General features: G+C 36.6%; 6 protein-coding genes across 10 annotated transcripts; 4 read left to right on the plus strand and 2 right to left on the minus strand.

Moving 5' to 3' along the window:
* Positions 1–6,481: 6,481 nt before the first annotated feature.
* Positions 6,482–10,468, plus strand: LOC140991895 (uncharacterized). Its single transcript, XM_073462060.1, has 3 exons — positions 6,482–6,703; positions 9,286–9,476; positions 9,952–10,468. The coding sequence occupies exons 1-3, from the start codon at positions 6,482–6,484 to the stop codon at positions 10,466–10,468; spliced, it is 930 nt and encodes a 309-aa protein (XP_073318161.1).
* Positions 10,469–33,776: 23,308 nt separating this feature from the next.
* On the minus strand, positions 33,777–48,277 carry LOC140991328 (uncharacterized). Its single transcript, XM_073461244.1, has 5 exons — positions 48,209–48,277; positions 36,988–37,094; positions 35,143–36,869; positions 34,688–34,760; positions 33,777–34,207 (listed from the first exon to the last, which is right to left on the minus strand). The coding sequence occupies exons 2-5, from the start codon at positions 37,048–37,050 to the stop codon at positions 34,025–34,027; spliced, it is 2,046 nt and encodes a 681-aa protein (XP_073317345.1). The 5' UTR covers positions 37,051–37,094; positions 48,209–48,277; the 3' UTR covers positions 33,777–34,024.
* On the plus strand, positions 42,080–46,240 carry LOC140991329 (uncharacterized). Its single transcript, XM_073461245.1, has 2 exons — positions 42,080–45,666; positions 45,743–46,240. The coding sequence occupies exons 1-2, from the start codon at positions 44,922–44,924 to the stop codon at positions 46,063–46,065; spliced, it is 1,068 nt and encodes a 355-aa protein (XP_073317346.1). The 5' UTR covers positions 42,080–44,921; the 3' UTR covers positions 46,066–46,240.
* On the plus strand, positions 46,308–47,638 carry LOC140956304 (uncharacterized). 2 transcript variants are annotated; one of them, XM_073413018.1, is made up of 3 exons: positions 46,308–46,552; positions 46,670–46,788; positions 46,871–47,638. In XM_073413018.1, the coding sequence occupies exons 2-3, from the start codon at positions 46,723–46,725 to the stop codon at positions 47,351–47,353; spliced, it is 549 nt and encodes a 182-aa protein (XP_073269119.1). In that variant the 5' UTR covers positions 46,308–46,552; positions 46,670–46,722; the 3' UTR covers positions 47,354–47,638. The 2 variants fall into 2 exon arrangements, with proteins under 2 accessions (XP_073269119.1, XP_073269118.1); XM_073413017.1 differs by having other exon boundaries at positions 46,308–46,788.
* A 1,834-nt stretch (positions 48,278–50,111) lies between the features above and the next one.
* On the plus strand, positions 50,112–53,179 carry LOC140991008 (biotin carboxyl carrier protein of acetyl-CoA carboxylase 1, chloroplastic-like). Its single transcript, XM_073460910.1, has 7 exons — positions 50,112–50,446; positions 51,032–51,085; positions 51,176–51,306; positions 51,393–51,717; positions 52,125–52,196; positions 52,629–52,694; positions 52,903–53,179. The coding sequence occupies exons 1-7, from the start codon at positions 50,309–50,311 to the stop codon at positions 52,924–52,926; spliced, it is 810 nt and encodes a 269-aa protein (XP_073317011.1). The 5' UTR covers positions 50,112–50,308; the 3' UTR covers positions 52,927–53,179.
* Positions 53,180–66,834: 13,655 nt separating this feature from the next.
* On the minus strand, positions 66,835–69,959 carry LOC140991668 (APO protein 1, chloroplastic). 4 transcript variants are annotated; one of them, XM_073461760.1, is made up of 5 exons: positions 69,815–69,959; positions 69,532–69,642; positions 69,325–69,398; positions 67,952–68,319; positions 66,835–67,841 (listed from the first exon to the last, which is right to left on the minus strand). In XM_073461760.1, exons 2-5 carry the CDS (start codon positions 69,584–69,586, stop codon positions 67,004–67,006), a joined length of 1,335 nt encoding a protein of 444 aa, XP_073317861.1. In that variant the 5' UTR covers positions 69,587–69,642; positions 69,815–69,959; the 3' UTR covers positions 66,835–67,003. The 4 variants fall into 4 exon arrangements, with proteins under 4 accessions (XP_073317861.1, XP_073317858.1, XP_073317859.1 ...); XM_073461757.1 differs by having other exon boundaries at positions 67,952–68,325; XM_073461758.1 differs by having other exon boundaries at positions 67,952–68,325; positions 69,532–69,615; positions 69,815–69,949.
* Positions 69,960–71,683: the final 1,724 nt, after the last annotated feature.

The raw sequence follows: 71,683 nt of genomic DNA on the forward strand, positions 1-71,683 counted from the left end.
CGCAAAGTCTAGGGCGTAGGGTGCTTGGTATGTGTAACATCCGAAAAACCAACCTACATAAACCACATGCATGCAAAATTATTTTAATTGATGTATTTTTTTTATTTAATTGATTTTAAATGCTTGTATGATATTTATTATATGATTAAAGGTATGATTGCATGATTAAATGATTATATGACATGATTTCATGAAATTATAGGATTTTAGCCGAATATTCGATAATAGGTAGGAGAAAGAAGACTGGGGACGACCAAGACAAAAATATTTATTTTTCGTTAAATAATTACAAGGCTTCCTAATATTATTAAAAATGATTTAATTTTCGAAAAAATGTTAGAGTTCAAATTATTTTACGAGTCGAGCTCGATTTTTTCCCTGAAGCCGGTTTTGGGCAAACAATGAGTTTTTAAAAGATCAAAAATATTATTTTTGAGAAATTAATTTTATAAACTTTTTTGTTTTAATTAAATAAGTGTTATTGGGCCCAATTTAATTATTCAAAGTAGGCCTAATTACCCTCAAGCTTGCAAGTTCAAAACTCAAGCCCATTAACATGTTGATTAAATCTATAAATATGTTACCTAGGCTTTCAAAACCCCATAATTTACCATCAATCAATCGAAACACACTCACACACACAATAATTTTTGAAAGTTTGGGAAGAATAAAAGCTTGTGTTCTTCGTCGTCCGGTCGTCCAATGTCGTACCCTCGCCAACAATCGATTATTCGAGCGTTTTAAATGCAAAGACACGTTCTCTAAACTTTTTAAAACATCGTACAAATCATAATATGCATGATTTAATTGTTTACGCATGAAAAATATGATCGTTGGATTATATTTATGGTAGATCGTATATTATCAAAAACACGACGATTTTACGTTGATATGAAAAACGTTTTGAATCCAACGAGTATGCTGCCAACTTAGGATGTTATATGAATGAATTGTGATTTAAACATGATAAAACTCAATAGAAAAACAAGCTGGAACCGTAGGTATTGCCAAGGGGAAGAACCGAATGTTTGCTTGGGGTTGCACTTGAGTCATGGAGTTGGCTAGGGTGCATGGTCACTTGGGGCTTGGCTAGGGCTACTTGAGGCTTGGCTAGGGACGTGTTTCAGGGCTGGGAGGAGTCCTAGCATGGCTAGGACTCGAGTTTAGCAGCCAAGGAAGAGTCCTCTTGAACAAGGACTCTTCCCCACGCACGCTCAAGGGTAATCACAAGCTAGGGGCTTGCGGCTGGCCTGGGTGCGATCCAGGCTGGTCCATCAGGGCCCAAGGGTGATGGGCAGGGGTCGGGCCATGGGTTGGTGTGGCTGGGTTTGCTGCTGGTTTGACTGGAAGTGGAAAAACGTGAGGGAAGCCCCATGGTGCGTACAGGCTGTTGTTCTGGCTTCAATGGGTTCGCTGCTCGGGTTCAAGGGTCTGGGCTGGGCTTGGTTGGGTCTGGGCATGGTCCAAGATTGGTTAGGGTCAGGTGGGCTAGGTGGTGGCTCGACTGGAAGTGTCTTAGGTTGGCTAGGAGTCCATTAGCAAAGGTTAGCAGCTTGTGCAGATCTGGTGCTTGGTTGCTGGACTTGTGCGTGGATTGAGGGGTTGGTCCGAGGGCAGGGGCTGGTCTGGGACGAGGCTGGGCATGTTCTAGGGTCAGTGAGGGTCGTGAGTGGTCAGTGGTTAAGGGCTGGAAGAGTCCTAGGCTAACTATGAGTCCTAGTGCAACTAGGATACACTCATACACACATTCATGCAAACGGGTTGAGGGGCAGGAGTGTTTAAGCGAGCTAGTGTCTGGTTCTATGGGTGGAGCTTAGTCAGTAGGGTTCCTAGATGGGTTGGCTTGGGTTTGGCTTGAGGTGGCTCGACCATGGCTCGAGTAAATTGAAAGATGGCTCGGGGTGTTCATATATGGGTCAATTTCGAGATTTATGAGAATAAAATTGGAATCATGGGTCACGGGTGTGGTTCATGGCTCACAAGGGTAGATTAGGTAATAAAAAGGTTATGTTTAAAAATTAGGATCAAAATAATGAGTTTTGAATTTATCCAAGATTAATCGCCTCTCGAATAATTAATTAAAGAATTAATCGAAAAGCCTTGATTTAAGCCGAATAAAATTATGAAAAATTATATTTAAGCATAATTAATTATTTTAAAATAACCTATCTCATTAAAAGTTTGAAAAAGATAAAATCGAGAATTTTTACGTCTAGGGGCAAAACGATAATTTTACACTGTGAAATACGTAAAAGCTTGGTAGCGTCCTGAAGGATCATAACACATGTGAAATGATATTTTATGATTTAAAATGATGATTTTGATGTAAATATGATATTCTATGATTTATGGATATTTTATGATTTATGGTACAACCTGTGCAATTTTCACTGTCTAAAATGCTATTTTTGAAAACTTATGATGATTTATGATTTTAAAAAAAAGGAAAAATATTTTGAGGGATGTGAATTGAATGTGACAAATGATATATGATTTTGTGGAGATAACGTGAGGGCCAAGGCCCTAGAGGGAGCCCATATTCGGACCAAAGCCCCAGAGAGACCCTGTTTACGGGCCAAGGCTCCAAAGGGACCCCGTCTATGGGAAAGGCTCCAAAGGGATCCCGAAGATTGTATTTCCATGGTGGAGCCTAGTGCCCACCTTCATGGATCATGTAGAGCTGAAGACTGATCAGTCGACCGAAAGATAAAAGCTAGTTACTTTCAAGGATCAAACTTTACCCAAATGATAAAGGATTGAAAGCTTTACGATTAAAATAATTTATGATATATGAGTTATGCTTAAAAGCTTTTTAAATAATTTAATTATGCTTAAATGATTTTAAATGGTTTATTTATTTTCAAAAGCTATTTTAAATAAAAATATGATTTTTAAATGCTTGCGATTGTACAGGTATTATTTGCTACTAATGTTTAGAACGTGCTGAGTCATTTGATTCACTAAGCTTGTATGATGCATGATTTGATGATATATGGGAGGCGCTGACGATTGAGTGGATCGAGTGCAGGAGTATACTCCCGAGGAACCTTTATATTTCCGCACTAGCTTGTTAGATAAAAGATTTATGTTAATGATTTTATTAAGAGATATTTTTATTCTTTAATTGTTTATTGATCTTTTAGAGGTCGACGTATGATCTTTGGTTAGTTGACGATTTAGGATTTATCTTACGCACTTGAGATTTCAAAGGTTGATTAATTATGATTTATGAAAATATTAAGTTATTTTATTTAGTGTTTTCGAGTTTATGATTTATGGAAAAAGAAAAAAGTAGAGGTCATTTCAGTATGTGTCTGAAATGACATGATCGTGGTCTTATTTAGGGTCTAAGGAAGAGTTCTAGGGCCTGGTTTGGGGTTGTTTCAAGCCGTTGTCCGTTTGGAGTCGTAAATTGTCCAAACGTGTCAAAACAGAGACGAAGTGGGCCTAGGTTAAATCTTTTCTCCAAGTTTCGGTTTTGGCTTGGGTTTGGGAGGTTGCAACAGCTTAAATTGGGTCTTAGGATGTTAATAAAGGTCTGGGCTCGGGTTAGTTTGAGTCGGAAGAGTAGTTTCATCATTTGGTTGCCTGAAACGCGAAAACAGGAGTAAACGAGCCATTCGGTGAGCGAATCGAGTACTTTTTGAAACGTAGGTCCTAAGATGAAATTTCCGACAAGTTTCTGGACATTTTTGGTATTGTTAAAATTATTGAATCGAGTCGTTATCATTAAGTCAAAGTCTGAAGTCGCCTAGGCAAGTATAGAGTTGAATTGTGCGTGGTCGGTCCGAGGAAAGTCGAGGGTGGTTTTCAACTTCTTAAAACAATTCCAAATCATGTTAAATGTTATTTTTAGAAGTTTTAAAAGATATGATTGATGTATGCTATTTTCAGAAGTTTTAAAGGATATGCATGATTTATGCTATTTTCAGAAGTTTTAATGTATCCGCACGTTTATGCTACCTTTATCAGTCTCGACGTATACGAATGATATAAGCCATTTTGGAAGTTTTAAAGAATATGAAAAGTTATGCATGTTGTTATGAAATGATAACATAAAAGAAAATATTTTTGAGGAATGTGAATTGATCGTGGCGTAAAAGTAGTAAGAGATCCATTGAAAACGGAAACGGTGACCTTGCAATGAAAAGGGATTGAACCGTCAAAAACGAGGGCGGGGATTTCAATAATAATGGATCCATTGAAGAATTGAACGGTGAAGTTATTTTATGATAGTTGGAGGGATTGTCGAAGAAGTGGACGTTGAACCCGGTGGCCTAGTACTATGGTTTATAGATTGATCAATCGACTGAATGTTGTCACTAGAGAGGATCGGACTTCACTTAAAAATGTTATTTTAAATGGAAAATTTCATATTTATGCATATTTCGAAAGTCGTATATTTTTGAAGGTTTCGTGTTTGCATAACAAATCTATTTTTAGTAAACGTAATTTTTTATGCATGTGATTGTATAAATATGTACTTGCTATATCAGGGTTGAGCATGCTGAGTCGTTAGACTCACTAGGTTTGAATAGTTGCAGGTGATGATGATGTTGAGTCGTGAGGTGCGGACTATCGAGTCATCCGGGAGGCCAGTGCATACCCGATGACCTAGAAATTCTGCATATGTTGAAGATTTTGATGATTTTATGGATTATTGATTTTATTTACAGACTATTAGGATTCTAGAATTTCTTAAGTTAAATTTTAGACTTTTATTACTTATTTTACTTATTCAACATGAATGATTATGGATATTATATAATTCATTTATTTGACTATTTATGCTAGTTTATTTATGATTAATTAATTATGCATGTTGTAGGAATTAAGAATATTGTTTGAAAAAAAACTAGTGTAAATTAAATGAATTAGAAGTTAGGGTAGTTTTAGTTTGTATCAGATATGTGGTACTTGGAAAGGATTATGCCTGCTGCCGTTTCCGAGAAGCTCGAGAAGTAACGCCTCAAGTCTGTGAGTTTTATTGCTTTAAATTTATCTGTCTAGATTTACTTGCTTATATGACTGTAAAGATAAATGTTAGACGCCTTTCATTTTAAAATTTCATGTTGGTTACGTGTTGGGTTGGACGACTTGTACAGATAAGCCTCCTAAACAACTTCTTCGTAGAGATAGTGAGGATAGTTTGGGAGGAGAAGACATGCAGGAGGAGGTGATTCCACCGCCTCCTCCTAATCAAGATGCTAGTGCTCGTGTGCTAGCTGGTATGGTTCGACTACTGGAGCAGCATGTTGGGAATGACGCGAGGGTCCGACCGGAGGTAGTTTATGAGCGGTTCAGGAGGATGGACTTCGGGGACTTTTCTGGCACCATTGATCCATTCGTGGTTGATGGTTGGATCAGGTCTTTGGAGGTGATCTTTAGATATATTGATATGGCAGACCCTGACCGGGCTCGTTGCATCGTTTATCTACTGAAAGGTGATGCTTCCATATGGTGGGAGGGAGCGGAGCGAGGAGTGAATCCGGCGACGTTGACTTGAGGGGACTTTAAAAGGCTATTCTTCGAGAAGTACTTTACTATCGATGTCCGTTCGAGGTTGAAGAAAGAGTTCATGAGTCTCAGTCAGGGGGATTTGTCTATTGTTGATTTCGTCTAGAAGTTTGACCGGGTCTGTCACTTTGTGCTCCTGATTGCAAATGATGCTGGAGAGAAGTTACAACATTTCTTGGATGGTTCGTGGCCGACGATATGTCGGGATGTGTTGCTGGCGAACCCGATCGGCTATAATGGTGCTGTTGCTAAAGCTTTTTGAGATGAGCAGTCACTGAAGGACATCGAGTGGGAGATCCAGTGCAAGAGAAATCGTTCTCACCAACCAAGTCAGCAGAATAAGAGGCCCTTCAAGAGGCCTAACAGGGGTCAAGGTGGTCAGGGTCAGCAGAAGTCTCAGGGGACGCCGAAACAGTCACAGAAACCAGGTGCGCGGAAGAATGATGTGAAGCCATTGTGCAAGGATTGCAACCGCCACCATTATGGCAAGTGTCTGTGGTTCTCTGGAAAGTGTTTCAACGTGGAGAGCAAGGGCATATCACCCTCAATTGCCCTAAGCTTCAGGCGCCTGCATCTGGCAGGGCATATGTTATGCATGTAGATGAGGCTGAGCCAGACAATACTCTCATCACAGGTATTTCAATCAGCATTAACTTTGCCGATTTATTTTGGATATTTAGGTGGCATGTTATAACTACTAGTGGTTTAAGATCGATTGATGATTTATTTAGCAACTGTTAGAAAACCCTAGATTGTTAACCCTAGGAATTCAAAATTTTGGGCATTTAATAGTTAAGAAGTTTGTGTCGGGTGTGCTGTTATTGTTAATTCAGGAAGGATCTGTCTCGAAGGTGTAGCCACGAAAGCGCTGTTAGATTCTGGAGCTACACATTACTTTATTTTCTAATCTTTTGCGAGATGTCTGAAGGTCACACTCGAGCAGTTGTGTTTGGGATTTAGAGTTATGGTGCCATCGGGAGAGAAGATGCTTTCGTCTAGTGTGGTTCGTGATGTAGAGCTCGAGATGCAAGGACATCTCGTTCGAGCTGATCTTATTGTACTTCTTATGCTCGAGTTCGAAATTATTTTTGGTATGGATTGGTTGGCAGGAAATGGAGCTTCGATCGACTTCTGTCGGAAGACCGTATCTACTAATCCAGTCGGCGGGGAGTCATTCATATTTGAGGTAGGTCGAAGCAGTCTTGTGCCGCGCATCATCTCTTGATTGCGCGCCAGGAAGTTGATGATTAAGGGATGTCAAGCTTTCCTGGCTAGTGTTATCTCGATTCCTGACACAGCTAATCGGTCTATGGAGGAGGTGGAGATAGTTAGGAATTCTCCGATGTTTTTCTTGAAGACATGACCGGCGTTCCACCAACGAGAGAGGTGGAGTTTTCTATCGAGCTAATGCCGGGTACCGGGCCAATTTCTAAGGTACCTTATTGTCTTGCACCTACAGGATAAAGAGCTAAAAGATTAGATTAAGGAGTTCTTAGACAAGGGTTTTATTCGTCTGAGTTCATCTCCATGGGGCGCGCCAGTTCTCTTTATGTAGAAAAAAGATGGTAGTCTGAAACTCTGTATCAATTACCGAGAGTTGAACAGAGTGACCATGAAGAACAAGTATCTGTTGCCGAGGATCGAAGACCTATTTAATCAGTTGCAAGGAGCTTCGGTGTTCTCGAAGATAGATCTTCGTTCCGGCAATAATCAGTTGAAAATCAAAGAAGCGGACATTCATAAGACGGCCTTCAGAACTCGTTATGGACACTACGATTTTCTTGTGATGCCATTTGGGTTGACAAATGCCCCAACAATCTTCATGGATCTCAAGAATTGCGTATTTCAACCATATTTGGTTCAGTTTATTATCGTGTTCATTGACGACATTCTGATCTATTAGAGAAATCATGAGTAGCAAAGTCAACATTTGACACTACAAGAAAAAACAGTTTCAACAACACATCAAATACAACGGTTTTTATTAAAACTGTTGTCTTTTTACTTTTAACAACGGTTTTAACAAAAACCGTTGTCGTAGCCTAAAAAAATCCGCTCAAAAACAATAGTTTCTTTAAAACCGTTGTCTTTGATATATCTACGACAACGGTTTTTAAAAACCGCTGTTTATGAGAGTTTTTTTGCTACGACAACGGTTTTTAAAAACCGTTGCCTATGAGCTTTTTTTTTGGGCTACGACAACGGTTTTTAAACAGTTGTCTATTAGCGTTTTTCTTAAAGCTAACCATTGTCTTACAACTGGTTTTTTTATAAATTTGTTGTCAATATTACATTTTGCAACAGTTGAAGCAAAATCTTTCGCTAAAATTAGCGAAGGTTGTACTATTCCGTCGCTAATTTAAAACTTGCGACGGTTAAAGTATAACCGTCGCTAATTTTAGCGACGGTTTTACGCAAAACCGTCGCCGATTTAAATTTTGCGACGGTTTTGTAAAAAGTGTCGCTAACATTAGCGACGGTTTTTGTATAACCGTCGCAAATTTTAGCGACGGTTTTAATAAAACCGTCACCAAAAGTATCGACGGTTTAGCCTTAACCGTTGCTATATTTAGCGACGGTTCTTAATAACCGTTGCTACATATAGCGACGGTTCTTGTAAAAGCGTCGCTACTTTTAAATCGACGACAGTTAGAAAATTAACCGTCACTATTAGCGACGGTAAGTCAAAATCGTCGCAAACTGTCTATAAATATCCCCATCCTCGGTCCATTTTCTACCACACCACTTCACAACACTTAAAATTTTTCTCCCTTACACAATTTTAGTTTCGAATTAAGAAAAAAAATTTCTCTTTAAATTTTAATAAATTTTTAAAATCAAGAATATAGTTAGCATAGTAAGATTGTGAGTTTTTTTTTATATTTATTAAAATATTAAAAGTGAATTTTTATTATTTTACTGAAAAAATTAGCGACGAAAAGCATAACAAACCGTCGTTAAAATTAGCGACGATGTTTATAAAACACCGTCGCTACTTTTAGTGACGGTTCATTAAACCGTTGCTATGTAGCGACGGTTTAACATTAAGCCCGTCGCTACTTTTAGCGACATTTTAGGATGATGTCCATCGTTAATAAATTTGCGACAGTTTTTTAAAAACCGTCGCAAATTTTAGCTACCACATCACTCCAAAATCGTTGTCTTTTAGCGAATGCTTTAACCACAGGACCTTTAACAACGGTTTTACATACCTACGACAACGGTTTTTCACCGTCGTCTTTAGACGTCTACGACAACAGTTTTTCACCGTTGTCTTTGTGCACACCCTTTAACCACAGGGCTTTTAACAACGGTTTTATTTGACCTACGACAATGGTTTTTAATCGTCTTTTGCCTTTTTTTGTAGTGTGAGGACAACAATGTAGGTGCTTCGAGATCGAAATTTGTTTGCCAAGTTCAGCAAGTGTGAGTTCTGGATGGAGAAAGTGGCGTTCTTAGGCCACATTATTTCGAGGGATGGAGTAAAGGTCGACCCGTCTAAGTTCGAAGCTGTGAAGGAGTGGTATGTGCCTAGGAATGTATCCGAGATTCGCAGTTTTCTAGGCCTGACTGGTTATTATCAGAAGTTTATCAAGGGATTTTCGTCTATTGTAGTGCCCTTGGCAACTCTGACGAAGAAAAATGTATAGTTTTTGTGGAGTGCCGAGTGTCAGAGCAGTTTTGAGAAGTTGAAGCAAGCACTTACTGTAGCACCAGTTCTAGTCTACCTGGAAAGGGAATTATGTGCTATATACTGATGCTCCGAAGCTCGGTTTAGGTGCCGTGCTGATGCAAAATGAAAGGGTGATCGCCTATGTGTCAAGACAGCTGAAGATTCATGAGAAGAACTATCCGACGCACGACCTTAAATTAGCTGCAGTTGTTTTTGCATTGAAGATCTGGAGACATTACTTGTACGGTGATAAATGTAAGATTTTCACTATTCACAAGAGCCTCAAGTACTGATTTTCACTATTCACAAGAGCCTCAAGTATTTTTTTACTCAGAAGGAGCTGAACATGAGGCAGAGGTGATGTTTCGAGTTAGTTAAGGACTATGATTATGACTTTAGCTACCATCCGAGTAAAACTAATGTGGTGGCCGATGTATTGAGCAGAAAGACAGCAGTAGTAGGCCATCTAGCAGTACAGAAACCTCAGAGGTTCAGCCTGGAGATTTATGCTATTGACCACACACTGAGATTATATACTTTGACGGTGCAGTCCACTCTGAGTGACCGCATTCGTACTGGACAGTCTACTGATGAGCAGCTACTGAAGTGAAAGAGAAGGGACGAATCGAAGGGCAGTACATTATATTCGGTGTGGGATGGCATGGTCAGATATAAGGGCCGTTTATGGGTGCCTAGTGGTTATTCTTTGAGAGTCGAGATTATGATAGAGGCACATGCTTCGTCGTACTCTATCAACCCAGGGAGTACGAAGATGTACAAAGACCTACATTTACTCTATTGGTGGCCGGCTATGAAGAGGAACATTCGGAAGTTTGTGTCCAAATGCCTCACTTGTCAGCAGATGAAGGCAGAGCATCAGAGACCTGTGGGGTTGATGAGGCTGCTCCCTACTCTCGAGTGGAAGTGGGAGAATATTACTATGGACTTTGTAGTTGGTTTGCAATAACAGTGAAGGACTGCAATGCTATATGCATGATCGTGGATCGTCTGAATAAATCAGAGCATTTCCTGTCAGTGAAGATGACATACTCTTTGTCGCAATATGCCGAACTGTATATTCGAGAGATATTCAGACTTGATGGGATTCCATTGTCTATTATATCTGACAGAGATCCGCATTTTACTTCATCATTCTGGAAGAGTCTTTATTCCGCCATGGGGACCAAGCTGTTGTTTAGTACGGCCTTTAATCCGCAGACTGACGGTCAATCGGATAGGGTGATCCAGATTTTGAGGACTTGTTACAGGCTGGTGTGATCGACTTCCAGGGTAGTTGGGAGCCGAAGCTGCCGCTAGTGGAGTTTACCTATAACAATAGCTATCAGTCGTCTATAGGTATGACTCTCTACGAGGGTCTTTACAGAAAAAAGTGTAGGTCACCGATCCAATGGGATGAGGTCGGAGAGAGAGCCGAGATTGGGCTGGATTTTGTTCAACAGACTGTGGCTTTGGTAGTCAAGATCCGAGATAGGATGAAGATGGCGCATAGTAGACAGAAGAGCTATGCAGACAAGAGGAAGAAAGACCTCGAGTTTTTCATTGGAGATCACGTCTTTGTCAAGATAGCACCCATGAATGGAGTTATGCGGTTCGGGAAAAAGGGTAAGCTCAGTCTGAGGTTTATTGGACAGTTTGAGATCTGGGAAAGGGTGGGAGCATTGGCATACAAGGTGGCCTTACCACCTAATCTAGCTGGAGTTCAAAATGTCTTCCACATTTCGATGCTCCGCAAATACATGTCGAACCCATCACATGTAATGAACTATGAGCCACTGCAGCTTACTCCAAACTTGACCTACGAGGAGAAACCAACACGGATATTAGGCTGGTAGGAGAGGAGACTGCGTAATAAGGTGATCAAGATGGTCAAGTTCAAGTGACTGAATCATTCAGAGGAGGAAGCTATTTGAGAGACTGAGACCGACATGAGGAGCCGCTACCCTGATCTTTTCGGTGAGTACTGATTTCGAGGGCGAAATTCTTTTAAGAGGGGGAGGAATTGTAACGCTCGAAAACCCAAACACACTAACCACATGCATACATGAAAATTAATTAGAAATCTATTTAAATAAGTGGTCTAAATGTATGTCAAGTATTGGTATGATTTAATGAATATTTAACCAAATGTTATGAATGTGAACTTTCTGCAGTCGAATACGCGATGTACGGCCGAGGAGATATAATCAGGGACAATTTTGATGAGATGTCTATTTTTAGAAGTTTAAGAATTTGAAACTCGAGATTTAGTGATCCAAAATAGGAAATTGGCAAATTTATAATTAGTAAGTACAAACTTAATCGGTAACAAACTTTTGCTAGAAAATGAGAAGTTTCGGACTTACGATACAATAAACGAGTGGCACCATATATTTTTAAATATTTTTTGGACTTCTAGTGGATTATTTATGGATTTAATTAACTCTTTAATAGGCCTAGATTAGTGGTGATTAATTAAATAATTATAGGGCCTTTTATGTAACCTAGAAGCCCACCTAGCAACTAAATAAAAATCCTGGCCTACCACACACAAATCACATGCGTCTTACACTTTCAGCACATAATCACACACACACACACACACACACACTAAAATCCTAGGGTGGCCGAAAGTTTTGTGTCCCGTTCGTCTCTAGTCACGCCGTCGCTCGTATTTCGTAAGCACAAACGATCAAGGTATGTTTTCAAACCTTTATTTATGCACCATTCAATCCATATTATTGCATGTATCTGATTATGTGTGAAAATTCATAGGGATGATGGTTTTAAGTTTCATACATGTGTATCTCATGTTTTCATAAAGGATTCTTTACATTTTGTGAGTTGTTGAAGGAGGAATGCAAACCAAGAGATTTAAGAGTTGATATAAATGTCTAAGAGTAAGTTTTTAAGGGACTATATTCCCCAAGGCTAGCACCACCTGCACGCAAATAACGTGCAGGATGAAAGGAGAAAAGGGGTCGGGTTGGGGCTCCTTGGCCAATGGGGATGCATGGGGTCCTAAAAAAGGTATGGAGGGAAGGTTCAGAGTCTTAGGAAGGTCTAGGAATCGGTCGGGGCTTGGGCAGGCTGGTATAGCGCTGGAACCGAAACTCCAAAATCTGCACTTGTTGGGCTATTTTGGTGTGTCAACATGCTATGGGCTAGGGGATGATGTAAAGGGCTCGAAAAGGGACTTGGGACATGCCTTAGGGTCCTGGTGAGTGGCTAGGATGAGCCAAGAGTAGAGCCAAATTATGCGACAGCCTCTGGAGTACGAGGGGGCTGCTGTTGCGCAAGGGGCGCGCGCGGTGCCTTGTTGTTGCGCAAAGTCTAGGGCATAGGCTGCTTGGTCTGTGTCCAAAAGAGACTGATCATGGTCTTATTTAGGGTCTAAGGAAGAGGTCTAGGGCCTGGTTTGAGGTCGTTTCGAGCCGTGGTCCATCTGGAGTCGTAAATTGTCCAAACGTGTCAAAATAGAGACAAAATTGGCTTAGGTTAAATCTTTTCTTCAAGTTTTTTTTTTGACTTTGGTTTGGGAGGTTCCATCTACTTAAATTGGGTCTTAGGATATTAATAAAAGTCTGGTCTTGGGTTGGTTCGAGTCAGAAGAGTAGTTTGGTCTTTTGGTTGCCCGAAAACGTGAAAATGGGGGTAAACGAGTCACTCGGTGAGCGAATCGAGTCGTTTTTTAAACGTAGGTCCTAAGATTAAATTTACAGCACGCTTCTGGTCAATTTCTGTAATTTTAAAATTATGGAATCGAGTTGTTACCATTAAGTCAAATTCCGAGTTCGTCATGGCAAGTATAGAGTTGAATTGTGTGCGGTCGGTTCGAGGAAAGTCGAAGGCGGTTTGCAACTTCCTAAAGCATTTCCAAATCGTGTTAAATGTTATTTTTAGAAGTTTTAAATGATATGCATGATGTATGCTATTTGCAGAAGTTTTAACGTATCTGCACGTTTATGCTACTTTTAGCAGTCTCGACGTATACAAATGATATAAGTCATTTCGGACGTTTTAAAGAATATAGAAAGTTATGTATGTTGTTATGAAATGATAAAGTAAAGAAAAATATTTTTGAGGAATGTGAAAAAACGAAAACAGTGACCTTACAATGAAAAGGGAGTGAACCGTAAAAAACGAGGGCGGGGATCTCAATAATAATGGATCCGTTGAAGAAGTGAACGGTGAAGTTATTTTATGATAGTCGGAGGGATCGTCGAAGAAGTGGACGTTGAACCCTGTGGCCTATTACTATAGTTTATAGATTGATCAATCGAGTAAATGTTGTCACTATAGAGGATCGGACTTCACTTAAAAATGTTATTTTAAATGGAAAATTTCATATTTATGCATGATTTCAAAAGTCCCATATTTTTTAAGGTTTCGTGTTTGCATGACAAATCTATTTTTAGTAAACGTAATTTTTTATGCATGTGATTGTATAAATATGTACTTGTTATATCGGGTTGAGCATGCTGAGTCATTAGACTTACTAGGTTTGAATGACTGTAGGTGATGATGGTGTTGACTCGTGAGGTGCGAACTATCGAGTCATCCGGGAGGTGCAGTGCATACCCGAGGACCTAGAAATTCCGCATACGTTAAAGATTTTGATGATTTTATGGATTATTGCTTTTATTTAAAGACTATTAGGATGCTAGAATTTCTTGAGTTAAATTATAGACTTTTATTGCTTATTTTACTTATTCCGCATGAATGATTATGGATATTATGGAATTCATTTATTTGACTACTTATACTAGTTTATTTATGATGAATTAATTATGCATGTTGTAGGAATTAAGAATATTGTTTGAAAAAAAAACTAGTGTAACTTAAATGAATTTAGAAGTTAGGGTCGTTTCAAATTATCAAAGCAACTTTGAAACGTCTACCTTTCTTTTTCTTAAAATATGCTAGAATTTTTTTTTAAACCTTACATAGCATCGGCCGAATCATACACATTTGCATAACAATATTTTAGAACCATTTTAAAATTTAAAACAACCAACTATATATTTGAGAAATACAGCCCATACTATAATCTCTCAAAAATCACTCAAAAGCATAAATAAAAAGTCGTAAAAATCTTTAACATAAATCATAATCATAAATGCGGAAAGCTAGAAGCGCTGGTTCTCGGCTCGTGTGCACCTTCAGTCCAGTCAGATCAACCATCAAGACCTCCCATAACATTAATATCGCATCAATCACACCTAGTGAGTCTAAAGACTCAACACGTCATATTCTTGATAACAAGTAATACGTATAAAACCACAAGCAACAATGAAAAATACATGTACTTAAAATATCGTTTTCATGAAGATGCATAAACTTCAAACATGAAAATTTTCGTAAACCTTTTTATGAGGCATGAACTTTAAATAAAATATTTTCATAATGATGCATCAACTTTAAACATAAACATTTTCATGACATGCAAACATAAACCTTAACTATTCCCTTTTTCCTCAACATGACATAACATAAAACCTTTAAACATGATTATAAACATTTTTCCTTTTCTTTTTTCTTTTCCTTTGTTGAATTCAGATCGTTAATTGTGACTTTCCTCAAACCTCAAAAGTCGATGGATCCATCTACATGTAACCACAGTACTAGGCGGCGGGGACCCCAGCGACACTCTCACCGGTAAACTGGGCCTTGGCCTATCCTCATCGAATAGAAATACGATCGTCGGGGCTCGCTCTGGGGCCTTCTCCCATAAATGGGCTCCCTCTGGGGCCTTCTCCCCTCACGATATTCTCATTTTTACCTCAAACCTCATATCCTCATATCTTCAATGGTGTCACGGGAAATACGATCGTCGGGCTCCCACTGGGACCATAACCCTCACGATATCTCCACATAACATCATTATAGTCACAATTACTTCACTTCCTTCAACATTTTACATTTCCATCACTTTATAAAAATCATGCATAACGTATAATTTTGTTTTTGAAACCAAGCATGCAACATGTCTTTTAAATGTCTTCCTTAAATCACGAAAATCCCATAGACATTTAAAAATCATAATTTAATCATGAACATTTCATAAACATTTAAAAATAATCATTTTAACCTCAAAACATTTAAAATAACATTTTGACATATTAAATCATAAACATATAAAATTCCCTAAACATTTAAAATATCTTTTTAACATATAAAATCACATAAACATCCATAACTATAGAAAATAATCATATTAGCACATAAAACAGCATTCAGGGCACTGCCATGACATTTACTAATTTTTAAGTGTAAAAAGACCGTTATACATCTGGACGTAAAATTTCCCGTTTTTGACATTTTCTTAATTTCATTGACTCTAACATGCCCCAAATAATTATTTAAGCTTACATGAATTTTCTCGTATTTTTATTTAGCTTAAATCGAGGACTTTTAAATTAATCTTTAAATGTGACGTATTAATGCGATTTAATCCCGAATTAAACCAAACCTTAATATAAAATTCCCAAATTAAAAACTTAGACTTTTAATAATTATTTAAGCTTAAATATAATTTTTCATGATTTTATAAAGCTTAAACTAGGCGTTTCAATTAATTCGTTAATTAGCGTTTCGTGCGACGATTAAATCCCGAATAAATCTAAAACTCGTTATTTTGGTCCCAAACTTTAAACATAGCATTTTTATTATTTATTATACCCTTACAAGTCATGAGCCACACCCGTGGACTCGTGGATTCAATTTTAGTTCTTAAAATCTCGAAATTGACACCTTAACGAACACACCGAGCCATCTCTCAATTTACCCGAGCCACTGTTTGAGTAGGTGCACGTCGGGCCAAGTATTGGCCGAGTGTTAACAATGAAACTCTATGTATAAACAGTCTTTATTTTAATAATATTTGAAATTATTGTTTTGGCACTTCTTTATCTGTATACCCATGCTAGTTGCATAGATAAAGTCCTTGAATATACAAATAGTAGAAAGAATATGAGATGCTCATATGATGAGTATCATGAAACTCATATTTGCAATACTGTATATTCTAAACAGTTCCTAGTCGATTCAGCCGCCGCTAAGAAGGATATAGGCCGCTCGAGTTCGAGACTAGTATCTGCGATGTGAGTACCATGTTTCATTGGTAGGGGACATTGTGATGTCCGAGCATGCAAATAGGTGCTCCTTGTAGCGTGCACTGAACAACCCTTCATCAAGGACTTTCCAAGTGGTTCTCACTTATCGAGTATAAACGTTCTAGTTTATGGTTGTACACCATTAGTCCTTACGACCCGGGACAACATTGAGACTCTATGTGCTAGCATTGCACTTTGACTTGTTTACCGACTCTCAAGGGGTCATCAGGTGGCAAGGTTGGGTGTTATGGCAAAACATATAGGAGTCGATGCATTGTAGTCGGGGATTCACCGCTTACATTCGGGTATGGATATCCTATGTGATCTCATGTGTATGCAGTTTGAAATCTCTGATCAGAGTATGGTGGTAATTATGAAAGGGGTTTCATAGATTACACCATCGATGCAACTACGACATGACACATAGTATCGATTCATTGACAACTCTCGATATACCAATGGTTGTCGAATCGGTCGGGATTATGAGATGAAGGGACCGTACTGTACGCTAACCATAATAGAATGGTTCTTGCAGGCACTATCATTTGATACCTAGGGAATCATGTAGGCGATGCTGCTAGGCGTTTAACATGATTGGTTGGGTACTATCAGACTTGAGTTGACGTTCTTGTTATCAAGGAGTTGATAATTAAGAATGGAGCAATTGAGGTATGCTCGTATAAGGACATGTTTAGTCCAAATCACATGGAGATGTGAACCCACGGTTAGTTGTATCAATGAACCATTGAGGGCCACACAAGTGCTAGCTTTCTAGATCCCGTTGAGAAGTAAAATAGTTCAATGTGTTGAATGGCTTATAAAGGAGTTTATAGGCGTAAGGAAAAATAGAAGTATGACTTCTATGAGAGAATGTAATTTTTAATTTGAGGAAGTGTTCCTAAATTAAAAGTTGGCCAAACAAGTTATGTATATGAAAATTGTGATTTTCATAAACATTATTATGGACTAAATTAAATTAATTCAAAGTGTTGAATTAATTAAACACTAGTGGACCTAGTAGAGTCCAAATAATTAAATTAATTCAAGTGTTGGATTAATTAAATTACATTGGGCCTTGTAGAGCCCAATTAGAAATAATTATTAAACTAGTGAGCTTGAGTAAAATCAAGTAAATGTTAAATGGTCTCAAATGTGTTTGAGACAATTTAAATAAAAGTCCATGGGCTTTATAATTGTTATAAGCCCAAATAAAATTGCATGCATGGGAGGTGAATGGTTGGAGATTACTTTTTCAATCTCCAAGGCTTAGCATGCTAAAAGTGGTTTTAGCTTTTCCCACAACCTAGACAACTCATCCTTCTCCCATTACATCATGATGGCCGAAATTTTGACATGAGATTCTCCTTCATTTTTGGTTCTTCAATTGTTGAAGAAACACTCACTTCTCCTTGAAAAATCCTCATATTTTTCTAGTGCAAAATATGAGGGGATCTTTCTAGTTGGTGGTGGGCCTAATTTGAAGCAAGGAAGCTTGTAGATTGGGTCATCCTTTGAAGAGCTAAGGCGTTTACACTTTAGTTGGAGCCAAACATCAATCTTTGAGATTGATATGTACTTTTCTTTAAACACCCTATGAATGTCATATTGTGGTTTTTTGTATTTGCTACACATCTTAGTATAGGGTATTCGAATTTCTTGTTCAAAACAAATTTTAAAACTTTCGTTGTGCATTTGAACACCCGTAACCGATCCCCTTTCAAGTGGTATCATGAGCTAAGGATACTATTTTGTGTAGCATTTACATAATATTATATTGAGGTCAATTTCTAACCGCATGAGATGATTTGTTGCAACGAATTCAAGGCCGATTTGGAGCGGGTTTTGGGCAGCAAGTTGCTGCCCATTTCGGGCGGCCCCCCTTTGAAAATTAAAAAAAAAATTTGTAAGTTGGCCGGAATCCGGCGACGGAGCTCCGGCGACGGCGATGACGACTAGGGTTTCCAAAAGTGTTTTGGATTATCAAAGTGTCATGGGCCTTGAAGCTGTTGGGCCATTAGATGGCTAACATAATTTGTGAAATTTAAATGGGCCAAAATGTTTTTGGTGAAAAAAGATTTTTTGGGCCCTTAAGTTTAAATTTACAAAAATTGCAAATATTTTCTAATGAAATAAATAATTGAAGTTGGACTTTAATTATTTATAGTAAATTGTGATTTACAAGGAATTCGTTTGTAAATAAATTAATTTGAAAGTAGACAAAGGAGTTTGTATACTGTGTTAATTTAGTTTGTAATCGTGGCGGTTAGTGATTGGATCAAGATATATAATATTGGATTAATTGATTATTGTGATAATTAATTGATGGTGTATGATATGTGATATTATGCATGAAGGATGATCAAAAGCCCAAGCCCAAGCCCAATTTTCTAGGTGTATGCTAGGATATTTTGTGTTGAATGATTGTAATAATTATCAATTTAAAGTGGGCTTGGTTTATGGCCCGTTCCCATCCCATGAGATGTATCCCTGTTTGTCATGGATATTTATTTGTAAATATTAGTATAGTGGAAGATCAAGATTGGAAGATGGTGGCCTTGATGATTATGAAGATCGAAAACATGTAAATATTGGAAGCTAATGTAATAGTTGCATTTGCATCCCATGCATTTCTCTAGGATTGGACCTAGGCTCGTGTTTAGCTCACACGGGCCATTAGTATTGGGGCGATTAATCATCCTTGTTTGTTTACTGTTTATAATATATGCATGATATGTTATAAATAATGAGTATTTGCGTTATTATTATGATAATAACAAAGTTGCATGAATCCGGCAAACATACGATCAAACATGGCGAGCTTTTAAAATAAAATTAATGTTGAGACCTTTCAAAATTAAAAACCCTCATTTTGAATAAGATTCAAAATTAATATCAAGTCCGAAAAGAAGAATTATAAAGTTGTTTATAATTTCCATGTCTTCCATCGACAATGGGTGCATGATGAACGCTACCCGTGTTCGGGGCTCGGCTCATATTATTGGGGGGACCCTGGGTGCCGGAAAGCTGTGACATCCATTGACATGGTGATGTGAACTACGTGGAACTCCCATGATTTCGGCTCATATTATTGAGGGAAGTCATGGGATCGTCCATTAAGGTTCAACATCGATGGGTAAGGCTTGACACGTAAAGATGAATGACGTCATATTATTGGGTCCTAATCAAACGTGAGACAAAAGTTTACGTAGAGGGTTGCATGGTATTATTCGGGATCATAATTCGCTAATTGGACCTTATAATTGGACCTTACGTACCTACTGAGGAAAGGAGTTTCCCGTTTTCACTAGAGGGTAGTGAAAGATGTCAAAACAATGGGAGCGAAAATTTATGAAGTAAAAGTCCATACTTCATATCTTACTAAATATTTTAAAATAGCCAATACCATTTATCTGTTTTACTCTTCAGTACAAATTGTGACAATGTCTTCGATTCGCAATCTGCTATCTGCAATACTCGAAAAACACATATTAACTGGACCTAATTACCTCACTTGGCTAAGAAACCTGAAAATCGTCTTGAATTCGGAAAGGATAGCGTATACACTTACTGAGTCGTCCCCTGTTGAGGCTCTGACTGACTGCACTCCTGAGGAATTGCAGACTTACAAGGAATGGTGTGACCATGACTTGAAAGCCAAAGTGTTATATACAGGCTTCTATGAATGATGAGAAGTCGGTTCTTTATGTGGGTTCTTCATCTGGTACGGAGATTGGTCCACATGGGAAGGGAAAAAAGCATTCTTTCCAACATCCCAAGAAGAACGTGCCCTTGAAGAGGCAAGCTCCGAATCCCGTTGGGGCAGCTACACCAGTTAAAGCTGACAAGACTGTTGACATCTATCAGCACTGCAAGAAGCCTGGACATTGGAGGCATAACTGCAAGGAATATCTTGCCCAGAAAGGTTCTGGAAATGGTATGTTCTATATCAAAGTAAACATTTCAATTAACTCTACTTATTAGGTATTAGATACCGGCTGTGGCTCACATCTCTGTAATGAGTTGCAGGTGATGAGAAGAAGTAGGAGACTAAGGGAAGGTGAGACCTTATTGAGGATGGGCAATGGAGCAAGAGTTGCTGCCAAGGCCGTAGTAGATGTTTGTTTACTTTTGAACAATGACTTTAAGTTAATTTTAAGAGATGTTTTGTTTGTACCAGATTTTGGTGAAAAAAATATTGTTTCCATTTTTATGCTTGATAAAGATGGATTTTCTTGTTTATTTAGCAAAAGTGTTTGCAACATTTACAAGAATGAATGTTTAATTGGTACTGGAGAACTTGAAAACGGTCTCTACAGCTTAAAATTGAAAGATATTCCACTAAACAATGTCCAAGCTATAACAACAACAAACAAGCGAAAACAAGATACTCTAAATTTGGCACAATTGTGGCATGCTCGATTAGGAAATATTTCCCTAAGAAGGATGAACAAGCTAGTGGGAGTGAGCATGTTTGATATGTCTGATATTAATGCTCTCACGACTTGTGAATCCTGTCTGAAAGGAAAGATGACCAAAATTCCCTTTAAGGGCCATGTGGAGCGAGCCAAAGGGTTATTGGATTTGATCCATACCGATGTGTGCGGTCCGCTTAGCATCACCACTAAGCGTGGACATGCCTACTTCATCACCTTTACCGATGACTTTTCGAGGTAATGGGTATGTGTATTTGATGAAATACAAGTCTGAAGCCTTTGAAAGGTTCAAAGAATTCAGAAGTGAAGTAGAGAAACAATTAGGATGAAGCATCAAGACACTTCGATCGGATCGAGGTGGTGAGTACTTGAGTGCCGAGTTCCAAGAGTATCTTAGGGAGAATGGGATTCTCTCGCAGTGGACTCCGCCCGCTACACCACAGTTGAATGGTGTTTTGGAGCGTCGTAACCGAACTTTGATGGAAATGGTTCGGTCTATGATGGGGTTCACGGAGTTGCCGCCATCGTTTTGGGGATATGCGCTTGAGACAGCGGCACTGTTGTTGAACAATGTCCATTCAAAGGCAGTTGATAAGACACCATATGAGATATGGATGGGTAGGCCTCCCAAATATTCTTATCTTAGAATATGGGGGTGCCCTGCTTATGTGAAGCATGTAGTGGGAGATAAATTGGATAGTCGATCCATTTTATGCTACTTTGTAGGATATCCAAGGAATTCACTTGGATACTATTTCTATCATCCCCAAGAAACAAAGGTGTTTGTTTCTAAGAATGCAACCTTTTTGGAAAAGGAATTTCTATTGGATAGAAAAGGGAAGATGATAGAACTCGAAGAGGTTCGAGAGACATCCACAATTGAAGAACCCATACCCGAAGAGCCAAGACAGGAGATACAAGCTCTTAGAAGATCCGAGAGAGTCTCGAGACCACCTATGAGGTATGATCTGCTTCTTGAAGAGGGCCATGATGAGCCTATCCATGGATGTGATCCAAGGACCTTCAAGGAAGCGTTATCTGATGCCGATTCATCCAAGTGGCTTGAAGCAATGGAATCTGAGATGAATTCCATGCATTCGAACCAAGTGTGGAATCTCGTGGATCCACCTGAGAGAACTATTCCCATAGGGTGTAAATGGATTTACAAGAGGAAACTTGGGGCGGATGGGAAGGTATTGACCTTCGAAGCGCGATTGGTGGCAAAAGGATATACTCAAAGACAAGGAGTTGACTTTGAGGAAACCTTTTCTCCAGTTGCAATGTTCAAATCGATAAGGATATTGCTAGCCATAGCTGCATGGTATGACTATGAAATATGGCAGATGGATTTCAAGACAGCCTTTCTTAATGGGGATATTAAGGAAGAGATTTACATGTCTCAACCTGAAGGGTTTACATCTATCGGAAGTGAGCATATGATATGCAAACTTCAGAGATCTATTTATGGTCTAAAGCAGGCATCTAGGAGTTGGAACCTCAGATTTGATAGTACAATCAAAGAGTTTGGTTTTACTAAGAATCTGAGGAACCCTGTGTGTATAAGAAGGTCGTGTGAGTGCTGTGACATTCCTGGTGCTTTATGTTGATGACATTCTACTCATTGGGAATGATGTAGGAATGTTGCAATCAACTAAAATATGGTTAACAAGTAAGTTCTCGATGCAGGACTTGGGTGAAGCATCTTTTGTATTGGGAATACAGATCTATAGAGATAGATCAAGAAGATTGCTTGGTCTCACCCAGTCCACATACATTGATACCATCGTGAAGCGGTTCTCGACGGATGAGTCCAAGAGAGGACATCTACCAATGTGTCATGGCGTGTCCCTATCCAAGTCTATGTCTCCCAAGACTGATGCAGAGATAGCGGCGATGACAAGCATTCCTTATGCATCTGCGATTGGTAACATCATGTATGGGATGATATCTACACGTCCTGACGTTGCTTTCGCACTAAGTGTAGTGAGTAGATATCAATCGAAACCTAGTCTTCCACACTGGAAAGCTGTGAAAGACATCCTCAAGTATTTGAGAAGGACCAATAAGTTGTTCTTGGTCTATGAGGGTGGAGAACTGAAATTGGAAGGCTATGCCGACTCTAGCTTCCAAAGCGATATCGATGACTCGAAATCAACCTCTGGGTTCGTATTCATGCTCAATGGTGCTGCTGTCTCTTGGAAGAGTTCCAAGCAATACAGTACTGCGGATTCCACCACTGAGGCCGAATACATTGCTGCATCAGCTGCAGCAAAAGAGGCTGTTTGGATAAGGAATTTCGTCCAAGAGTTGGGCGTAATTCCTAATGGAGTTGCTCCTGTCCCAGTGTTTTGTGACAACACGGGAGCTATTGCTCAAGCAAAGGAGCCCAGGTCTCATCAGAAGTCCAAACATGTTTTGAGAAAGTACCACATCCTCCGAGCGATTGTGGAAAGAGGAGAAGTGTCGATTGACAAAGTCGGCTCCGCAGATAATGTTGCTGATCCGCTAACTAAGCCTTTACCTGGACCATTATTCGAGAAGCATCGCGAATCGATGGGTTTGAAGCATATGGGTAGTTGGCTCTAGTGCAAGTGGGAGATTGTTAGAGTAGGTGCACGTCGGACCAAGTGTTGGCCGAGTGTTAACAATGAAACTCTATGTATAAACAGTCTTTATTTTAATAATATTTGAAATTATTGTTTTGGCACTTCTTTATCTGTATACCCATGCTAGTTGCATAGATAAAGTCCTTGAATATACAAATAGTAGAAAGAATATGAGATGCTCATATGATGAGTATCATGAAACTCATATTTGCAATACTTTATATTCTAAACAGTTCCTAGTCGATTCAGCCGCCACTAAGAAGGATATAGGCCGCTCGAGTTCGAGACTAGTATCTGCGATGTGAGTACCATGTTTCATTGGTAGGGGACATTGTGATGTCCGAGCATGCAAATAGGTGCTCCTTGTAGAGTGCACTGAACAACCCTTCATCAAGGACTTTCCAAGTGGTTCTCACTTATCGAGTCGAAACGTTCTAGTTTATGGTTGTGCACCATTAGTCCTTACGAACCGGGACAACATTGAGACTCTATGTGCTAGCATTGCACTTTGACTTGTTTACCGACTCTCAAGGGGTCATCAGGTGGCAAGGTTGGGTGTTATGGCGAAACATATAGGAGTCGATGCATTGTAGTCGGGGATTCACCGCTTACCTTCGGGTATGGATATCTTATGTGATCTCATGTGTATGCAGTTTGAAACCTCTGATCAGAGTATTGTGGTAATTATGAAAGGGGTTTCATAGATTACACCATCGATACAACTACGATATGACACATAGTATCGATTCATTGAGAACTCTCGATATACCAATGGTTGTCGAATCGGTCGGGATATATGAGATGAAGGGACCGTACTGTACGCTAACCATAATAGAATGGTTCTTGGAGGCACTATCATTTGATACCTAGGGAATCATGTAGGGGATGATGCTAGGCGTTTAACATGATTGATTGGGTACTATCAGACTTGAGTTTTGACGTTCTTGTTATCAAGGAGTTGATAATTAAGAATGGAGCAATTGGGGTATACTCGTATAAGAACATGTTTAGTCCAAATCACATGGATATGTGAACCCACGGCTAGTTGTATCAATGAACCATTGAGGGCTACACAAGTGCTAGCTTTCTAGATCCCGTTGAGAAGTAAAATAGTTCAATGTGTTGAATGGCTTATAAAGGAGTTTATAGGCGTAAGAAAAAATAGAAGTATGACTTCTATGAGAGAATGTAACTTTTAAAAAAAAATAGAAGTATGACTGCTATGAGAGAATGTAACTTTTAATGTGAGGAAGTGTTTCTAAATTAAAAGTTGGCCAAACAAGTTATGTATATGAAAATTGTGATTTTCATAAACATTATTATGGACTAAATTAAATTAATTCAAAGTGTTGAATTAATTAAACACTAGTGGACCTAGTAGAGTCCAAATAATTAAATTAATTCAAGTGTTGGATTAATTAAATTACATTGGGCCTCGAAGAGCCCAATTAGAAATAATTATTAAACTAGTGGGCCTGAGTAAAATCAAGTAAATGTTAAATGGTCTCAAATGTGTTTGAGACAATTTAAATAAAAGTCCATGGGCTTTATAATTGTTATAAGCCCAAATAAAATTGCATGCATGGGAGGTGAAGGGTTGGAGATTACTTTTTCAATCTCCAAGGCTTAGCATGCTAAAAGTGGTTTTAGCTTTTCCCACAACCTAGACAACTCATCCTTCTCCCATTACACCATGATGGCCGAAATTTTGCTATGAGATTCTCCTTCATTTTTGGTTCTTCAATTGTTGAAGAAACACTCACTTCTCCTTGAAAAATCTTCATATTTTTCTAGTGCAAAATATGAGGGGATATTTCTAGTTGGTGGTGGCACTAATTTGAAGCAAGGAATCTTGTAGATTGGGTCATCCTTTGAAGAGCTAAGGTGTTTACACTTTAGTTGGAGCCAAACATCAATCTTTGAGATTGATAGGTAATTTTCTTTAAACACCCTATGAATGTCATATTGTGGTTTTTTGTATTTGCTACACATCTTAGTAGAGGGTGTTCGAATTTCTTGTTCAAAACAAATTTTAAAACTTCCGTTGTGCATTTGAAAACCCGTAACCGATCCCCTTTCAGCCACGCCCGAGCCACCTCAAGCCAAACCCAAGCCGACCCACCTAGGGACCCTACTGACCAAGCCCAGCCCAATTAACCAGCCTTGGCCCGCTCAGAACACTTCCTGGACGGAAGACATGTTTGCATGTGTGTGTGCATGTGAGGAGTTTTGGTACGTGAGGACTCTTCTCCCTCTAGGAACCTTACAACCACCTAACCATCCACCAGCACCAACCCTTACCGAGCCTAGACCACACTCAGACCATACCCAGGCCATCCCCATCCCTAGAACCCAGCAGCGAAGCTCCTGAATCAGAAGGCCCAAGCTACGCGCAGGCTGCCCCCCATATTGCCTCCTTCACGTTTCTGGTTCCAGCCTTCTGTCAAGCAAACCAGCCCATGAACCAACACACCAAGACTCATCCTAGGACCCTAAGGAACTACCATAACCACTGCCCTAGGCCCTTGAACGGCCCAAGCTCCTAAAACACCAGAAGCTGCACCAGCCATCACGTGAGCCACATTCTTGTGAAGCTGTCATTTTCTGGTCCTACAGCTTTCTCAAACCACCCAGACCTTGCACCACCCTATCTAGGCTCTCCCTAGGACCCTTATGACTCGACCTAACCCAGCCCAAAGCCCCCAGGCCGAGCCCTTGACTCCTGCGCAAGCCACACACCCTGCGCATCCCTTCCTGCTCTCGGGAGGGAGTCCTAGCTTGCTAGGACTCCTCCCAGCCTCTGGTGCTCGAGTCCTAGCATGGCTAGGACTCTTCCCCTGACTCACACATGCCTCTAGCCCAGCCTGGTCCAGCCCCATCCAAGCCAAGCGACAATTCCCCATCAACCGAGCTCCTATGATCAAGACATTTTGATTTCGGTCCCGACTTGTTTTATACATGTTTGTGCAACATTTTGGTTGAGTTTTATGAACCTAAAGCTTCGTGTAAACATCCTTAATTATACTCCTAACATGGCAGCCCCATAGGTACATGAATTTCATGGTTTCTAGATCAAAAAACATGTTTTAAAAACCACCTAGAATGCATGTGCGAAAATAAAAAGATTTGTTACTTGTTTTCATTCAAAACATGCTCAAATAAATAATCTGGTGTGTTAGATGTTTGAAGGAAAGAATATGGCGTGCCTTTGCGTAATTTACGCACGAATATATGTTGATGAATCGAAGAACGGCGACGAACGGTCATGGCTTGAACTCCCTTGAAACTTTTGAATTTTTTCTTCAAATTGTTGAGTGTGTGCCATGTGATGTTTTGCTAGGGAGAAAGAATTTGTATTGCCTTGGAGATTGAGGCGTGAAACGTATGGGGTTTGGGGTGGGGTTAATTACAAATTATATAGTTAATTACATCTTAAACAAGCTTAGGCCCATTAAGTAGTTAATTAGGCCCAATTAAGCTCATTTAAAATATTAAAAATAATTTTGTTTAGGAAATTTTGTGATTTTATTAGCCGGGTTGCCCATAAGTTCGTATTTTTGTTGAAAAACCAACACTGAAAAAATTTATGTCCCGGCGTATAAAATCACCTCAAAACCCCTTATTTTCCAAAAATAAGAAAAAGCATCACCCATAATTAAAATAATTAAAAACACTTATTTAATAAAATTATTTTCTATTTTTCAGCCATCGGTCTCCGTTCCTCGATCGCAACTCGAATAACCTTAAAAATACATTTTAATGCAACCATGTAGAAAAATATATTTTTAAACATGTCAACATGCACCACATAATTAATTCATGTAATTAAAACAATTAATTAAAATACATGAGAATTTAATAATGGCATGCATGTGGTTCACGTGGACTTTTAAATTTTCGGGGCGTTACAAACTTTTCCTAATATTTCTGGTATTTCAATAAACTCATATTTAATAAACAATTCTAAGGGATGTGCATTAGATAGAGCATATGAAATTTTATAAGTAATAGAATATGGTCTATTACCATCTTTCATTACCACTTTTCTTTGAAATTTGATTCAATGTTAAAGCTTGGCTGAAATCTCGATTTGCTAAGTTGTAGGCGATTTTTGGATAAATCACTCTTACAATTTTTCTTGCACGTAGATTCTTTGAGATTGTTCTCAGTATTGAATTTTGAAGATTACCCATTCGTTTATCACATACAGAAATTCCAATTGGTGAATCTATTCCTTCTTTAAATGTAACTTTTATCATAATCTAGATTGCTCCAATATGAATCCAAGACATGGTTCGTGATACTCTATCTTGATTTTTTGCAATTCTCTCTTAATTTCGTCAGACGGGATTAATTTCATCTCCATCCAGTTTCCCATAAGTTCCATTGTATTGTCATTTTCCTTCCGAAGGTCTTATAGAGTAGATGATGTTTTCTGTTTCTTAGGCTAAGATTTCTTAAAAACTTTTCTACATATCCTGTAGAGAATATTTGATATCTTTGTATGCTAAGATTTTCCCTCATAATATTTTGGGCCATGTTATGAGATATTTTATGTCTAAATAAAGAAACCAGACAAGTCGTTATGTGTTTCGTGTCGAAACACCTCGTCTTTAGTCAGATTTTAATTCTGTTACATCAAATTCTTCCTAACTCAAGATTTCTTCTTCTTCTTCTTCATATATACTCTCGTTTAAAGGAATATCTTCAAACTAGTATACTTGAACTAGATCTTAGCAAAAAACCGATTCTTCAATATCTTGAGTTGGTTCGAAGCTTTTTATTCTTTTTCTATCATTTTTTGGAAAGTTGGTCGAAATATGACCTCTTACTCCACATGCACAACAATTACAATGTTTAAAACTTTCACTAGCTCAGGTTTGAGCTCTTTTGAAATTTTTATTTGTTGGTGTTCGTCCCATACTTCGAGATGAGTTCGATGCTTGGGATGACATCCTAATTCTTGATCTCCCACTTCTTTACCCAGATTTGTAAGATATGAATTTTTGTCTAGAACATACTATTTTTGGTTTTCAAGAAATACTTCCACTTCTTCCCCTCTGTCATAAAGATGAGATCTAAAGCTCTTCTTTTTCTACCTTTGTGGCTTGCTTCCAATTATTGTTGGAAGATCACTTTCTTTACAACATAAAGGAATATGTTTATTAATATCCTTTAATCATTTGTAATTCTTTTGTAATGCTGTCATATGAAACCATTCTACCAATTTCCTTTGAGAAAAGAGGCCCATGTACCAAAGTAAATGGATTTCCGAAGACATATTCCCTATTTGGCATTTCTCTAGGGACTTGGTATTTTGGCTAAGAAAAGTTGCATTGATATATTTTCCTCAACCCCTGAATTCTGTCTATATTTAGTAAATAATATAATATATTCATCAACTAAACAGATATCATGTAATTCAAGACTATATATAGCTTGATTATATTTCTTTTTTTCTCTGTGTCTTGACTGTTAAAATAGTTTACCCCTATATATTGTGCTTGAATTAGTATAGTCATTCTTTCAGCTAATTCAAGAAGGAACTGGACTTTGAAAGAAGCGGTTAGAACAATGATTATTGATTCAAATGTTTCTCAAAGGCTTCGAGAAGAAGCAGTCATACAGCTTGTTACACTCAAAACAGATCTATGATTAACAAAAGACATAACAAGACTCCTTATGAGGTCTGAAATGACATAAAACCAGATATGTAACGTACCGTACTTTAAACATACTTAAAATTTGCGGAAAAATTAAAAATTTTCTGAAATAAATAATAAACTTTCAAACTGCGATAAAATAATCTGCTCGTCAAAAAATATTTGAAATAAAAACAACTACAAACAAAGTTTGGAGAAAGTCATCGTTTAAACATCGTAAACAATCCCATGAAAATCAGAGAATTTGAAACTTGCATAAAAATATTTCTTAAAACGTAAGCGGTCCTCGGGTTTAGCCTCCGCGCAGTCCGAGCCGACTCATTGGTCCCCACCCCTCGTCTCCTCATACTCATCCTCACCTACATCAATCAAGTCTAGTGAGTCTAAAGACTCAACATTTTGAACTGGAGGTAACAAGTAATACATAATAAAACCACATGCATTTTAAAGTAGAGCATACATACTTGAATTTGAACGTACTTACATAAACATATACGTGCCATCATATCGTAAAACTTTTCATAAACATGCTTGCATCATACATAATTGAGTATACATAACCATCACCATTTTGCGTAGAAATGTGTTTCAAAGCATGTGACCCATACATAAATGCCCATGATCAGACTAAACCACACTACTGGGATGGCAGGGATGTCCACTACCACATACATGAGATCCCCGGTCATGCTTTACCGGGGTGGAGAGATCACCGGCCACGTTCACCGGCTTCCAAACCCGTTCATATTTGGTCGCAAGATATTTAGCATACCTCAAAAACATAAAATATTTTCTTTTGCACGTCGAACATACTAATACATTATGCATGCCTGTCCAAGACAAAAATTTAATTTATTTTTTTTTACAGAAAGCTTGGCGCTCGGGCTGTAAAATCTTACCGCTCGAGCGTGCCCCATCCAAAAGGTCTGCGCTCGAGCGGTAGGATCTCGCGCCCGAGCGCCACTCTGAGCGAAAATTTTTGAAATCAACACAGTTGAGCAGTCACACGAGAATGATCATAACTCGCTCATTTCTTGTCCAAAAATTACAAATTTATTGTCAAATTGAAGGTATCAAAAAGTACTACGTTTTATAAAAGTTTTTCCAAAAAGTCGACTGAAAATTCACAGTACTCGAAATGACAGCAGACTCGTTTTTGAGATCTAAAATTTTGATCCAAAATCGTTTCAAAATATTTTTGCTCAAAATTTTGCACAACATACATGAATTTTTGTACACAATAAACATCAAAACATATAATATCACATGATCGATGCAAAAACGAAGGAATATACATGCCTTTGCATCTAAACACTCGAAGATGACAAATACCAACACGGTAGAATGCGGGGGACGATTGGGTGACGTTTGTTGCGCAATTTCTTGAAGAAAAATGACCGAAAATTTGCTGGGTAGGGGAAGGGGATGAGGCGTGGCTGCCGAAAGAACACCTAAAACCCTAGCTTTTTCTCTCAAAAGAAATCTGAAATGTGAGTGTGTGTGGGTGTGAAACATGTGTGTGTGTGCACGTGAGTTTTAGTAAATTAGGAGGAAGAAATTGCTTAATAATTTAATTAACATTCTAATTAAAATGTTAAACCAACACTAAGTTTACTAAAATCCCCTAATTAAGAATAAAATACACATGTGCTAAACTTTAAAAGTTTAAAATCTTAAAATCACCTAATAAATAAATTAGGCTTTAAAAATGCTAAAAACTTCATAAATCATTTAAAATACTAAATTCTTGACTGAACAATAAAATACCACATTTTCATAAATCGCCTATATCGTCACCGGTCTCCTTTCTCGATCCCGCATCGAATATTCGCCTGAAACATAAACTCAAGAAACATTTAACGTGCATCAAATAAAAATATTATAATTAAAAGTAATGAAATTCCATAAATCATGCATCGCTAAAAATTATTTTAAAATTAAATAAATAATTTAATACTTTAAATAAATTCATGGGTTTTACGTGTACTGATTTTGGGCTCTACAGAATATTTCATATTTCAAGATATTTGGCGGCAAATGTTTGAAGATCCTTGATAATCTGAATATTTTTGGAGCGAGCGCTAATGAGCAGTGAGTAATTATCAAAGTGATAAGTGCTCGGAAGTCTTTTTAAGAATGCAAGCTTGAATCTTATGTCTGATTTGCTCTTCTCGGCATTCTCTAAATATATTATCTTATGTATTTTTTCGTTCAACGTTCGACTGTAACTCATTAAATGAGCATTAATGCAAAAACATTGTTGTTGACGTCCTTTCTTACTTTATCGTACCTTTCATTTAATGAGCAGAAAGACATATTCTAAATGTGATAGAAAAAAAAGCACTGAAAGCATAAAGTGACTAGCTCTTTACGTAGACTTTTGTGAAAAGCATTTTGATATTCTGAAATCTTGTTTATTGGGTAAGGTCAGTCTACCAACGCTTCTGAAAAATTTGGTAAGATCTTTGTAAGATCTATTGACTCGGCCGTTTATAAATATTCTCGGATACATTGAACGGTTGAGTAGTTTGCCACATATTAATACGCTGGAGGCGGTTGAGTAGCTTAGTATATTAAGAGCCAGGTGAAAGGATTCTACTGAAATGGTTGAGTGTCTGTAATACAGAGCAAACAGTAGCTAGATTTAATGCAATAAGTTATTATTTGTAATCACTAAAACTAAGGGACCTACCACATTTGGTTAAAGAGTTAAGATATTTCAAAACTAAACTTATGCCACATAGACTAAACTATAAAAAAAAATTGATTTTTCATTCAAAAATATATCAAGAAATGCGACCGGTCTTGATGGTGTTAAATGTCAAGATCATATTTTCTAAACTTCTTAAAAGACGGTCGAGTAGTTTGACAGAAACTCTTGAAGATCCTTGATGATCGTAATATTATTTGGAGCGAGCTCTGATGAACATTGAGTAAGTATCAAAGTGATAAGTGCTCGGAAGTCTTTTTAAGAATGCAAGATTGAATCGTCTATCTGATTTGCTCTTCTTGGCATTCTCTATATGTATTATCCTATGTATTTTTCCATTCAATGTTCGACTATAACTCATTAAATGAGCATTAATGCAAAGACATTGTTGTTGTCGTCTTTTCTTGCTTTATCGTACCTTTCATTTAAAATGAGCAGATAGGCATATACCAAATGTGATAAAAAAAAACGGGCACTGACAGCATAAAATAACTAGCTCTTCACGTAGACTTTTGTGGAAAGCATTCTGATCTTCTGACATCCTGTTTATTTGGTAAGTCAGTCTACCAACTTTTCAAAATAGTAGGTAAGATCTTTGTAAGATGTATTGACTCGGCCGTTCATTAGATATTCTCGGATACATTAAACGATTGAGTAGTTTTCCATGGATTAATGCCCAAGAGGCAGTCGAGTAGTTTAGTATTGCGAGCCAGTTGAAAAGATTCTACTGATGTGGTTGAGTGTCTGTAATACAGAACAAATAATAGCTTGATCTAATACAATAAGTTATTGTTTGTTATCACCAAAACTCAGTGAACTAACACTTTTGGTTAATGAGTTAAGATCTTTCAAAACTAAACTAAGGGAACTAACACTTTTGGTTAATGAGTTAAGATCTTTCAAAACCAAACTTATGCCACATAGACTGAACTATAAAAAATTGATTTTTCATACAAAAATATTTTGTACATATATGGCTAATTTGATGCACTTGAAACAATGAAAGTCATCACTATGTTATAGCAGATCTATTCGCTTCAAATCAACATATTTCTTGAAATCGATTTGTGTGTTCAAAACTATCAATAATTTATCAAAACTCAATTTGTTTTCATAAAAATTTCAATTATCACCAGAAATTTTTCACGTTGTGGAAGTCGGCATGGATTGACCATTAGTGTCGAGGAGAATTTGATGTGGCCATAATGCTCTGTTTTCCCTACTATAAAAATGGTTGTCAGTTTTTTAAAGAAAATTACTTTTTTAGATACTTCTCATAAAAGAATTCCTGGTTTTGTAAGATTTTATTTCCAGTTGTGTTTTTTAAAGGATCAAAATCGATCAGGGTAACCAGATTCACGCTCAATCTGAACTAGTTATCACTTATCCATTTAGGCCTCTAGCAGAGACCATCTAAATCACCAACACAGAGTTAGACCCGAGACACAAGCTAGGGACAGTAACGGTATTTACAAAGCGCGTCCCATTCAAAATTGAGCCAAAAAACAACACAACACGTAGTCAAAACAATGAAAAGAGGAGTTTCAATGGATTTCAAAGCAACCAATTCTCCAGCATATACGCTCACTCCCATCTACAAACTAAGCCCAAATTACAATGGCAGCAACCTCCTCCTCGTTCAAACTCAAAGCCATCACCAGACAGCTTAACCGAGCCATTCGTGCATCAAATGGTGCTTCATCTCCCTGTTCATTTTACCTTAAGTCGTCTTTCCATGTTAACAGTTTGTCAGTTTGAAACAAATGTGTAAAGAGAACGCAAAGATGAAGAAGATTTCTTGCCCAAAACCAAGCGGTGGTGTGCGGGAAAGTACAAAGGGGGAGTAAAGGGTCAAGAGGGTTTATGCTAAAGCTTTGGCAGAAAGTGAAGAGGGGACTGATAGGAGGGAAGAAATCCAGTAGTTAAAGGTTTAAGACACACTGCAGCAATTCTGTTTGATATAAATACAATATGTCAGGCACCTTTATATATGAAAAAACCCACGCCACAAATTTACAGAGTTAGCTTCCTTACTAACATTTACAGTTCAGAGCTTCCATACTAACATTTGAATACTAAGATTAACATAAAAGGGGTGCTGCATAAGTTTCATACAACATTCTTACAGCCAGTTTTAGTCAATATACAATACCTCGCAAACATAAATAACCTCGGAGCATCAATAAATTTGAATTAAACAGTTAGAGAGCACCAAAAAGCCATACGCCATGGTAACAATTGCTTATAACAAAAGTACAAGCTCAGTGAAGTTTCCTTTCCGTGATTTCGTCAGTGGGCTCGACCCAATAATTATGTCACCCGTGCATCCTCATTAGATGGATAGAGCTTTTCCAGGAGCTTCTTGATGTTCCTCCATTTATCTTTAAGGTCTACTGTAGTACGGTTTTCATGGAAAACATTTTCCCCATAGTCCAAAATTTTCTTCCATGGAATACTTTTATCTTGATCCCCACAAAATCTCTCCATCCCATTCTGTTGCAGAGAAAACAAGCAAGAGACTTCAACTACTACTTCAAAAAGGAACAAGAACAAAAAACTTACATGTTAGGACGAGGACGAAAACAACAAATTTCAACCTATCTAAAACTGAAGTTCTAGCAGCAATGTTCCGGAGTTTTTCTTCCGCAAAAACCTAGATGATGACACAAAACTACTGGTGAGGAGATACCAGAATTGCTTGCCATATTGTGGGCAAGCTTGATCTTTTATATCCTGATACCATTCCCATTGAGATTTTGTCAAACTTGGTAATGTAGTCCAGTTGAGACCAGACGACTTTGCTTCTAGTGATATTAAAATGGAAATATAGCGCAAAGTAGGATCTGAAAGTAACTTTATACTTCCATTAAAGATATTTACTCTCCCCTCTCTGTCACTTCCGTGTTTGATTGTTTCGAAGATAGGCATCAATATTAGAATCAGCATTCAGATAGAGGAAAATGGAAATCTGACCTTCAATGTCAGTTCCTCTTCGGTCGTCCATGGGACTCTTTTCCGCCTAAATTGAGGTGTTCCAGGATTTGAACTGCAGATGGCAATAAAAATCATCTGTTTCAGCTAACTTGAAGCAGCAGATGTGTTATCAATGAAGTTTCATAATATGTCCACTTTTTTTGGTTTTCGAGTTTTCTTGCTAAGCATTTCTAATTAAAGTTTTTCTTTCAAAGAAAATAGCTTAGCACATAAAGAACTTATCTAGAATAAAAACTAAATAAATTCCAAGATTCAGTAAATAAAAAAACTGTGGTCATTGATGTGGAATATAGACATAATATCACAAGCAAAACTTGGATCAAATAGAGAGGACTTGCAGTTAATGTAACATCGATTTTAAAATTTAATCGCCAAAAGACGACTTAAATAAGAGCCTCGACTGCTCATTGTAATAGTTTTCAGTAAAAGTTTACCTTTGTCTTTTGTGCTTTCGGATGCTTATGATGTACTTGGAAATGTCAGAATCCCCACTTTCTTCTCCAGATAAATCATCTTCATCGGTATGCTCATTAATTGGTGAGGATGTGCTTTCAGTATCTGAGTCAGGAGGACACAGAACTTCCTTCTTTGATCTGCAGTTGGTATTTTCACCCTGGGATATATGATCTGCCATTGCAGCCACTTGATTTTGTCCATGAACTCCAGGTGATTGGGATTCTTGCCTCATTCCTTCTCCTTGTTTGTCTTTATTAAAATCTTTAGTCAGCTCGTTTGTTGATGCTACACCTTTTTGATGGGGATTGTCACCAAAACTTAACACTGAAGGACCTACCTCTTTGCATTCAATATTTTTCCTGCTATGATGCTTATTGACTTTACCCCCCCTGGTCTGTAGTTCACTTTTATGTGAATCCTCATCCTGTTCTAAATGATTTTGAACCATCCGACGTGACATACAAAACTTTCCCTTTGATTGTTTTCTGCTTCCCCTAGACAAAAAGGAAGCCAAGTCCTTTCTTGCCAAAGAGACCTTTCCCTTAACTTCCAAGTACTTTGAGAGTGCCAGCGAGTATGCACAAAATGGGCAGTGAAATTCTTCCATTTTATCAAAGATCGCATCAGAACCCAAACAGCTCTCGTGAATCGCTGAAAAGCAGGAGTTGGAACTACAGATCAATAATTTCCCACTCTCATTACATTTGATGCAACGATTTAACTCTCTCCAATCAACTTTTTCCAAAGAATCCTGACTGTGTGTGAATTGTGAGTGCAAAAAAGCATTCTTTTGTCTGGCGATATCGGTCATATCATCAGAATATACATCATTAGCGCAGAAAAAGTTTCCATCTTCGGTTTCACAAACATTTCTCTGAATATTTTGCTGAGGTTCCATGCATTTCTCATATGTTTTTAGCTCAGAGGCACCTTCTTTGTCACCTTCCATATCCTTAGCATCATGATCTTGCTCCTGTTCCTCATCAAGTGCTTCATTTGGAATGTCAGCGTCACAATGATGAGCATGCTTTTCACAAGGCGAAATTTCATCCAAACCACTAACACTTTTTATTGAAGTTTGATTGTTATTACAGACTCTAGAAGGTGAATTAGTCCCCATGGCTCTTACATTAATTTTTTCCCCTGAGCCACTGATATCTCCTTCACTGTTTTGCAAGATTATTGACAATGCATTTGCCAACAGATGTAAGCCTCCAACGTCCTCTTTAGATGTGTCATCTGACACAAAATTATAAACCTGCTCTTGGCAAAGCAAAACTTCATCAGGATCAGCATGCCTCTTCAATGAAGTATGCTCATTTTTATCATCCCTGAAGGAACCTTTGTCCACTGTGCCCACAACATGAGATTTCTTTCCTAATGTGCATAGTTCTCCTTCGCTGTGTTGCAAAATTACCATAGATGTATCTGTAAACTGCATACTCTCGAAAATGGAACTTCTTTTCCTCTTAGAAAGTAACGAGTTTTGATCAGGTATATTTTTGTAGAAGGGGTTGCTGCAATTTGCAAGAGTGGAAGAACTCAACCGATAATTTGCTGCACCAATTTGAGTGTTTGTATTACTTCCCTTGGGTTTAGTTGTCATATCATTGTTGTTACTTTCTTCCACTGGGACTTTATCTTCAGATTGGTTTCCACCTAACAAACCACTTTGTTCCTTCAGAGATGCAGAGAGGATGATTACCTATAAGAATTGAATCCTTCAGCTGTTTTACAAGAAACGCAAGGAAAATTAGAAGTATAGGTGAGTCAGAGTACCTCAATTAATTTAATGTAGACCAGGGTCAAAGAGTCACATTCACCTTTTGTATCGAACATTTGGCCAAGCTAGATCTTTTATGCACAATAAAGCCTGAAAGTCCCATTTCAACATCTCTAGTCCAGCTGTTTTCAAATCTGACATAGAAGTCTGTCAACAATTCTGGGATTATCAATGCTGCTAGCACTAATTGACAAGGCAATTTTGTGAAGTAGAATATCTAGAAAAACTTTGTCTATAAACTAATACCTCTGGTAATATTCGTCTCAGGACATCTTCACATTGCTCAGACGGATCAAATCCAATTCTTTTGGATGGAGTTAAAGTTACAGAATTTGCACGAATTCCTTGATCATATAAACTCTCCAAAATTCTCAAGGATACCCATTCTCTCGCGTTTTTTACCAATATCCTTGCAGCGCCCTCATCCGAGCGTCTATTAAACAAACTAATAAGCAGGCATAAATAAACATAATAACAACAATTAAACAACGTAAACCAAATAACTTAATCATCTTACAACCCAAACGAAAACAGAATAATAATATCAGTCTTAAACGTTAATACAACCACATTGAAATCATAATCATGCACGAGAAATGCGAGAAATCAAATAAAACCTCCACTGGATCACCACCGAAAACCCAACTGCTCTAACCACTGCCCTGGCCGTCCGAACCGTCTAACCTAAGGCCTGCACCATGGAATGGGGTGTCCAAGATAAAAACAAAGACATGAGCTGTAAGGTCCAAAATGCGATAACATAATCCAACTGCATTAAATCTAGGAAAAATGAAAAATACATAATTAAATTATTTTAATTGCATTGATTAAATGTAGTAGACATGTTTACATGTTTAAAATATAGTTTTCCATTAGAATGCATAAAACTGTGCTTTCAAGGGTTATTCGAGACGCGATCGAGGAGCGGAGACCGGGGACTGTAAAGGGACATATTTTTATTAAATGATTATTTTTAATTATTCAATATATGGCATAGTAAATATAAAAATTTCGAAAATGGTGTCTTTTGAGATGATTTTACATGTCGAGTCGTATTTTAAACCGATAATCGATTTTTGACGAAAACAAGGACTTTTTGGAGGCTCGGTTAATATTTTCAAAAAATTTCGTAACCAAGATATTTTTCCTACATTATAATGGGCCTAATGGGCTTATTATATCAAGGTTATTTTGCTTAGCTTTCTATCCAATTATTTATATCAAAAGATAGAGTTTCTAAACCACAGAACTCTTCAAACCACACGTTTAAAGCACTAGAATCCTAGGGTTTTCTCTCCATCAATACACGCACACACACTCACTTTCAAGGCCTGGTTCACGTGGATTTGGAAGGAAAAACGCAGCCGAAGCTTCCCCGTCTATCTGCAAACGTTCTTCGCATCTATAATTGATTTTCGTGCGTGAATCACGCAAAGGAATGTCTTATTCCTTCTTTTCTCATCGTTCATACCATATTATGTGTGAATATATGTTCTTGCATGAAAAGTCTAAAAGTATCATAATATTTTCGTCTTAAGGGTTTGCACATGGGAAGAACTTGAATTCTCTTGCATAACTTGATGTTTCTTGATAGCATGAGGGGGCAGCCAGGTTAGGGACCATATGGGCATAATTTAGGGACTGTTTAGGAGGCCTAGATGGGGCTGCACAAGGGCTGGACAAGAAGAAAAAGGGGCTGCACGATTTTTGGGGCCAAGAGAGCTAAGGCACGACTTTGGGAAGGAAAGAAGAAGGGGGCTGCGCGGGCTGCTTTCCAGGCAAGGGGCTGGGCTCGTGAGGGTCCTAGCCACGAGCCAGGGTGGTCCACGGATGGCTGGATGGTCCAGGAAGGGGAGGCGCACGGCTAGGACCCAATCTAGCCATGCGCGTGAGGGATCCGAGCGAAGCGTGCACGTCCTTGTGTATGGCTGAGTAGGCTGGTCCAGGAGGGGTCCTAAGGGTTCGGTCTAGGTGCTAAGATGGTTGGTTAGGGTCTGGTCCCGTCGGTTAGGGCCTAGGGTCGAAGAAGAGGAAGCTTGGTTGAGGTTAGGGTTTGGTTGAGAAGTGCAGAAATTTTCAGTAGGTTCCTAAGCGTTTCCGAGGGTTTGGTTGAGAAGTTCTAGAAGTTTTCACTATTGCATGTGGATGTATACGTATTACTTGTTAGTATAGTTAAGGCTTGCTGAGTCAATAGACTCACTAGGTGCGAATGATGCAGTGAGGATTTTGATGTTGAGACAGGAAGGTTGAATGACTGAACTAGCTGGGCGGATGGTGCACTAACTCGAGGACCTATGAATTGCTAGTTTTCCGCACAATTACGCTTTTACATTACTTTAAAGATTTTGAATACTTTTGGTAGTAAGAGTGGTTTTTTAGAGGAGTTTGACGTTTATGCTATTTTTGAAAAATGCTAGCTTTGGATTTGGTTTGACGTTTACAGTGTTACGACTTTTACTGCACTCTTGGATTTTGAGTAAAATAGATGATCAATTTATTTTAAATGGTGGAAAAGTATATATATATGTTTGTGAGTGTGTGTTCGGCCTAAGGAATTTAAAAAAATTTCTAGTACATTTTAAAAGAAAATGAGTTAGAGACATTTCATTAACGACAATCGCCCAGTACGAGAATGTACGAATATACAAAGCGATATGATACATGCGAAATGCAATAGTCTCTAATATGTCATATGCATGTTTTGACTCCCACACTCATCATCCAGACCATGGTTATTAAAAATATGCGCCTGGCTGACGGTCCCAGCCAGGATCACCCATAACCCAGGCGCAACACTTGAAACAAGCGCGCTTAAATCGTGCGCCTCTGCCTAGGCGCGAGGCATCCGGGAGGCACAAAAGCGTGCGCTTTAAAGAAGTGAGCTGATATTTTGTAAGTAAATAAAAAATAACTCGAACCCAACCAATTTTGAAGCAAATTAGCAAAGCTCGTGGTTATTTAATGATAAAAAAAACTCACTCATTTATGCAAAACTCTTTTATCAAAAAGTTTAGAAGTCCTCTGTGCAAACTTTTACTGTCATCTTCTCCTATAATGATGATGATATAGTTGAGAAAGATGAATAAAAATTTGATGATTTAGATGATATTGTAATCATCTATGCAAAATTTTACTCTAATTTCTTATACATTCATAACTCATAATGGTTTTGGAAGATGATGATATAGTTGAGGAGGATGAAGATGAATTTGATGATTTAAATATTTGAAGTTCTTTTTCTTAATATAATATGAATTGATGACTTACTAATGAATTTTAGATGATTAAAGTTTTTCTGGTTATGATTTATGGTACATTGTCTATTAATGAATTTTATTTATAATGTTTGCTATCTTTGTTAAAAATATTTAATTTATGGAATATTATATATTTATAGTATAAATCAATTTATATATATTGAATTTTAAAATTTATGCCAAATACTACTTCGATAAAGTCTTCGGTCTGTCTTGTGCCTCAGGCTCTAGGGTACCATATCGCTTTAGTGCGTCTTGCCCCCTGAATAACTATGATCAAGATGTGAACCTACAATGTCTAGGATCCCGCAGGTCCCGTCGGACATTGTAGCTCTCGATACCCAACCATCTACAATACAGAACAGGGTTGAGCGGCACAAACAAACGAGGTATATCTCAAAAGATATCAAGTCCAACGTAATATGTCATGCATAATATGTCAAAGCAGTAAAACATGATCGTGCAATAGATAAATATGCAGAATATAAATGTGTATACTACATTTGGATATCTCAGTCAATACATCATGTATCTCACAGAAACAATCTGACAGAAAATCTACTCGTCTGAACTTAGACAATACAAACATACTGAAACCACTATCATGTCAGATCAAGAATCAATAAACATGCTTCAAAGTTTTTCCTAATGATCTTGAAATCACTATTTAAGGCTTTAGGATTATACATGCGTCCATTGTCAACCCGCTGATGGCGACCCGATTTGCGTGTCCTAGGTCACTGATTTCCTTGAGTCGACACTAGCTCCAAAGCTTCCCGACACTAAACTGACCTAGAAACTGGCTAGAAAACCTAAGGTATAATATTAGAACTCGACAGAGAGAAGCTGAGAGAAAGTGGTGTAGGAAATAAATGAAATCAGCTTCTATATATAGGTTGCTTCCAGACTAGTTCAGAAGATCCGAACTCAATCTTATCTGTCATGTGTCATAATCTCATTCGTCTAGTTGGATTTCTCGGGACAAAGTGATCTGAAGTAGATTGGGTGGTCCATTTTAAATTCGGCAGATCCAACATGCTGATCTTCAATTAATCAAATATTTAATAATGCTTAATTAACAACTATTTAATCATGACTTAATTAGTAATTCATTCAAATAAGGATTCGACTCATTATAATCCTCAAGTATTTCTGGGGTCTTCTTAACCAAATCTATGGCACAATTGACATAAAACTCTTAAGATTGTCAATTACTCATGACAAAAATTATCAATAACACTTTCCATCAAAAACTAAAAGGCATCATGAATTCTTACTAAAAGTAAGATACATCAACTTGGTTGGAGTGTACTAGTGCTTCAATGGCCCACAAATGTGGAAGATTTGAAGCCTACAAAGAACGGCAATCCAAAAAGGAATATTCCAAATCTTCCAAAGCCATATGGTGGTTGATTTTTCTAGCCTGCAATTTCACAAGCAGCACATAAAATTCTGCTCATGGGTTTATGTCCGACAATGTTCTAAATGTCGGTCGAGGTGGGCTCCTAGGCAATGAGGGTTGATTTTTCTAGCCTGCAATTTCACAAGCAGCACAGAAAATTGTGCTCATGGGTTTATGCACAATAGTGTTCTAAATGTCGGTCCAGGCAGCCGCTCTAGGCCTCGATCACCTTGCCTTTGCATTAGACGGCCTTTTTAGGCGGCCCTAAGTTATCCAACTGGCGGGCTAGGCAGCCAACAATTTTAAAATTCTATTCAACTATCAAAGTCCATTAATTTTAAAAACTTAGTCAAAGTCAATTAATTTTAAAAATCAGTCATAATCAATCAATTTTAAAAACCCTGATTATGATAAAAACACAACTCACTTTCTTTTGTTTTTACTTTTGGTTCCACTTCCAAGTGTTCTCGCCATTAGCCACCAGGCCCACCACACGCCTCAAACTGCAAGCCCCAGCCCCAGCCGCCGCCCGCCGCCAGCAAGCCTTTAGGTTAAGTATTGTATATTTAACATACTTTTACATAATATTCCATATTTTGTTATTTCAAAATTTGAATTTGTTGTTTTTTCCTCTTATTAATTGTTGAAGATTAATAGAGGAAAAAGATAAACAACCAGAACTGGAATTTAAGCCAGAGTCTAGTGATATTGTTTGGGATTACGGGGTGTTGTATAATAAAGATAAAAGGGATTGGATCACATACAAGTTTTGTAAGAGGCTTATTAGAGGAGGAGTTTACAAGATGAAACATCATATTGCGGGTATTGTAGGACAAGTTGAAGCACGTCCTAAAGCATCCGATGAGGACAAAAAAAATGAGAGCCTAACTTGAAAATACCAAGAATAAGAAGCGAAAAGGGTAGAAAAACTAAGAAAAGAGAGAAGATAAAACAGAAGTAAACATAGGTGTTGATGGAGAGGAGGATGATTGTCAAGTGGTTGGAGATTCTTCAAAAAAGAAGTCAAAGAACCTCAGGCCTATTGATAAGTGAACATCCTCAATTGATCCAACAAAGGCAAGACAAAAAAACATAAATGATGCCTTGAAGTTAAAGTTTACAAACGATGTGCATGAGCACGTTGCTAGATGGATTTATGAAACAGGGATTCCTTTTCATGCAATTAACAATCAATGCTTTAGACAACTTGTAGAGGCGGTTGGCCTTAACCATATTCGTCTGTGCACATCATAGAACTTTGATGACGAAATATACCAAGACGACGGATATTGTGAGGCCCGAAGTGACTAGATTTGCTACTTCATTTTTTACTTTGGAAAGTCTCAAAGATAAGAAAGATCAGTTGAGACTTATGTTTACATCCAAGGAGTGGAGCAAAACAGAGCTAAGGAGTAAAGTGAAGAAAGCGGTGGAGGCGACGGTAACAAGTATATCTTTTTGGAATGGTATTTCTTTGGCTTTTTGAATGTTTTCACCCCTTTAGTGAAAGTTTTACGTCTTGTTGATGGTGACAAGAAGCCCTCAATGACCTTTTTATTGAGTGCGCTTAAACAAGCCAAAGAAGACATTAGAAAGTCTTTCAAGAAAAGGAAATTTCACCCCTATTTTGAATATTATTGATGAGAATTCTAAGGATAGACTTGATAGTCCTTTCCATTATGCCGTTTACTTGTTTAATCTGATTTTTTACTTCAAATATTCAAGCATATCAAATGACACCAATGTTATGAATGAGTTCTTGAATTGTGTTGAGATAATATTTCCCACCGACGAGGACATGCAATCTACCATTGCTAATGATGAATTGTTGAAGCATGAGAGTAAATCCGGAAACTTTGGAAGAAAAATGGCAGTCACGGCATATGAGAAGGTGGATGTGTACATGACTTTGATCCGGGTAAATCTCTTCCTTTATTTCTATTCGCTATCGTACATGCATTTTTTTACCAATCTTTGTTTTAATTATTTTTTATCCCTTTGCTTTTTTAAGTTGGATGGTAGTCTAATTATGGTGGTCACACTCCAAACTTATAAAAAAGGGCAATGAGATTTCTCTATTTGACAAGTAATTCATCGAGGTGGTTTGAAAGAAATTGGAGCCAATTTGAAGGAGTAAATATTGAGTAGTAATTCATAAATTATGTTATCTATCATTTCTTTTTAGTAATAACAATGGTTTAAAATCTTTAGATACATACTAAGAAGAGGAATAGGCTTGAGACATCAAGATCGAATGATCTTGTATATGTCAAATTCAACGTCAATCTTATGAAGAAGAAGAGTAAAAGAGAAATGGGTGGAGATTTACTTTTATCCTCTTAAGCTAGTGAAGCTCAAGTTTGGCTTGTTGATGGTGGTGACGAAGATGAGGTCGAGCTGAGTTCAGGACGAACTTGGAGAATAGTAGGGGAGGCCTTGGGAGTAGATGAAGTGCTACAACCAAGGAGGAGTGCAAGGAACATCCCCGTTAGAGAACTTGATGAGGATTTAGATACATCCGAGGAGGAGAATGAAGAAAATTTTGATTTTGAGTCTAATGATGAGAGGATTATGAATGTAGTTGATGGTGCATATGCACATGATTTAGAAGATTAGTTATGTTTAGTCTAGTACTTGTTGTCATAATCATAGTTGTAAAAAGCGCTCGCCTCGCTCGCTTAAGCGCGAGGCAAGGCAAGGAGCTGCAGATGCGCTTCAAGAGAATCTGAAGCGCATCAGGTTGAGAAAGCCCACGCCTCACTGCGCTTCAATTTTGTTTGTTGGGCGAGCGCTTGTGCGCTTCAAAGAAGCAGGCTTTTATATATTTTAAGACAGCCCAGGTCCAAAATCCAATTTTAAGCCCAGCCCAATTGTAAAATTAAATTCTCTAAGAAATAAGAACAGCCATGCGTATATTCTCTATATTCTCTGCCTCTGCCCAAGTCCAGTCTCCGGTGGTCTTCTGTTGCTGCCGCCGCCGCCGCCTTGGTGTTCCCTTTTCTTTTGCTATTCAAAAATTGGTAAACCCTAAGTTTAGGAATTTTTGTAAAAAATTTTAAATTGTGTTTTTTTATTCTTAATAATTTAATATGTGATTTATATTTATATTTCAGTATTTAATCATGTCAAACACAACGATTCCATCAAATCGAAAAGATATTGCTTGGAATTATGCAACACTTCCGGATCCTAAAAATCCAAATATTGTATGCTGTTGTTTTTGTGCCAAAATAACAAATGGTGGGATTTATCGGCACAAGCTACATTTAGTTGGGGGCAATAGAAATGTGAAAGCTTGTCCGAAGTGTCCGGAGCATGTTAAAGAAGAAATTAAAGAGTTCATGCAAAAAAAAGAGTGTTTTGAAAAATCAAATGGATGATATTCCTCATTTAAATGATATTGTTGATTTGGAAGAAGACGAGAATGAGGATGATATTCAAACTAAAATGAAAGGGAAACGACCAATGTCCGGCCCTACGGTGCAGGGTAAAAGGTGTAAACAAGCAGGGCCTATTGATCTTTATTTTGCGAAAGATGTAGAAGAAATTATCAGACAGAGACGTGCGAAAAATAAAGGCCAGTTTGATGAAAATAAGAAGAAATTAAGAGAAGATGCGGTTCAGAAATTTGCTACGTGGATGTATGATGCCGGAATTCCTTTTAATGCTGTTAAATACGATTCTTTGCAACCCTATATTGATGCTATTGGGACTTTTGGAGTGGGAATGAAACCTCCATCATATCATGAAGTAAAAGTTAAGTATTTGAAGAAGGAGTTGACAAATACGAACCTGTTTCTCAAATCCCACGAAGAAGATCATGCTAGGTATGGTTGTACAATCATGGTAGATGGGTGGACGGATAAAAAAAGTAGAACTCTTATAAATTTTTTGGTAAATGGTCCTAAAGGAACTATATTTGTTGAATCGGTGGATGCTTCAAGTTATTCTCACACTGCTGATAAGATGTATGAGTTACTTTCTAAATTTGTGAATCGAATTGGAGAACAGAATGTGGTTCAGGTTGTAACAGACAATGCAAGCTGCAATGTTAAAGCAGGTAATATTTTAAATTGCAAATTGAATTTAAAATCTGATTTTTCGATTTTTAAAGTAAATTTACTTCATTTTTTCAGGTCGTCTTTTGGAAAACAATTTTCCACACTTGTATTGGACTCCATGTGCAGCTCATTGCCTAGATTTGATGCTTGAGGAAATATTCAAAATTCCTAACCTCAAAAAATTGCATGAACGGGCATTGATGGTGAATGGTTATATTTACAATAGACCACAATTGTTGAGCATGATGAGAGAGTTTACTGGACAGAGAGACATGGTAAGAACTGCAAAGACTCGTTTCGCAACCGTTTTTTTTACTTTAAAGCGGTTTCAAGTTCAGCAAGCAAATCTGAGAAAGATGTTTACATCTGAAAAGTGGGAAAAAAAGTCGATATTCTAGAGAGGCGGCTGGAAAACGTGTTGCAGAATTGATATTGATGCCTTCTTTTTGGAAAACTACAGTTTTTGATTAAAAGTTGGCGGCCCATTGCCGAAAGTATTGAGGCTAGTAGACGGTGAAAAAAGGTCCCTAATGGGTTACATCTATGAGGCAATGGACAGAGCCAAAGAAGCTATCGCTGCATCATTTAATAATAATGAACAGAAATATCGTGTTATTTTTGAAATCATCAACAAAAGATGGAACGTTCAACTCCATCATCCTTTGCATGCGGCTGGATATTTCTTAAATCCTGAGTTTTTTTACTCAAATCGTGACATAGAAAATGATGAAGAAGTGTTGGAGGGTCTGTACAAATGCATAGTTAGATTGGTGCGAGGTGAAGATTTACAAGATAAGATTACAAATCAATTGGATAAATACAAAAAAGCAGAAGGACTTTTTGGTTTACCCATGGCTATTAGACAAAGAACTTAAAAATCACCAGGTAAATAATATTTAGTGCAATATTAATTTATTTCTCAAACATTACTTATAGTATAGATACAAACTTTGAATGATAAGAAATTTAATCTAATATATGTTTTGTGTTTCAACTTTCAAGCTGATTGGTGGTCTTCTTATGGTACATCAACACCTGAATTAAAAACATTTGCAATGAAGATTTTGTACCTCACATGCTCTTCTTCAGGTTGTGAACGTAATTGGAGTGTATTTGAACATGTAAGTTAGAAGTTTTTTTTACATATTAAATTTTATATTATGGAGTATGAACCTAACTTCTTACTTTCTATTTTTTTGGCAGATACATTCTAAAAAAAGAAATAGGTTGTCTCAACAACGATTGAATGATGTGGTATATATCAAATACAACAGAGCGTTGAGGCGAAGATATGCCATGCGAGATAAGATTGGTCCTATTTCTTTGTCAGAAATAGATGATAGTAATGAATGGTTGTTGGGAAAGTTGGATGATAGTGATAACGAGAATGATGATAACGATTTGGTCTTCGAAGATGATGATTTGCGTTGGAGTGATGTAGCACAAGCGGTTGGGGTTGGTGAAAGTGCATATGACTTTCGATCTCGAAAGGCATCTACTTCAAAAAGAGCGTCATCGTCCACTTCAGCAAAAAGAAAGCAATCTTCAGCTCGAACTAGTCTTGTGAATGAAGTGGATGAAGAAGAGATCAACATTGATGATGAAACTGAAGAAGAAGATACCGATGGATACAAATCAAGTGATGGGGCTGATGACGTAGATTTGGAAGATGAAGATGACGATTAAAATGACATTTGATATTTCATCTATCACATCTTGAAAGACTTTTTATTTTATTTTGATTTTTTTGATAATATTTTGTTTATTCTGGCGTGACATAGATTTGGAAGATGAAGATGACGATTATAATGACATTTGATATTTCATCTATCACATTTTCAAAGACTTTTTATTTTATTTTGATTTTTTTGATAATATTTTGTTTATTGCGTTTTTTTCCGTAAAGTGTGCGCTTCGCGCTTGAAGGCCCAAGACACTGGAGCGCTTTTTTGCGCCTCGCGCTTTTGACAACTATGGTCATAATGGATTGAAACTTTGAATTTTAAACTTAGTTTTTTGGTAAAAGTAATTATATTACTTTGTTAGTATTAATACGATGATGAATCTTTATTAATTATCTTATTAGTTTGTATTTATATATTTATTTGCATTTTGTCTATATCATATTATATTGTAAGAAAACATTATTTAATTACACATATTTGACAAAAAAATTATGAATATTTGTGATACGTTGCTTGATTATATATGATTATCAATAAAAAACAAATTGCTTAAAAAAATTCGTCTGCCTAGGTGGCCAAGGCGTTAGGCGGTTTCTGCCATTTACAACATTGATGTCCGAGGAGTTCGCGAATTTGGAATAGAATCATAAAAACGAATATGAAGAAGATGAACGAGAATCGATTTATCGTAATCAAAATAGTGGCTTATGCACAAGGAATTCGAAGAAACATTCACATACAAGATGTGAAGACAAATGCAAAAACAAGTAAAGAGAATTTTAATTAATAATATTAAAAACCACAGAGATTAGAAAATCACCGGAAGAATAGAAGAATTTGAAGGTGTCGATTAAACCTTTATCCACTGGAGAAAAGGTAATGCCGCTCCGCCGCAGTCCGGTCTTCAGAGAGGGAAAATAGCGAATTCTCAGAGGAAGTATTACATATTAATTTTATTTACTCAATTTTTTAAGAATTTGATTGAAATTCATTAAATTAAAAATAAAAACAACATTAAAACTTTCTATCGACCTCACCGATATTTTTTCGTCAGACTGACTAATCCTACTTCATTTTTAAAATAAAAAATGATATTTTTGTTATAAAAAATATTTTTTTCATGGTGGTCCAAATAAGAAACATGTTTCGTTAAATTTACAAATGATATCGTGTTATGTGAGTTTTTGTATTGCTTTTATTGTTGGTATAAATTGGACTCACTAATTTTACATCTATCTAAATCTACTCTTAAAATATTGATAATAAGTGTTACATATATAAAATTTAAAAATATATTTAAATAAAAGTAATAAAAACATTTAATTATCTTCCAAAACCTAAAATAAAAAATAAATTTTTTATGATAAAGGATCTTATTCATTTATAGAGTTTTGATATACTGCACACCTACCGTGCACACTTATGTGAGCACCGATGAGGTGTCACTCACCTGTTGGATGTGATGAAATATAGAAAAATTGTGCATCCAATAGGTGAGTGACACCTCATCGATGCTCACATAAATGTGCACGGTAGGTGTGCAGCATATAAAACTATTCATTTATATCTTATCTACAATAAAATCTCTATAAATTAATGATATTAAGACCATGAAATGTCATTAATTTTGAAAACTATTAATTAATTTATAAATTTATTATTTTAAAGAGTTTTTTTTTTCAATTTAACGAAAATAAAAAATGGTGTATGTTAAAGAGAGAGAAATTTTGGCTGGTACATTCGGAATCACTCGTGTGGAAGGAAATGATGATCAAGGCAACAAATCTATACTATTTTTTGTCGGTGGTTCAAAAACGTAATACGGTAGCTTTTGGATACAAATTAAAAAAATAAAAAAAAACGATTAGATTTAAATTTCGGGGAAAAAATAATAATAAAAATACTACAATGTCGTTTTTGTATTTGAAATTTTAGAGAACTTCTACGTATGATATGGAAATGATTATAGACTTACTAGTGCACCGACGTACGCGTTGCGTGCTTGTGCAATGTTTTTTTATAATTCATTTGATTTATATTTAAATGAATATCAAAATGTAATTATAAAAAAATAGTGATCGACTGCATTGTCGTTTTGATATATAAATTAAAAAAATAAATTGAATAAAAAGAAAAAAAAGACCCAAAAAGAATAGAACTTACAACTTAGTTACTACATAGAGAATATGGTTAATTATATATACGAGTAAAAGATGCACACGCTTTGCATGTATTATTATTATTTTTTGAATTTTATCAAATAATATTAAACAATTAACACTAAATTATTTTCAATTTAGAAGAGTTGTTAAAATGAAAGTTTTGCTTATATTTTTTTCTATGTAAAATATGTAGGGATTTGAGTAGGTTTTTAGTAGGGTAAGAAGGGTAATTATGGAAGAGAATGTCTCTTGTGAGACGGTTTTACGAATTTTTATATATGAAACTCGTTAATCCTATAGATATTCACAATAAAAAGTAATAATCTTAACATAAAAAGTAATACTTTTCATGGATGACCTAAATAAGAGATCCGTCTCACAAATTACGACCCGTGAGATCGTCTCATACAAGTTTTTGCCATTATGGAATTAAATTTTTTGGTGTCTTTTAATTAATTACTCTAAAGATCTGATACTTAATAATATAATAATATAAGTAGTATATATATTAAGATTTCGAAAAATTATCGATGTAGAGAAGTGATCAAACGAGGAGCTCACACAAAGGTTACGGGTATTGTTAGTGAACCAGCAGTTGAACAGAGAGGGGACAGCAAAGGCTGATTTTAAAACGGTGTCGTTTTCATTCCACTTTGTGCGCATCGCCCCACTCTCCTATACTTCCTTTTCGTTTCTCTTCAGTTTTATCGTCCGTTTCTCTCTACAAAAACCTCGATCTTTCACCTCGAATTCATTGTCAGATTTGATACATTTTTGGGTAGGATTGGTATTTGATGGCTTCTTTCGGCGTCCCACGTCCGAAAATTCCGGGTTTGCCAGCTGCTTCATTGCAGCCGATCGCCGCTGACGGTCTTCCCCGCATTACGTTATTTTCTCTATCCGATACCAGATCGATGCTTCCTAGATTGCAGGTTTGTTGATTCTTATTGGTTGATTTGTAAAGATTTGTTTTTTATTCGTTGTTCGGATATATGGAATTTATGTTTACTTTCATAGCATGCACTTTCTTATTTTTTTGGCTTTCTTGATATCGTAATCATTTGGGTTTAACTGGAATAATAGGGTATTAATCGGTAATGATTTGTTGCTCGTAGCTATTATTTTGCTTGCATGTGCTAAAATTTGTTGAAGGTTTTACAAAATTATACGTAACAGATCAGAGCATGCTCGCATGTGCTGAACTTTGTTTCCTTTCGAATTTATAAACTGTGATCTTGTGTTAGAAGTTATCCGTCGATATAAATTTTGAAATCATTTTCCTGACGTCAACCATGCATTGCACATCACCTCATTTTCGTACAATTTTTGTACTTAAATACCATTAAAGACTTTGAGCACCCTACCTAGTGCCGGTCATCTAAAAAATGGATATGGTATTAAAGCTTGCACTTTGTGGATGAAAATTAAGTGAGGAAATACTCAAAGATGGTTCATATGCTGACTTTGATCAGTTTTATTGAAGTTTTACCTCACTGCTCTTTCATTTTTTCCACCAGGCGCGTAGCAAGAGCCCGTCAGATTCCTTTAAGGTCTGTGCTCAATTGAATGAGGTAAAGTAAAAGCAGCTTTTAATTCTTCTCCTTTTTAATCATTTATCTTGATGTTGCCTTGAACTTGATCCAAGATTACGCTTTGTCAAGGTTGCTGTTCAGAAATCAAATTCTATTCCAGCTGCAGACTCATTGTCAGTCAAAGAACCTGGAGAGAAAATCGAAGCTCCAGATGCATCATCACTTTCAGTTTTCATGAGCCAGGTGTCGGACCTTGTCAAGTGAGTAAAGCCTTTTTCGTAAACATTATACAACTTTCTGATTCAGTCTGGATAAATCGAAATTTTGATTTTTTTTATATGGTCAGGCTTGTGGATTCAAGGGATATTGTGGAATTGCAGCTTAAGCAGATGGACTGTGAACTCGTCGTAAGAAAAAAGGAAGCACTGCCACAACCATCAGTTGCAGCCCCTGTTATTACACCTCCTTCTTACCATGCTATGATTCCACCACAACTGCCTCCTGCAAATGTTCCTGCTCCTACTTCTGCAAGTTCTGTTCCATCTGCTCCAGCTCCACTGCCGGCACCACCTGCACCAGCAAAACCAAAGTCATCACATCCTCCATTCAAATGTCCAATGGCTGGAAACTTTTATCGTTCTCCAGCTCCTGGTGCACCAGCTTTTGTGAAGGTTTGTTCTTATTTTCTGGTTCTGTATTTATGCATGAACTTTTGTGCTGCCGGCTTGGTTAATGTTGGTTTTTCACAGAGACCTGTGTTGGCTGTGGTTTTTGAATTGTACAATTGAATAGTGCCTCTGTAAATGTTCTTTTATATTCTTTGTTTGTTTCCACTTTCCAGTTCTTACTTTGTTGACCTCAGCTCTAGATTATATTTGATGTTTAAAAGTATAGCTGGTGTTATAGGCTTTAGTACTCATGCAAAATATTTCAAATCAACACCTCTTTACTGCACCACCTAATTAATTTCCTGTGCTTGTTTTTTTTCCCCACTTTGTTCAGTCTTATTATTGTTTTTACATATAGCTTCCATTCACACATGTCTCTGTACATTGTAATTTACAATTTATTTTTCTAGGTTGGGGATAAGATCCAGAAAGGACAGGTTATTTGCATCATTGAGGCGATGAAATTAATGAATGAGATTGAGGTGAGCAGCTATCCTCTTATTATGCTAATATTTACGTTCTACCTTTTTTTGTTCGCAAGTAGTAATGATGAATCCATATGTGGTTGAATGCTCAACTTAGGTGATTCAGCAGGAGCAATTTCTTATCCTCGTGCTTAATATCGTAGATGTCATAGTTTGATTCTTACTCTGGTACCGGAAAGTGATTTGATATGAAGTTGAATGGTAGAAATAATTGAGCTATGGAGTAGAAAAACTGTTTAACACTGGTGCCATCATGACTCATAACTGAGCTATGGAGTAGAAAGTCTAATTTTTATCCAAGTTGGAGATTTAGCATTTTTATTGAAATGTAATGGTTTTCATAACTTTTGAATGCAGTGCTGAACTTTCTCTGCAAACTATGCTGTTTTGGTCTTTAATAAGTCTTTATGGTGCATCTTATATTTTCAGGCCGATCAATCTGGCACTGTAGTTGACATACTTGTAGAAGATGGAAAACCTGTCAGTGTGGATTTGGTATCTCCTTTTCTCTTTTCCCCTCTTTTCCCATTCGCCCTTTCATTATAAATTCGATTTCGTGCTTCTGATACTGGTATGGAGCTGTTAAAGAATCACCACATGATATAATTCCTATTTACTGCCTATTAGGCATGACTTCGAAGTTATATCTCTGAGTCATTGTCTATTTTTATTCGTACATGACACTCTCGTATCTCCTTTGCAGCCGTTATTTATCATTGAGCCATGAGGAACCGAATTATTCTGCGTTGAGGAACAGTAACTCAAAGTTAGAGAATACGACCAGGCTCAGTCTTTTTTTGTTATTCATTATGAAACTAGGACAACAGTATTTTTGCAATAATAGTGTATTTCTCTTGGGTTGCCGCAGTCGTTTGGAACTAAATAATGTTTAGTTTTTGTGATTCTGATTGCTTCCTCTTTCTTTCATGCTAATGTTTTGTAAAATTCAAAGGGAATTTATAAATACTTACTTTAATGAACACTGTTGCACTCCAATTTTTTGTCCAAGAAAGAAGAGTTTAATTCTAGAACAACATTAAAAGAACTCGTGCATTGATATTTAAATAATTATATCGTGAGATTTTGATATTATTATATAATTAGATTTTATATTGAATTTATATGAGATTTTAATAAATAGAATTTTTATTTTAAATTTTTTATGTTGTAAGAATTATCGTAGAAATATTGTTGTATTTGTAAAATGACTTAATTATAAATGACACTTAACTTACCTAGTTTCTATCAGTAGTTAGAATTATAGTCAATTTTTTTTTTAATGATAGTTTTCTTAAAGTAAAAGTGGTTATGAACCGAAAGGATAGTTTGAGGGACAGACATTGAGTTACAATAATTTGATTTTTGAAATATTGAACATCGAAAAGTTAAATCAAATTTGATTTTCAAATCAAGCGGAAGACACTCAAAATAATCTATCGTAAAAACTGATTAAATATTTTGAAAAATATTTAAAAGATATACTAGTTGAATGTGAAAAAATATTTTTGGTTGAAATATTTTATAAAACACATAATGCAATATTTTGAGTATTTAAAGAATACATAAATGCTCAATAATGTCTTAAAAACAGTAGCAATAATTAAATGCAATAAATATATAGACACAAATTTGTTTATAGATGTTGGAGATTAATAACTCATATGTCACCCCTTCTTCTACCTAAGAAGGATTTACTAGAAGACTTTGATTTATACAACTCCTTGTACAAACTCATTTTACTTAGAACTTATTCATTGCCTAATTGAAACTCCTAGCATTCGATTGTAGGTCACACCTTGGAATCAGGATAATGTTTAACGTCTATTATCCCAAGACAACAAATACAATCTTTAATATATTCGTGTGAAAAGTCAATCAACTAAGCTTTGAAGCTCAACTCTCATATATATGTGTGAGTGATTGTGTGTGAGGAATTTTATATTGTGTATACATCAAATGTATCCTCAAACTTGAGCTTGCTCTCATTCTAGCTAATTTATTCATGTAGGATGTTCATGTTTTGAATCCACTTCTAAAGATTGTTTTTGATCTTCAATATGTTATATTTATGACCTTCAAAAATGATATATATGTTAGACAAAAGAATATGACCTTTTGAGAATGTTGTGTACGGATTCTGACATTACAACGGTCAAATTTGTGTTTCTTGCCATTTTATGAAACTGAAATGTTATCAGATAGAGCTGATCAAACTGTGCTAATTTGATGTTCGGATCTAGTCTGTTATGAGCTTGATCTGAGTTGTTCCAAGTGAGCTGTTGTCAAGTTAGTACAATTTGAGTTGTTGGATTTTCTTTATTATAACTCTTGATTCGTCAATTTCTAGCAAAAGTAACAAAAATAAAAGTTATATCTTATTTCTTTGCTTTCCATGGAATCAAGAATCACTCAATTCTAAGTTCGTATGAGAGAGATATGCTCAACAAATCAAGCTATCAGCAATCTGGAACTTGTTCTTCATTCTTTGCAGAACCAACATTTCATCGTGATTTTTCAGTTTCTTATGTTCCGATTCGGACTTTCATTTATGAATATGATCTGTATATTGTTATCTTAGCTTTGTATTGTATATTGAAACGTTTCATTTGAATAACCGAGATGAGATTTATGGCCAAAAAACCATAGATGCTCCATTCGAGCTATAGCCATTTCAATTTCCGTCAGTTTGGTCTTACGACTAATATTTCAGCTATATTGCATTCGAATCAACTGAGCTATTGTGAAATATGACTTGTGCAAAATGGAGTTTTCTATTCAGTCGTTTTGGCGTCTTGTCATTTGCATCATCGAGCTGTGGGATATCATCGAAATATTGCAGCTCGCTAGATTTTCAGTTTGGTTGATTTTGAGTTTTTGCTTCCAACTTGAGATAACAACTTCACACTCAAGTAATATGTAAGAAATACAATAACATGTTTTGTTATCATTAAAATCAAGATTTATAGTCTTTCTCAACCCAACATGAACCTATGGAACTATAAATATTTATAAATTCAAAAAACCTTGTCAAAGATTGTAGAAGAGATATAGTCCTCAGCTTGAAAGTCGTGGACTTCCCCGTTGTGGATACTCTCTCATATATTTTTAACTCTTTAATCCAGAATATGATGATTTCCTCATGTTTATGCAACTTCTTATCTCTTGGAGGGATGACACCCCAAGGTACAAATGATTCTTCGACCCTGAAGTCACAATTTTTTTTTACTGACTCCTTAAAAACAAGTTGTTGGTTTCTCAGCCCAAAGGTCGTGAAATTTCTCACATCTCTGGAGTAATTCCCTTGATATAATCTCCCGTTACGGCAGTACGCGTGTTTCTTCATATCATCGGTATAATGAGACCTCTTTTCACCTCAAAAATCTTTTCTTTAGGAATCCAATATTTCTTTATCTTCATATTTGGAGTAAAAAGTTTTCCTTTCCTATTTTCATCGAGCAATGCACGTAAATTTGTGACATTCAAATTTAAAGAGGCTATTGGGTGAAACAAATCTTCATCAATGACCAAAAGTATTCTGTTGTTGATTTTTCCTTGCAAAATATTTTTAGAGGCGCAACTAACTTTAGTAGGATGATTAAATAAGTCATGATACTTGCAGTGATCTTTGTCTTCCAACTCCTCTTTGGATTATCGTGTCCCCCCAGTGTTTGCACCAACATTTACTCCCTAAAAGTCAAACATGAACGCATCTTCAAACCCTTCATGCTGGTATAAGGGACTAGTGACCACATGCTCATAGTTCAGTGGTTGTTTTGCATTTACAGTAACGTTCGTTTGAGCATTTAACTGATTTTATTTACCAATAGTTGCATCCCCCTATCTGGCAACGTTTCTTTGTGGTTAGGGAGTATTGTCTCTAGGCGGTGATGATCACATGCCTTGGAACTCCCGAACCCTTGGTCTTGACCTTTTGGTTGGTTACTCCTCTGCAAAATATTCTTAACAGTACAACAAACTTTAATGACATGATACTTAAAGTAATTTTTGTGTTTCAATTCCTCTCTGGTTTCTTTTGCCCCCAGCTTTTGCATCATCATTTACGTCTTGACAGCCACTATTAGCTACATTTTTTTTTGATACAGGCTGATATAGGATTAGCCACCACATTCACATAATTCACTAGTGACTTATCATTTTCATTGTTGTTCCATTGCACATTTGATTGATTTCTCTCGGCATGCACCACCTCTACTCTTTGTAGTGGTGTGTATTCTCTATCATGACCAGGGATTACTGATATTGGGTGGTGAATGTCACCTGTCTTGGAAATCCCTGAACATTTTTATACTCCCCTGACTTTCCTTCACAGATTTGATGGTTTAGCTCACCACTGCCTTCACATACACAAGGATACAACCTACCAGAAGCTTTGACGCTTCTTCTATTTTTTTTTCATGCTACATTTGTTTTAGGTTCGTGAGTTTCCTTTAATGGAATGCGTCCATGAAGTTGGCCTCCAAGTTGTTCAATCATGTATGGAACAAGAACTTTTTGTGCACGTTTTTCCACCATATCTTCTTCAAGGTTTGGTGGAATTTTCACTCTCCTCAGAATTTTCTCGTCTTTGGCGACATATTTGGGGTCCTATCGGGCATGCCAATTTTTTTGGCACAATATTTCTTGAGTTGCTGGCGTGCTGGTGCTACAAGCACTAATTTATTTAAAATTAAAATAATCTAACTTCTATGGAAAAAAAGACTAATGTTACTAAATTTGATCGTTCGTTATAATCTCGTAAACAAACAAAATTGCAAAACTAAAGGAAAAATAGTGAAACTTGAAGAAATAAAATTCCAACATGACTATGTATATATATGAACGGGTGTTGTTGTTCATAAATGAACAGTAAATAAATTATGATGTGTGTATCAGAAGTTAGTATTGTACTCGGATGTTGTCAACACCAGCACACAACATGTAGCGGAAATTAATTATTTACACATAAATATAACTTTAACAAATAAACACCGGATTTAAATTATGAGTACAAATACTTGTGCAATGTCCCGTGGAAAAAATTCACTAGAAAAATATATAAATCGTTTACACAAAAATAATACTTGTGAGATGAACAAAATTAAATTCCTCGACACTCCAAGGAATTAACATGCATAAAAAACTCAAACCAAATACTAGATGCATAAATCAGAAATCGTATTTCTTAAAACCAAACGAAACCACTCTTCACCCAACACTTCACGCAGTGTTATTTATCGAGTGTCGTCAACACCAATCAACAACATGGTAAGTATGTGAATCAATCACACAAACTATTCACATGAAAATCTTCAATTCTAAACTCTATGTATGTTAGAGAAACTCCAGCAACCGCACAAAGTGATCAACCAATCACACAAAAAACTTTAGCAGCGCACAAAGTGATCAACCGATCACACGAAAAACTTCAGAGCAAATATATGTTGAACTCTCGTAATTTCTTCTTTGTGAAAAGCTCTTCTGTCCAACCCTGACACGCGGTCGTCAAGCACTCCATATTTTATATTCAATGATTAACCTAAAAACAATTCCATAAAAGAGTACTAGAAAATATGGAAACAAGATTTTCATTAAGGATAAAATTATTTTAAACAAGAATAAAATATCTTAAAGATAAATATCATATTAAAAACAAATCTTATAATATCTATAGATAAATCAAGCAAGATCTTATTATCTAGAAATAAATCAAGCAAGATCTTATAATATAGAAAGGCAAAATTTTAAATTGATAATATCAATTTAGCAAAATAATAAAGGAATCAAATATTCCTTTCAATCTCCTCATTTTTGCCTTTCTGGACAAAACATCCAAAAATAATAATCTTGGCAACATCCCAGTCAGTTAAGCTCCCCCTAAGTTAGTGTGTATCTCTCCTTGAGCTAAAGTTCATCTCCCCCTAAATTAAACATGTTAGAGCATTGGTGTTGTTGACAGTGTTGTCAACACAATCATTAGAACATTGAAAGCATGCGAAGGCATACGAAGGAACATATAAAAGAGCAGACTAAAATAAAAGCAAAAACAGCATTACGGACTACAGATCATAATTCTTTATTCTTTGTCTTCCTCTGCGTTTGTAAGCCCATCAATCTCAGCTCCTGCAGATGCTTTAGCGTCATAATCACCACCCATTTTCTCTGTCATTTTGTGTGCTTTTGCTCCCTCTTTTTCGCTAGAATGTAGGCCTACTTCCAACAGTAGCCTATTATCAGCCACTTGAACTTCGTAGTAGACAGTGAGATCTTTGGCCTTTTATATTTGTTGCAAGCCAAAGTCAATTTGTGCATATAGATGAGAGGCAGAGAGCATGACATAGCCTTCAGGAGTGGAGGTGGATGTGGACACTGTGTTGCCAACACCAGTGGAAACACCAGTCGCTGACAAAGGTAGGTCCAGTTTCCTGTTACCCTTGAAATAGGTCGGAGCGACCTTTATAGTTCCGCTAACATCAGAAAGGGCATCATCATCTTCTTTGAGAAACCTCTATGACTGCAGTATCGCAAAGACCAGGGATGGAAAATTGCGCCTCGTAGATTTCATCCCTCTTCGGCAAATTTTAGGACCGTGTTGAACACCAGCTGTCCAAAATTAAAAGGGCGACCAGTACCAATAGTGAACAAGATGATGGCTTGTGGTCGGGTAACCACAGTGGTATTGGAAGAAGGGGTCCAATTCCGAATAGCTGTCTTGTAGAGGACTGAGTAATTTAGTGATTAGCCCACTAGTGAGTATATCAATGATAGCATTGATGTCTACCGTGATTTCATCTGCGGGGGTATTGTAGGATTCATTGATGATGGTCGGGGAGAACTTGAAAATCGTAGCAAGTACTCCTCGATCTTTGAAGAATGCCATCAAATTATGTTGGCTATATCTCTCCATGTCAATGTTCCTCTCTTCAATAAATTTTCTATTCACATAGAGAGGCCATAGGGCTAAGGCAGCTTTAGTGTAGAACTTGGTGGAGAAAGAATGGTTCACATCATAATCATAAGAGTCAATGTTTTCAGCGGTATTGACAACATTGGGCTCAACATCAGCAGTAACTTCAGCTACCTGTAAAATGTGAGAGAGAATTACGAAGGAAATCAAGAATTATGCACAAAAACGTGCAAAGAAATCACGAGAGCGAGGAAAGATTGTGAAAGTAAATGAGAACAAGCAAGAGTAATAATTAGAGATTTAACGGTAACAAAACACATATATTCTTACTCTTAACGGAAAAATACACCGATTCGATCCTTCAGTTTCGAAAAATCCGCACAGTAACGGTAATAATTTGCAGACTTGATTTCCAGTTTACACGTCACACCCTCATTCAAAGGTAAAATTGATTCAACCTTGTGTTACGACTATTCCAGAAATTATCCAGTGAAAACCCACGTCGATTATAACCCACTGACACAAGTAGTCACGATAATTCGAAATCTAGGTAATTAAGGTTTTCATCAGCCGTCATAAGTCAACAGTGATATGTCACTGCACATGATGAATTCACGAAACAAAAATCAATATGCATGTCCTAAATATGCCTTCAATATGATGAATTATCGAAATGTCAAGCAGTGTATAAATTGTGTTGTGTTTGGGCTTGGTGTTGGCAACACCACCGTGCAACACCACTGGTTATGAGTCAATACTTCCACAAAAATGTTATGGTTTAGACATAGTAGCTCCCATACTAGAACAACGGTTTTCAAAGGACTCCTCTAGGTAGATTTTACAATTTCTATTTTGACTTAGAAGTGGTAGCTCTCACACTAGAACGGTCTTCAAAAGACTTCTCTAGGTAGCTTTTTCCATTTTCTTCTAATCTGATTTTTTTTTTCTACATCTTTTCTATTTTTCACCAAACTGCTCAAGTTTTTCAAGTCACCATTTTCATATTGGACACGATCAAGAAGATCCTAAGATTCCTCAATTATTTGATGATTGAGATTGAGCACAAAACACCTACAAACCTTTATTAGGATCTTGATCTCTATCAAGGTGCACACTAGGAGATTGCCATCACTTGTACACATAACACACTAAAATAGGATGATTATGATTATGCAGTATGTCTAGCATCCTAAAAATAGACATGTATGAATGGTGTTGTCACCCTTGGCAACACCAATGACAACATTGGTGTGTGACTATTGTACGCAGATGCTGAGAGAGTTCCGAAGATTGGAAAATCTCTCAAAGTCCAATGGTTTCATGAATATATCAGCCATCTGGTTTTCAGTCCTAACAAATTCCAATTGAATTATGCATTTTTCAACCAAATCTCGAATAAAGTGATGTCTTATGTTTATGTGTTTTGTTCGAGAGTGTTGAACATGATTCTTGGAAATGTCTACAGCACTGAAGTTGTCACAATATACAGTCATGATGTCACTGTGAAAATCGTATTCCTCAATCATTTGATTCATCCAAACAAGTTGTGAGCAACAACTAGCAACTTCTACATACTCAGACTCAGCTATGGATAGAGATACACAATTTTGCTTCTTGCTATACCAAGACACAAGGTTATTCCCTAGGTAGAAACACCCACCCGATGTGCTCTTTCTATCATCTAGGTCTCCGACCCAATCAGCATCAGAAAAACCTACCAAATTTGTTTTTGTCTCTTGTGTGTACCACAACCCTAACTCTAGTGTACCTGCAATATATCTAAGAATGCGTTTAACAGCTTTTAAGTGTGATATTTTTGGATTTTCTTGGTACCTAGCACACAAACAGAAACTAAACATAATATCGAAGCGTGTAGAAATTAAGTACAAAAGACTACCAATAATGCTATGGTACATGGTGTTGTCAACACCGTCAGAAACATCATATTTTGACAGTTTTTTACTTGATCCCGTGGGAGTTTTCATATGCTTCGAACTATCATTCGAGAACTTTTTGACCAGATTCTTAACATACTTGGATTGACACAAAAATATTTCATCATGCAGTTGTTTAACTTACAATCCAAGGAAGAAATTCAACTCCCCTACCATGCTCATTCAAATTGCGATGACATGTACTCAACAAAGTTATCAACAAGTTTTTGTGATGAATCACCAAAGATAATATCATCTACATAGACTTGGCAATCAAAATATCATGCTTCAATTTTTGAATAAAGAGGGTTCTATCAACTTCACCTTGTTTAAAGCCCAAGTTGATCAAATAATCAGCCAACCTATCATACCATGCTCGAGAAGCCTGTTTCAATCCATATAGGGCATTCTTCAGCATGTAGACATGGTCCATACGATGTGGATGTTCAAATCCTTTTGGTTGACTTACATATACTTCCTCATTTAAAATTCCATTTAAAAAAACGCTCTTAACGTCCGTTTGATACAATTTGATACGCATATGGCATGTTATGGCAAGCAACAGTCAGACTTACTCAATTCGGGCTGCATGAGCGAAGGTTTCATAAAACTCCATCCCCCTCAACCTGTGTATATCCTTGAGCTACCAACAAAGCCTTGTTTCGAACAATGTTACCGGATTCATCTGTTTAAACACATGATAAGCCCGACTATTCATTGAGTATCCAAGAAATAGACATTTATCACTTTTGGAATCAAATTTTACAAGATGATCTCGATCATTTAAAACGTAGCAAACATAACCAAAGATATGAAAATATTTAGGGTTTGGTTTCTTTCCCATGATGATTTCATAGGATGTCATGGTAGATCCACTCCTTAAAATACACTGTTGGAAATGTGACATGCCGTATTTAAAGCTTCGGCCCAAAAACGTTTTGACACATTCTTGGAACTTAGCATGACTCGAGCCATTTCTTGAAGGGTTCGATTTTTTCTTTCAGCTATTTCATTTTGTTGAGGGGTCTTCGGAGCTAAAAATTCATTAGTGATACATTTCTTATCGCACAAAGAAGTAAAATGAAAATTTTTGAACTCCTTACCATTATCAATTCTAATTTTAACCACCCTTACTTCATGCAAATTGGCTAGTCTAGCATTCAATTTAAGAATTGGTTAGTCTAGCATTCAATTTCTTAAAAGCATTAAAAGTATCAGATTTTTCTCTAAGAAAACTTACCCAAGTAAAACGAGAAAAATCAACACAAACAAACGAATATTTCTTACCACCCAAGCTTTGAACATCCATTGGACCCATTAGATCCATGTGCAAGAGTTCAAAGCACCGTGTTGTTCCAAAGTGTTGCAACACCAGGTGCGCAACACGGGTTTGCTTACCTTTCTGACACGGTCCACAGACATATGCATTACCTAAACTCAAATTGGGCATACCTCTCACAACATCAAACTTACACAGATTCTTCAAGGTCTTGAAGCTCACGTGTCCCAATTTCTGATACCATAGTTCCAAATCACTTACCTTGGCATTTCGACAATCATCACCTTCTCCCAAATGATAGCAATTGTCAGCAGACCGAGCACCTGACATTACACAAACATTGACATCATTAAAAATTTCACAATTATTTTTATTGAACCTAACATGCAAATCATCATCGTAGAGTTGGCTTATGCTTATTAAGTTCGAGTTAAGTCCTTCAACGTGTAGAACATTTTGGAGTTCATGAAGCCAGTCAACATTCAGGTTCATTTACCTACTATTCTTCTTTAGCTCCACCACCATAGGTTACACGTCCACTTATTATTTCAACATAATCCATGAGGTGTTCTTTAGATCCGGTCATGTGGCGTGAGCACCCATTGTCAAAGTACCACGCACCTGCAATGTTAGTTTTTAAATAAGTATAAATGACATTGAATTGAATAACAGTTTTGGGTACCCATATTTTCCTTGTGGAAGAATTTTTGACTACGGTGTTGTGGTGTTGTGGAACACCTTTTGCAACGCCCAATTTGATTGTCAATTCAGGTAGTCATCTCTTAGTTTGTAGTAGAAAGGTTTGATGTGCCCAGGCTTATGACAGTAATGACAGATAAACTCTCGCTTTCTTTTCATTGGTTTCAAGGTTGACACTGACTTCTTGGTTTGTGATATCTTTACAGGAGGATCAACCATTAAAGGGACCAAAACGGTTTCACTTCCCTTTACAAACACTGTTGATTTTGATCCGGAATTAGAAGATTCCCCATGTTCATATATGCTTTCAACATAGCCAAGACCAGCTCTTCTATCATTTCTCATTGTTAGCATTGAGTCAAGCTTTGATGAACTTAAGTTGAATTTTGCAAGAGTTTTTGAGGCTTTCTCAAAATCATCCTTGACTTTACAAAGTTCAAGATCATTTCTACTCAATAAGATTTCAAGTCGAGACAACTGCTTTTTAACTCAATATTTTCTTTTGAAAGCATCAAATTAGTCTCATTTCTTTTGAGCCAATCATCATAAAACTCTTCATACATCATCTGGAAAGTCTTTATAGTAAACTCTTATTGGTCATATTCCTGGATTTTTTCACAATCTGAGTTCCCAAGATATTTGGCATTAAGGCATAGTGACTTTGAGATGGTGTTGCAGCCCGGTGTTGCAACACCAAGTGGATTGACTTGCAGTTTGCGTGTATTTTTCAAAATGGCAAACAGAGATGTGAGAGCATCTCCTTTACTGATTCAAGTTTTTCGTCAGAATCCTCATCACTTAAGGAAATTGTCATTCTTTTATTTCTACTAAGTCGATTGGCACATTCATTTGCATAATGTCCATACACAGAACACTCTCTACATTGTACAGAGTCCAACCTTTTAGTTTCTAGTCGAGCCATCACTTCATTTCTCGGTTTAAAATACCCTTGAGCAGGTGTAAGTAGTTCATTTTTGTTAGAAGGGCCAAAAGAAGGTTTTGGTGGTAGCATGATTTTCTTCTTGTCTCACCCTCTTCAAGTAATCACCGAACTTCTTAGTAATTAAGGAGAGTGACTCCTCACCGAGATCAGATTCATTTGCTTCCTGAATTAGATTGTTGAAGGAGTCATCAAAATCTTGTAGTGCAATGGCCTTCCCTTTATCTTTTCTTTGTAGATCTAAATTCATCTCAAACGTCCTGAGGGAGCTTATCAAATCTTTCAGATTCAATGTAAACGTGTCTTTTGACTTATCAATGACATAGATCTTGATGTTAAACCATTCTGGAAAGGATCTCCATGCCTTGCTGACAAGTTTTTCATTTGAAAAAGAGTCACCGAGACTAAAAGCTTCATTAGCTATGTCCCGAAGTCTTCGATCATACTCAACAATAGTCTCATTTTCTTCCATCCTAAGGCCCTCAAATTTGGAGGTCAGCATCCTCAGTTTAGTTCTACGAACACTTTCTGATCCTTCATAGTGTTTTTGGAGAATGTCCCAAGCGTCATTGGCAGAAGTTCAATTGGTAATAAGGTTGAACATTTTGACATCAACAAAGGTAAAGATGACATTGAGTGTTTTTGAGTTGAAATTTGAGGTCTGAACCTCATCATTAAACCATGTACTTTCTCAAGTTTAACTCAGCTGTCACCATCTGCACCAACAATTCTAGGCGGTGACCAACCATCCAGAACCTATTGCCAAGCTCTTTCCTCGATGGATTTTATGTACATTCTTATCTTGACTTTCCAAAATGCATAATTTGATCCATCCAAGACCGATGGTCTAAAGGCAGCACTTGAAGCCAATGTGTCCATTGAGCTATCGTTATATTTCCTGTAAAAACAACAGTAAACTAGAATCAATTAATTAGTATATCAAGAGTTAGCTCTAATATCACTTGAAAGGGTGCTGTTGATCATAAACGAACAAGAAATAAATTATTATGTGCATTAGAAGTTAGTATTATACTCGGATGTTGTCAACACCAGCACACAACATGCAGCGAAAATTAATTATTGACACACAAATATAAATTTAACAAATAAAAACATGATTTAAATTATGCACAAGTACGAATACTTGTGCAATGTCTCGTGGCAAAAATTCACTAGAAAAATATATAAATCATTTACACAAAAACAAAACTAGTGAGATGAACAAAAGTAAATTTCTTGACACTCCAATGAATTAACATGCATAAAAAACTCAAACTAAATACTAGATGCATAAACAAGAAATCGTATTGCTTAAAACCAAACGAAATAACTTTTTATTCAACATTTCACGCAGTGTTGTTCTTCGAGTGTCGTCAACACCAATCAGCAACACGGTAAGTATGAAAACTCTTCACATGAAAATCTTCAATTCTGAACTCTATGTATGCTCAGAGAAACTCCAGCAATAACACAAAGTGATCAACCGATCACACGAAAAACTTCAGAGCAAATATATGTTAAACTCTAGTAATTTCTTCTCTGCGAAAAGCTCTTCTATCCAACCCTGATACGCGGTCGTGAAGCACTCCATATTTATATCCAATGCTTAATCTAAAAACAATTCCATAAAAGAGTCCTAGAAAATATGGAAACAAGATTTTCATTAGGGATAAAATTCTTTTAAATAAGGATAAAATATCTTAACGATTAATATCATATTAAAAACAAATCATATAATATCTAGAGATAAATCAAGCAAGATCTTATCATCTAGAAATAAATCAAGCAAGATCTTATAATCTAGAAAAACAAAATCTTAAATTGATAATATCAATTTAGCAAAATAATAAAAGAATCAAATATTCCTCAATATAAATCAGTAGGAGTTTACAAAACACGGAAATTTAAAATAACGAAACTATGAAAAATGCTCATCGATGAACTTCTGCAGTGAGTTGCAAGAGTTTGTGTTGTTTCTTTTTCTGTCGATGAATTCTTTTGTTTCAAAAATTATGAGAGATTCTCCCACTCTTCCATGATCCGCGATCTTCCCATGATTTAGCATGTGATCTTTCCCTTATTTGTACGGCATTTGACTAATTCAAATAAATTAAAATTGCCGATGGGCTCTCATCCAATCTTTCACCTCTTTTTCTTAGGACCTAATTAAAATATAGCTTCAACACCATAAAGCATTGTAGCTGTTAACTTCGTGTATGATTGATATTTGTTATGACTAAAAGGACATATATATATATATATAGATATATATATATATATAGATATATATATATATATATATATATATATAGGCTACGTGATTAAGACTCGAGAAGTTAATAATTGAATCCATCAAATTCCCAGAATTGGAATTCTCGAAAACTTTATTTTTAGAGCAGCAGCACTTGTTATTTATAGGTTCTGATGGTGTTATTTAAAATCGTACAACAACATAAATATCATAGCTCGATCACTTAACAGGATAGTTACTGTTTTTCGACAATTAGCCTCCCAGTAATTTCATCGACTTATAATTTATAGGAATTGATCATTTGATCTTGATTATGATGCCAACTACAGAATCACACGAACTCAGATGCTTTAAATCATGCTACAGCCTACAAGGGTACATTGTGCGTGTTAATTGCAAATATGTCACAAATCTGAATTTTTTTCAAAACATATCACATACAGGTCGAAATCGAGTTATTTAACCATTTACCGTGCATGTTTCCATCTCAAATACAATCAAGAATCCCCCAAGGGAAGTAATATCACGTGAAAGCAAGAATGTCGCACAGAACTATATTCAGCAGAAAATAAGATAATTTAACGAAACATTCGAATGGAAAGGTAAACAGATGCAAGGAAAAAAAACCTGAAGAAAGATGAGGTGCCACTGTAAGCAATAATCTGTAAGTGGAAACCTTTTCCTGTTCTCTTTTTGCAATTTATATCATATAAAGTTATCATAACAGTCATAATTTGGGTAGTATATTCGGATATAAATCACAATTATCTTCAAGTAATTTGTACAACGTTAACTTGTCAGGCCACAAATCGAGCCTCCATATTTTCTGGCACCACGATATCAAGCCTCATCATCGACCTGTACTTATCAGGTACTTGAGCGCCAGCTTGCATACACACTTCAACCACGGCTGGTGCCTTACCGTAGAATCTCTTGAGTGTGTTTTTCAATGGCGGTCCTTTTGTATCTTCAACATGCCAGACATAATTGGGAGGAAACATTTCATCTACAGTTGCATCTTGCCAACCATGTTTCCCGTCTCTCCACTGATGCTTGAATTCCCCACAGAGCTTCGCATTGTGGCCCCAGGGCCCCACATGAACCTCCGAGCAATAGCCACATGCCTTCACAGTATACTTTTTCATCAATTTTGTTACACCAGTCTTAACTTTCTCGTATGCTTTGACAGTCTGCTGCGCAATCTTAGGAACATCTGATTCCGCGGGGGGAGAATATCGATCTTGGATCCGATAAGTGTCCAGTTCCATAGTCAATGACCCGGAAGCATGAGAGCTATGGAGTTCAGGCTCTTCAATCAACCCACCCATATCAATCACTTTCTTACCTAGCATTCGGATAGGTCTTGTCCTCCTTCGCGAGGGGTAGTCAGGCAATTCAACACCTGCTTGGATGCAAAGTTCAATCACAGCAGGAATTCTGTCGTAACTAAAACGAGTCTCATGCTTTATGCGCCGGCCAAAAGGATCAAACTTATGGTATGACTCAATAGGGAGAAGCACATCGTTGATAGAACCCTTCACCCATGAATGGAAACTTTTGCGGCTTCCACTAGCCGGGCCACGACAGTCTTGAATATTGTGGCCAGCTAGGGCAACATGGATGTCTGAGCACTCACTGCAAAAGAAACAATAAAAAAGTCACTTCCACATCACCAAATCGATAGAGATAAAGTGGGAGAAAAGTTGAATGGTCTTAATGGTTTTGAATTTACGTTTGGGTTATACCTACAAGCATGAACAGGAACAACATGCAAGAGTTGTGCAAGTCCACTAATTAAATTTTTCCAAGCATCAACTACTTCATATGCAACAGGAATTAGCTCGGGTACAAGTAGTCCATTTTTTGGAGGCCCGAGTGGCTTCTCAATTCCCATTTCTGCCAATTTCTTATCAGCCCTGGCAGCCTGCTGAATTTTCGTTATGGGTATGGGATAGGGCTTCTTCTTTTTCCTTGGAAGTACAGGCGGAAGTTCCACATTCTGTTGTGATGCCTCAAGTTTATTCACTTTGCGACCACGAGTAAGCCTGCCGTCTGTACAAAAGATGATTATTTGTCTTCTTGTAGCATTCTCATTGTCGTAAGCTTGGGTGACCTGGAACTGCAGATCAACCGTAAATCATTTGATTGATCAACAGCCATGCACTGTGGAAAACAATTAAATATTGCTACTAATAAATAAGGACAAGGGCTCAAGGGAGCCTTGTACAATAAGATCATTAGTCCACAGTTAATTATAAAGGCTAACTAGCAAATCAGTGAAACTCAAACTTCAAAGCTGCTTAGAAAGTGCAACTGAAATTTGATACATCAAAATGAAATGGATTTGCACGGATAAAAAAATTTCATACAAAGCAAACATTATAAGTTCTATCATGCAGTGACATGCCTTCTTCAATCTCCGTTGTCACTTATGTCATAGTCTCTCTGAAACATAGCAAATCCTAAATGAAATTTCAACAAGCTAGAAACACATTGTGAAGCATTTACAGCTTTTCATCTTCATAAAGAAAATTTCAAAGTACAGTTCTATCTTACAACGAATGTTATGGTAGGATCTAGCCTACCCTAGACCTTCCAGAAGGAGCACTTCGAGCAAGCAGACTCCCATCAGGAGCTAGAGAAATAGCAAAAATTGAAAATTTAAAATATCTGTTTTACACGATAAATTCCCTTTTCCTCATAGACTTCAACAGCAGAACGTCTGATCCCTGTACGATATATAACCCTATAATGGTGCAAAACCTGAAACCACCAATCCATGTTCCAATCACTTCCCTTTATTTCCCTCAATAGAACAGATTCCCTATACTACTAACAAAAAAACTCTACCTGAACCTCTCACGGTTACATTCCGAAGATTGATTTTAATTGATAAGGTACTAACATGGCGCAAATCGAAAGAAGCAAATTGGAAATATTGGTGTTAAATGGGCAGAATGTCCTTATATTTCATATTCAAAATCATCTCGACATGGGACTTAATTCTTCCACCACTCACACTAAGATTCTTGAAAGCAAATGATCATTGAGCTACTCATATGGAAGGTCCATTATTTGTGAAGACACCACATCAAAGAATGTGAATACACAAAATTACCTTTATCCCATAGAAAGAAGATCTTGGAATTGGAAAATGATATGTCTTAAGTTCCATCGACCGAGATGAAGCCCCTGAAAGGAAAGATAACATCAAATGAGCAGAATTTGGCAATTTAAAGCTTAATTACTCCGATTAATGAAGGTAATAGACGAAATCGAAAGGTGGTCCATGACCAGAAACTTAAGAAAATGCTTAAGGGTTTACCCTTTCTAAGTGGGATCCATGGCGAGTAAACCACTGCTGATAATTGTTGTAGCATCTATCTTCTATAGACTCCTTTCTTGCCGTCTCACAAGAAAACACTAATTTGGAAATCTGAAATTCAATCGAAAGTAAATGTTTTGCTTCAATCATGATACAAACACGCTATCCAATTCGATCAATCAACAACAAAAACCATTTTTGAGCTCAATACGCAACTTCAAAGTTAGCACTAATACAAAGTACCACAAGAACACATACACACACGATAGAATACGAAAATCACCTGAAATTTTCGAATTTTAGAAGAATAACAGACTTCGATTAACGAAAGTCTTCACTCGGAGAGCCGGTCCGAACTGTTCGAAGAGAACAAGAAAATGGTGGGATTAGTGAAAATATCCGATTTCCATTTGTCGGGCTTTAGCTCCGTGTCGCCCCGCTTGTATGTATTTTAAATGCCTAATGTATAAATCAATTTTTTTTTTTTTTAGTTTCCTAAACTACGAGGTGGAAGTGTTCGACCTTGAGTCATTTACAGGAGGAAAAGTAGGTCTCTTATAAGACGATATCACGAATCTTTCTTTATCTGTGAGATGGATTAACCCTACCGATATTCACAATAAAAAGTAATACTCTTAGCATAAAAAGTAATACTTTTTCATGGATGACCCAAATAAGTGATCCGTCTCACAAAATACGACCCGTGAGACTGTCTCACACAAGTTTTTGCTCAAGAAAAAAGTGGGTGAGACCACATAGGCCAAAGTCCGGTCTCGTATAAATCATTTTAAATGACTTGAATTTATAAAATAGTTATTCGAAATTGAATAAAAATAAGTAAATAAAAATTATTATTTATTATTTTATGTTAATGTTGAATAATTAATTGTGAAAAAAATACTTTAAAGTCGCGTAAAATATGTTCATGCGTTTTAGTATCAATCTTTTTCTTAAACGTATCTTGTTAACACCCAACGGCCTTTTTTCCCCCAAATTTTCACCGATGACTAATTCTTGTGTCTGGGAAAAATTGAATTATTATAATTCAGTTTAAATTTTTTGCAATAATTTTGACACATGACCTAGTAAAAGATGTTTCATATAAGAAATACTATATAGATAAGAAAAAGATATACAACTCTTGAAATCAATTATGTTGTACTTTGATAGATGGATTTCAAATGTATTTTCGTAGTTTCAGATAAACAAGATCATAAAGTTCAAATTCACTTCTTCTATATTTATAGTGTTTCATGCTAATTAGAATGGATTTAAAGTTCACCCAATATTAGATTCATTTGAAATTCATTTTACTTTATGTAACTAACATGTAAATAATTAAAATAATATTCTATTGTTGTTTTATTGTTAACAATAAAAATTAATCGAAATCTATATATTTCAAATTCATTCGTTTAAATATAACTTTAATGTTTTATGTTTCGTGCTAAACGATAACAAAGATAATTATAATATATTAATCCAAATTGTTAATTTCATTTACCCATCATTGTATATATCGATGAATCAGATCTAATCCTCATTTATCAAAAAAAATTGCAAATAGTTCTATGAATTTATGGCGTATATATTATTCATGATATATATTATATTCCTTGCAAAAAACTGAGAATGAATATGATCTGAAGTTGATTAACAATTTGGATGATTTTTGAGTAAAATACCAAGAAAAAACAAATATTTGTCATGATTTTGTACCATATCACAGAATATGAACAAAAAGGCATGAAACTGAAACAATTTAAGAACACGCCTAATAACTGTTGGTCCCACGTGCGGAATTTTAGATAATAAAACCCGAAAATAAAGAATAAACTGGACACCGAGATTTACGTGGAAAACCCCTAAAAATTATTAGGGTAAAAACAACGGACAAGATGAAAAGAATTTCCACTATAATATTTTGTGGTGTACAACTCACTCACTGTGTTTCTTAAGAGAATACACACTCTCTTAATACAGGAGAACAAACACCTCACAAATATTATAGAATATTATAAGATGAGAGAAAACTCGAAGAAGGGATGATTTGAAATGAAAGAATGAAGCTCTATTTATAAAGCCCCTGTCAGTGTGAACGCGTATTCTTATTCAACACATTGTCCCTGCAATTCAGCCGACCACGTTTTTT

This window comes from Primulina huaijiensis, chromosome 13 (genome assembly GCF_012295235.1).
Source record: "Primulina huaijiensis isolate GDHJ02 chromosome 13, ASM1229523v2, whole genome shotgun sequence".
NCBI classification, from domain to species: domain Eukaryota; kingdom Viridiplantae; phylum Streptophyta; class Magnoliopsida; order Lamiales; family Gesneriaceae; genus Primulina; species Primulina huaijiensis.

Coding starts and splice junctions, on each gene's coding strand:
- LOC140991008 (XM_073460910.1), top strand. CDS start 50,309: ATGGCTTCTTTCGGCGTCCCACGTCCGAAAATTCCGGGTTTGCCAGCT. Junction 51,086..51,175: donor TCTGTGCTCAATTGAATGAG/GTAAAGTAAAAG, acceptor CGCTTTGTCAAG/GTTGCTGTTCAGAAATCAAA. Junction 52,695..52,902: donor AACCTGTCAGTGTGGATTTG/GTATCTCCTTTT, acceptor TCTCCTTTGCAG/CCGTTATTTATCATTGAGCC.
- LOC140956304 (XM_073413017.1), top strand. CDS start 46,723: ATGAAGATTTTGTACCTCACATGCTCTTCTTCAGGTTGTGAACGTAAT. Junction 46,789..46,870: donor ATTGGAGTGTATTTGAACAT/GTAAGTTAGAAG, acceptor TTTTTTTGGCAG/ATACATTCTAAAAAAAGAAA.
- LOC140991329 (XM_073461245.1), top strand. CDS start 44,922: ATGTTAAAGAAGAAATTAAAGAGTTCATGCAAAAAAAAGAGTGTTTTG. Junction 45,667..45,742: donor AAGCTGCAATGTTAAAGCAG/GTAATATTTTAA, acceptor TCATTTTTTCAG/GTCGTCTTTTGGAAAACAAT.
- LOC140991328 (XM_073461244.1), bottom strand. CDS start 37,050: ATGGGACTTTCAGGCTTTATTGTGCATAAAAGATCTAGCTTGGCCAAA. Junction 36,870..36,987: donor CCAAATGTTCGATACAAAAG/GTGAATGTGACT, acceptor CAATTCTTATAG/GTAATCATCCTCTCTGCATC. Junction 34,208..34,687: donor AAGAGGAACTGACATTGAAG/GTCAGATTTCCA, acceptor TCTCTGCAACAG/AATGGGATGGAGAGATTTTG.
- LOC140991895 (XM_073462060.1), top strand. CDS start 6,482: ATGGTGCCATCGGGAGAGAAGATGCTTTCGTCTAGTGTGGTTCGTGAT. Junction 6,704..9,285: donor GGGAGTCATTCATATTTGAG/GTAGGTCGAAGC, acceptor GATGCTCCGAAG/CTCGGTTTAGGTGCCGTGCT. Junction 9,477..9,951: donor ACTATTCACAAGAGCCTCAA/GTACTGATTTTC, acceptor CTATCAACCCAG/GGAGTACGAAGATGTACAAA.
- LOC140991668 (XM_073461757.1), bottom strand. CDS start 69,586: ATGCTACAACAATTATCAGCAGTGGTTTACTCGCCATGGATCCCACTT. Junction 69,399..69,531: donor ATGGATCCCACTTAGAAAGG/GTAAACCCTTAA, acceptor CTTTCCTTTCAG/GGGCTTCATCTCGGTCGATG. Junction 67,842..67,951: donor GTTCCTGTTCATGCTTGTAG/GTATAACCCAAA, acceptor TTTCTTTTGCAG/TGAGTGCTCAGACATCCATG.